The sequence below is a fragment of the Dryas octopetala genome, chromosome 2 (genome assembly GCF_963921425.1).
Source record: "Dryas octopetala chromosome 2, drDryOcto1.1, whole genome shotgun sequence".
Lineage (NCBI taxonomy): Eukaryota > Viridiplantae > Streptophyta > Magnoliopsida > Rosales > Rosaceae > Dryas > Dryas octopetala.
In genome coordinates, this window is record NC_141367.1 from 29488105 (window position 1) to 29549052 (window position 60948).

Sequence of the window (60948 nt, forward strand, 5' to 3'; positions counted from 1 at the left end):
TGAGTGGGGAGACTATGTCACCGAGCATTATTTTTAGACATGCATGTTGGTATACTGTTTTGACGTACATTTTGTGGATATGGTATTAGTACTGCTGCCATTCCAATCTTTTGTAGAGGAAAAGGCAGAATTTAGAACTAGCTAGCTAGCTAACTAGTGTGCATAATTTAGAACTAGCCATGCCTTATATTTTGTGCAGATTTTTGAAGTTTCTTAGGGGGTTAAAAATGGATTAGCTAGCTAGGGTTATCCCTACTTGTTGAGGGATTTGTAATTTATTTTTGTTAACTTGAATATGGTTGAAATTGGATGTTGGAAATATTGTATGAGAATGTTGGATGAAATTGATGGAAGCATTTAAATTGCACAAATTGGATGCTGCATGTTCGAATTTTGATATCAAATATTTGACAGGAAAAACTGATATCTAACAATCCATTTTAATTTTGTTTTTTTTAATTAAAAAACATTTACAATATCCGTTCAACACTGATATCTAATATCTTAAAGCTGATATTTATACAACCATATACATCGAAAAACAAAAAAATAGCGATATCAAATATAATTTTTATATCACATGGTAGCTCAAACATGATATTTATACAGGCATATACATCGAAAAACAAAATAATAGCGATATCTAATATAATTTTTATATCACATGGTAGCTCAAACATGATATTTAAAAGACTTATAATATCTGAAACAACGGACAAACAGATATCTAATCTATATAGATATATCGGTTTTATTTAAAACTCTGATGTGTTAACAATATTAAATATCGCTTTAATAAAAAAAGTGATGTAACAACTTACCAAACATAGCTTTTGCTGAGTTTACAATATCGAAAAATATAACTAAACCGATATATAATACACACTTTAATGTCAGTTTTTAAAAAACTAATGATATTGAAAGTACATTAGATATCGGAATCCATGCATATAGATAGCGGAAACTTGGAAATTCGATATATATTATGTATTAACAATATCGGAAATTAAACAAATAGGATGTCTAAGTTTTTATAAACATCGGGTAAAAACCGATATTGAAAATAGGGTACATTAGATATCACGTCTGCCCTTATCGGTCGCAAACCTAATAGACATCAGTTTTCCACTGATGTCTAATGGGGTACTTCCTAGTAGTGTAATGACAAAGTGTTCATAAGATTAGAGATTTCAGCCTTGTCAGACTCTTTAAACTTAGCTTCAATCGATGCAAGATAAGTCTTTGCATTATCTGACTCTGGTATGCCTCCTTTGACAGAATCAGACATAGATCTCTTCATGATCAGAATTGACATTCTATTAGCCTTAGTCCATTTTTCATATTTTGCCCTTGTTGATGGATCAATCCATTCATCTCCATTCTCAATTGGCTTTGGTGGTGCCTCTTCCCTTAGTGCCAAGTCCAAATCCATCAGTCCAAGAACAATCTCTAAATCAGCTTTCCACTTCTTGAAGTTGGTACCAGTCAAGGTTTGGATGGAATTGAAATTCAAAGAAGAATTTACAACTGAGAATTTAAAAACTAAGTGTTAAACTTAATCCCCAAGAAAAAAAAAAAAACTTTACTAACACAGTCGACTCACACCTATGGGCTGAGAGTAAACCATGCTATAGCACTTAGATTATGAATATACATGTACTGCCTTATAAAGAACTTCCCACATCGATGGACAGAAGGAAATCCTTTAATAGTCCATGTAAATTCATCTTCTATGCTAGCCATCACCACACTGACCACAGTGAAGTAATTATCACTTATGAGCAGATAAGTGCTTCACCTGTCATGTGTTGGTCATGCAATTTGATCAACAACCTGTTGTTTTGGAGACTTCTCAAGTTAACTAGGCTGCGAGTTGCTTGCCTAATTAGTTCAAGAACCCTCCAAAACATTGATCATGCCTGAGTTTACATATATATATACAATATCTCAGATAATACAATAAGATAAATGATCATTCTTCATAGGTTTTGATTTTAGGAGATATTACTTGCAACACTACAAGTTACAGAATCGAAAATCCCAAAACAAACATAATAAAACTGCTGCATAAAACTGTTAGTACAGAAAAATATGATTTTCATGGCAATACAGATTGAACAGAGAAATTCGATTTCAAAAATATGCATACAGTGGTCTTTAACATATGATTCCTCTCATATAATCAGATTGTCAATTTTACTTAAGGTTTCTAAACATACAGCCATGCTCTGATACCACATGTTAATTCTGTAGGCTGATATGAATTGAAACACTAACCTGAATTCACCATAGCAGCATCCATTTTTGTCGAAACAGAAACAAGCCTAGACCTTCTTCACACTGCAGCGCCTTAACACTGTCTACGTAATGGGGAGTAGGACCTTTTGTGTACTTGCTGTGTGTAAAGGGATCTATGCTTAATATATACATATTGATTTATCCTAAGAGTTCGAATCCCATAACCAAACTCATTAGGATATCCTTATTCACTTAGTATACTAATTCATTGTCCTATAATAACTAGGAATCCCTTTTAGCCTCTATCTACCTTTAACACTTAATCCATATAGGGCCACAAGGTGTAATCCTTATGGAATTCTCGGTATATGCTTGAACTGCAAGTTTCCTGCTGCAACTAGGTGACCAAAACCATATTGGAGTTGAAATCGACTCCAACAGCTCCATCATACAACCTTATCTTTCTCTCTGTCTATGGCCTCAACTCTCTCTCTCTCCCTCTTCCTCTCTTCATAGTTGTCAACGGTCATATGATGAGCATGACATCCAGCCTCTTACAGCTCTTATATATATAACATCTTTTACACTGTTCGTACGTCTGGTCTAATCGTCAATATATATAATATGAAAGATAAAAATATTTTACTTAATTAGAATCTCCTTTCACAAACTAATGTCCAATCAAAATTACCATGAAAAATATAATCATAATTTCATAAATATGCTTGGACAGAGTTCAAATATTCCATTTCTTTTTTCCTTTAACCTCTTTCGTACCTTTTTTTTTCAGTTAAAAAAAGGGATGGATCCACTAATTTATTATATGCCTTGCGGCCCTTGCATATCATTTTTGAAATTTTAGGATTCGAGAATTGGAACCTCATTTATTGGTGCATTCGCAATTCTCAGACGTACGTCTTGAATGGGTCCTAATCCAATGGAGGCAGTGGGCCAATTGTTCCCCATTCTAGATCCGCCCATGTTTAGCCCAAGGCCCAAGGGTATCCATTTTTTACTTTGGAGCCCACAAACCTCATTATTATTGTTTCACCATAATACTTGGTTCATTCTGGTGCAGGATCTTCCGATCCCACCTTATAATAATTGTTTTGGAGGAATTCCACCCAATACAATACTTATTACTGAACACTCCCATAGTTTTATTTTTATTTTTTAATGACAAAGCAAATTTGGTTAACTTGACACTGGAATTAACATTCCATCCAAAATTCCAAATATAATGAAATGTTCAGTCACCTTTTTACTTAGAAGTTTAAAGTTGGAAGTTGGTCAACCAATAATACCCTCTGACCTTGGAAAATTTCTCCTTACTTGTTACTTGTTAGAGCCTTTGGAATTAGGAAGAGCCCAAAGGAAGCCCAATAGAGTCAAATATCTGGTATGGGCCTCTCGGACATAATGTGACGGACCCCGTGTCTAATATGAAACCTCAATGGGTCCCCCCCTCCCCATTGAGTCATTGACCACAACCCAACAGTCAACACGAGAAGGAGGTTTGAACTTTGAAGCCATCATATATAAAATATGTTTAGGAAAATAAAATGAATTGTATAGATGTATGCAATTGCCGAGAACTGAGAAGAGATTGATTTTTATGAAGTACTTTAAAAGCAGCTTTACGACCTCCCCAGTCCCCTACCACCCAAAAAAAGAGCAGCATTGCTTAAGATTAAAGTGATTAGGCCAAAGGCTCTAATCTGGCAGGTCCATGTTGCACTTTCTAAACATGTACTCTGCAATTTTCAGCTCCTCTGATTCAAATTTTAGGGACACTAATATTCTTATAGGACCTTACTTTCGGCTGGAGATCACCCAAATGAATATCAGAGAATATATTTCTTCTTATATTTGTAATTGACAAAGACGTACACATAGAAAGATATATAGATTGGATATGCTGAAGATCGAGCACTGTCCCACCATGGGGACACACCCTTTTGAAAATATTGGGCCTTCTTGTCCTACAAATCAAGGGATTTGATTTGTATGATCTCCAACTGACAAACAAATTGATGAGATGATCAATATTAATATTCTTGTTCAACCATGACTGGGACACCTACTCGATCAGCTAGAGTTTGCTAGGGGTACTAGAAAACATATATATGCAGTACCCAGTCAAGCACCAAGGAGTAGTAGTGCTTTATTGGGAAATTGAAGTTTGTGGAAATTTGCCTCAAAGCTCAGATTTTGTTTGGGCCCACCCACAGATCTTATTCATCATCAAAAATTCAAAACCCAAAACTATTGGATCAAATTTACATGCCAGTCTATCCCTGTTGGCTTTTGGTTACATATATGGCTCTTACTCTACGACTCTACGCGACTAGGAAGGAGGGGTACACAGAATGGAATCTTTCTGTGCCCAGCTGAGATTGCTATATAGCTAAATATGCATAATCGTTAAGAGTTTGACTTCTACATTGGACCACTCTCGCCGTACAAACCAACAAAGAAATAATAGATGAAAATAACAGGTTTCAAACTTAATCACAACTGCAATATTATGTTCGATCGAAAACCATTCAACTTTGAAAACTTAAGATATAAGATGCATTGCATCTTATAATGAAATATTAGGTATATGTTTGAATATATATTAACTTGCTTCTTCGATCTTCTTCTCAAAATGTAGCATCCAAATTGATATATCTAGGTTACAACGTTTGGTTGGAGTTGAAGCATAAACTTTTGAGAGAGTTTGTATTTGATAATGGCTTAATGGGATATTACGTATGTTAGAAAAGTTGCTGCATTTTATATATAAACACAAAGAACTAGCTACGAAGGATCCTGTTACTTTTAGTATATATGGTGACAAAATGAAAGAGTTATCTACATGATCAAGTGCCTAACTAATCTCGTCTGTTTTATAACTGGGCAAAGGGTGTTTAATATATGGATGTGGACTTGGTACTACTTGCAACTTGCAAGCACACTAGGCTTAGCTAGCAAATCCCTTTTAAATCAATTAGAACCACTTCAATATAAACAATCATATTTTCGTACCATCTTACATATCTAGCCTACTATTTGTGGCCATCCTAATCATGGACCGCTTTTCGGATATCATTATATAATTTATATGAGTATATATAATGTTTTTTTTTTAAGGAAATCAAACCATCGATTTAGTCTAATCCTAACTCATTACCTCATTCGTTTTAGATCACATGTTATATATATCATGAGTATTATATTGTATGCACATGCATGCGTGGCCAGCTATTCGTTAAACATAATAGTGCTGCAATTTGTAAAATTTGCACACTCCAGCATATTGCAATTGGGTTGATATGTTAACTAGTGCTATTAATTATATGGGAAAAATAAATTTGAGTTTGGAATTGATACTCTGTTTCCAAAGCCAAAGCCCAAAGGAGATGGATGTGTGACCACTTGGGAAACTATGTGTCTAGCTATGTCCATTGCCCGGTCACAGTCCCAATATGAAATGTGAAGCTAGGTGGGATTTTTTGCTTGATAAAAATGGGTTTGGCTACGTGACTAATACAAGGACTGATTTGGATTGATCATATTTTATTGCAGTGACAGGTACACAGCACTGGGCTTAAGTAAGTGGGTAGCTGGAAATCTTTACAGAGGGAATGGCTGAATGAGTGAGATGGGAAAATAAAAATTGTAGGGCAAGTACTATGAAAGTGCAACGTCTTGCCTTTGTATTACCTTCAAAATCGACAGTTCTACCTAAAACCTGCATATATAGATATATTATTGAATATTTCCAACGTGATCATAGTACGTACCCCCAATAATCTTATGTTAAAAACCATATAAATCTATAATCACCAATATCAGATTATTTCCTATGTAATTAAGGGTCAGTTGTACAAGCTGCTTTCCTTCTATATATCTTAATTATAATAAGAAGTTGTCAAAATACAAAGCAGTAAAGAGTGCAGCTTCTTCTAGTTTGTGAAGTTAGCCAGCTCTTCTCCATTAGAATGATATTGATTCTAAATTTAAAGCTTAAGTGCTACTTTACAAACCACTGGTAATTAACGGTCACATTCTCTTTGTTGTTTAAATTTAGTACTACAAGCTTGTGTACTTGTGAAAGTACGTTTAAAAACATTAGAACATTTAATCTAAAATTAATTGATAATGGATGAAGAGATTTTAGACTTTATATCTTCTAATATAACAACACAAATTTATGTGAGACTTCTATATTCTTAACAAATTCTCTCATGCGTGATTCAATTAGGCCAAACACATACATTAATTATGTTAAGTTACGTGGAGTACGTGTGGCATGTTAGAAATGGTTAGTTTACCATTATTCTGATCAAAAGTTTAAACTACTAGTATGTGAGCCAATAATTATTTTGTACTCCAAACGTAACTTAGGCTTTTACCCAAGAGATCAATCATGACTCATGCGTGTACTTAATCCTTGTTTTGATGATGAAAGAAGAGTGCAGGTTTGTTTGCTTGAGCAAAGATCTAAACATTGGCAAAGATCTAATATTTCATTCTTTACTTGGAGTCTAGAATTTCAAATATGTAACAATACAACAATAGAATTCCAAATATAAATACAGTATATTAACTGTACTCAGTCTATGAGTCTATAACCAAAATGTTTCTGTAATTTTTTGTTTTTCCTTAATGTTTGGATCATTTAATGAAGTGGTGATCAAGATGCAAGAAATTTTGTAGCAAAGAAAGAACAAAAAATTACCCCCCCAAAAACAAAAGAAGAAGAAAAGGAAGCATGAACATATATTGGTACAAATTCTGACGAAAAAAATTGGTAGAAATTAATTAATGTGAAGGAATGAATTCAAGGACACTACTCATTGTGAGGGCAACAGGTCGATCGTAAGTTGCAAGCTTTATCAGCTGTGGATGGCAGGCTAACAGTGAGTGAGTGCTTGGGGGGAACAATCGTCATGACAGGGTGGGACTGATGTCATCATAAACCCCACATGACCAAAAGCCCTTCTCGTGCGCTATGTAGTTATGTTAGTGGTGCTGTGCTACCTAGCTGCAGCTATCATCAAAATGTTTGAATCAGCATGTTGCAATATATGTACTTTTTTTATATATGTACTTTTAATCTAAGCTACAAAAAGACAGATACATAGAATATTGATATAATAATAAGAATTGGGACCAACCAAGCCATGCGTGTGTCCACAAAGGCTACCTAGCTCCAAACAAAGATCGGTATTACCCTTCACTAATTAGTGTCCCATCCCCTAGCCCTAGATAAATTAATTACAAGATAATAAAAGCACATATAAAAAGTAGCACTGGACATATATGTATGTATAAAGAGCTAGCTTCTTATTCCAGGCTTATGAAGCAAATAGTAACACAGAGCAAAGAGGGATCAGAACAGTGCCTTGTGACTGGCCTAATGTGGTAAGAGACATTGGGAATGAGCTTGTTTGTACTTGTTATTTGATGGTTTTAATCAACATTTAGCTAAAGCCACTTTAATCAAATTTATCAAAAAGGTAATTAAGACAAAAATGGGGATCACTGGTCTCACTCTCCTGATAAACAATTATGGTGTTGAAAATTGAAATTAAAAAATAAAATTAAAAGCTAGGTTAGTGACTGTGTGATTACCCAGAAGGTCTTGACAGTAAAGAGCTTTAAGGGCATGGTATGTTGTTGCAGATTTGTTTTTACCATAAAGACATGATAAGTAAAAAGAAGACGTAAACCTCTTTAGGGCCAACCAGCAACCAATAGGCGGCAGAGAAGTAGAGCTCCTGGTGCAAGATTAGGAGAACACATATTGACAAACAAGGATGAAAAAAAGAGGAGCTTGGAATACCGTGCCACACCATCAAAACAAGTGTTTGGAAACATCAATTATTCCCTTGGTGTGTTGTGTTGTGGAGGCCTAAGGCCCTTCATCTTTTAATGGGAAATCTTACCAACTACCATAAATGATATACGCTTTTTGATGTTTTTCCTAAGCATTCATCATTTGTGTACTCGTTGCAATGTGACAAAGAATTACAACATTATAATGGGTTAGATGGACTGGTGCTCAAAATTATCTAATATCTTTAATTTGGTAATATTTTCTTATTAAATATCTAATTATATATCTGATAACATAAGTTAAAACACAATAATCTACCTGGATATATCTAATTATCTCTAACCTTTGAACCGCTCCCTGTCATTAATGTTGGAAATTAAAATGGTCGCCAAGCTAATTTGATTATAGACACTAGACATACATAATTATTAAGTAGGAAACTGAAACCAAGGAAGTAAAAAATGAATTAATTTAGGAGGAGGCTAGAGAGAGATGATGAAATGGGGAGGGGGGTAGGGTCCGTGGAGTGTGTTCCAAGACACAATGATTACATAGTCGTCTTGGGGAAGCAGAAAGAGTGGCATGGAAATAGCCAAGAGTATGGAAGAACGTGGGGACTTGACCGAGGTATAGGAAAGGAAAGGAAAGGCCTAATCTCTGATCTATAATCTCTAATCTCTAATCTCTAAAAATAAAAATATAGATATAGAAGAAAAACAAAAGGAAAAGGGTTCCGCTAAGCCTTTTATCATGATGATACTCTCAGCCTTTTTGGTCTTTGGTCGGTCGACAATCTGTGTGTTGTGTGTTAACTCTGTTTATTTGTATTGTGCTAGCTGCTTGTGTGTGTGTTTCGCATCCCTACTAGTCATATCCCACTCTCTCTCTCTCTCTCTCCCCAACTGCACTCACAGAGTGTAATTATTTGCTTTGAACCAATCACAAAGCAACATACAAAACAAAAAGCCATTTTATTTTTTACATACATACTTTTGGGCACTAATTAATTAATTAATTAATTATATAATAAAGAAAAAAAATGAATAAATAAAGAAGACTAGAAGAGATGAGGCTGAAAGCTACAGGAAAGGATAGAAAAGAGAAGAGAATGCCGTAAGAAGAAAGGAAAGTGAGAGTAGCAGTGTACTCACCAAAAAGACTATCTATATATTTAGAGTGGTGGAAACTGGAAAGGTTACAGAGTCCGCAGACCATCACGGAGAGAGAGAGAGAGAGAGAGAAAGATCAAAAAGAAAGAGAAGCAAAAAAAACAAAGGAACCAAAAAGATACCAACCAAGCACCAAGGAAAAGGAAAGCTCAGTTGAAACACCGAGGATAAAAAGCCTCTTCCCCCCCCATTTCACTACAACACTAAAATCTACCCAACCCAACCCCAACTCATCAACTCAAGCACCAAATTAAACCACAACACCATCAACTCAGAAACAACCAAAACCTTCCATCATTTATCAACCAAGGTTTTTGTTTTTGTCTTACATATATATATGCCATTTCTTCCTTGCTTCACTTTTCTCTTCAATTTTCCTTTTTCATATATTCATTCATGACTCGATCATCAGACAAGTACTGATCGATCAGGATATGATCAACTGAGCAAGCTATCTTCTAGCTAGCTAGCTTCAATTAAACCCTTTTGTTTTGAGAAATTAGTTGGTGTTCTCCATATATATATAGCTAGCCCTAGCTAGATACACACACACCCAAACAACATATATATATAAAGATGATGTGTGGGAAGAAAGAAGATCAAGGGGAGTGTTCTCAGTCAGTCCAAAACCTACAAGCCTTCCAAGAACAGTTGTTTCTCCAACAACAACACCACCAGCAGATGCAACAACAACAAGAGATATATGGAGGAGGAAGAGGCTTGATTTTCCCAGATGCCAATAATCCAATCTTGCAGCCATGGACTCTCCCTCCGATCCACAACTTCAACCCGGCCCACTTCGCCAACCCGGTAGTCCGAGACCACGACCCATTTCAAGTCCCCACTCCTACTCCTCCTCCTCCTCCGTCATCCTATGCCACTCTCTTCAACCGAAGAGCAGCGCCTTCTCTGCAGTTCACGTACGACGGTTCAGCATCGGATCATCACCACCACCTCCGTATCCTATCCGAGACGCTCGGGCCGATGGTCCATCAACCCGGTTCGGCGCCTTTCGGGATCCAAGCCGAGTTGGGTAAGATGACCGCCCAAGAAATCATGGACGCCAAGGCTCTCGCAGCTTCCAAAAGCCACAGCGAGGCCGAGCGGAGACGAAGGGAGCGAATCAATAACCACCTCGCCAAGTTGCGCAGCTTATTACCCAACACCACCAAAGTAAGTAAATTAAAAAATAAATAACTAATATTTACAAATGAAAAAAATACCTATATATATATATTTATATGTATGTATATGATCACGCGTGTACAACATGGCCGGTTCTATTTTATATGGGGTGTCAAAGACTCAAGACATTCTCTTTTTGTACCCTTTTTCGATTTGTTTTATAATGGGCTTTTTCCAATCAGAGATCTTGTGGATCTTCTCTAAGATTCTCTATGAGCTAGTTTAGGATGAACATGAATCTGCATGCCCTCCAAGACCTACCCATTACCATTAGATCCTTTCAGGTACATTTTACCCATTCGCTTTTTGTTCTTCTTTCTCGTGTGGTAGTTCCGAGGTGGTGAGAAGAAGAAAAAAAACGAAAAAGAAGAAAAGGGAATAATTATAAGACTAATGTCGCTGGGCTGATATGATAAAGAGGAACCATGGAGCAGTTAAAAAGCTTCCCATAGAAATTTCTTGCCGGATTGATATATTTATATCATACCATCAGTCAAACCATGTTCCACATCAAATTAAACACAATATTAATAAAGCCAGACAAGCTTTGCACCCTTGTCAGTCACTCACTCACATTTCAAATGCCATGCCTGCCCTTTAAAAACCACGCCATTCATTATTATTATTATGGAGAAATGGAGAATCCAAAAGTTTACTTAATTAATTTGTTTTTGTGATGTTAATTATATATGTAGACGGACAAGGCTTCGTTGCTAGCAGAAGTGATACAACACTTGAAGGAGCTGAAACGCCAGACGTCTTTGATCGCGGAGACGAGTCCGGTACCCACCGAATCGGACGAGCTGACCGTGGACGACGCGGCGGACGAGGAGGGCAAGTTTGTAATTAAGGCCTCGCTTTGCTGCGAGGACCGGTCGGACCTCTTGCCGGACCTGATCAAGACCCTCAAGGCCTTGCGCTTGAGAACGCTGAAAGCGGAGATCACCACGCTCGGGGGGCGCGTGAAGAACGTACTCTTCATCACCGGAGAGGAAGATCATTCGAGCAGTAGCGGCGAACATCAACGAGTGTCGCCGCAGCAGCAGCAATATTGTAAGACTTCGATTGAGGAGGCGCTCAAGGCCGTCATGGAGAAGACGGCCGGCGCCGATCACGAGACTTCTTCTGCTGCCAGTGTTAAGAGGCAAAGGACGACGAATAACAACGTCAATATCCTTCAACACAACAGGTCTCTTTAATTACGTAACTAAATAATTAATTATCAAGGCATCTTCTTCATGTTTGTTTTTTTTTTTTTTCCTTTTTTTGTGTGGCGTGTTTGTTGTTGTGTATTTCCGCCAAGGAACAAATGGGTAATGATGGCGTGGTTTGTGTACTCCCTGCATTACTCGTAAAAAAATAGGTGAGAAGGAAAAAAAGAGTGAAGGATCTTTTTCGTGGGGGGAGAAACCTTATATAAAATCCAAAGATAGAAAAATGTATGTGGTGGTGTGTAACGTTGATTGCTTGGTGTTTGTTGATCCGGTTTGAACTCAAAGTTGGCAGAGTGGTCTGTTGTGTTGGGTTTGTTTTATTCTAGCTAGTAGTTCTGCTTCTTCTCCACTCTTTCTTTCAGAGAGCTCAGAGTTTGATATATACTTAATTATAGAAGTTATAGGGAGGGAGGGAGAGAGAGAGAGAGAGTCGTCACTAATAATAATGGTGATGACTGATGACGATGTAGTTAACGTCATGTGCTCAAGGGCCACCACTCACCATCTACCACCCTCTGCTGGTTTCCCAATTCGTACGTACAGTAGACAGTAGTAGTGTTTTGTTTTCGGAGTTCCCTCAGTTGATGATCTAGTTTTCAGTACTAAACAACAAATATATATCATCATCAAAACCCTAACCACGGAGGCATATATGATATATGCATGATGTTACCGTTTCATCAGAGATGGTTACTGATTGACTACTGATATATCATACTGAATATTGTACTTTATACATAATATATTCCTTGTTTTTTTGTATTAGATATTCGTTTTTCCTTTTACAGTTTACTGAACTCTCCTAGCTCTTGTGTTCTCTTTTATTTTGTTTCTAATTTCTTGCAGTATTATGTACTTTGAATACATACATGTTGTGGCATTAGTACACATAATTCATCACTTCGGTAATTAAGGGTTTTAATTATACGAGCAAGCATGATTATCACTTCCATGTGACAGATAATCCAGTTCAACCAAAATATGAATATGCCTTTTAATAATTTGTTGCTCATTAAACAGAAAATATCACGCGAGGAGGATCCTTAGTATATGAATAGAAAACAGTTATTATTAGCATGAATGAGATTGAAATGCATACATTAATTTGTAGCAAGGGGATTTGTGTTAATTCGATTCCAACGAATCCATCTTCGTAATTTGTTTATAAATCCTACATATTAGTTGCTTAGCTTCATTCTTGATCTTTTTTGATAACACGTTCTAATTTATAAGCGTGTAAATTAAAAAATTAATATCAAAATAGGTCATTTTCATCATGCACATATATGTTTTGTAATTTTCAATGAATTATTAATATTTACAGAATCAACATAAATGTTTTACTCGATTATTTGAAACGTTGCCATTAATTTCATGTTACCATGCATTACAAACTGTGTAATATGTAATTATACAGTAAATATTCATTTCATATATGAGTAATTAAGAATTTTGTAAAATTCAACAATATATAGAGGGTTTAGCTCTTTTTCATGTTTAATTAAGTTCCACTGGATATATATGCTTGACTATTATTCCCACCAAAGTTGGGATATATTGATGCTATAGGCATATATACTTGAAATGTTCAGCACTCGAAGCATTGAGACATTGTGATTGTGCCAATACGAACTACGTATGACAATATTGCAATGCCTAAATTTGCTCGATGGCATGTGTTGTTCGATAGCCCTTGCGTACGTCCAGTGCCAATTTTAAAGTTGCAACTGTACGTGCATGGAGAGTTGTTCTTTTTTCTATTTTATTTTGGCATTTTGGAGTAAGATTACGTTCAAAATTGTTAGGGCCAGTTTGGTATTGCTATGAAGTAAAACAGCTGTGAAATAAAACAGCTGTGAAATAAAATCAGCTATAAAGTAAAACAGTTGAGTGTTTGGTAAACTATGTTTTCAAAAGTGTTATGAGTGCAAAAAACAGTATCAAAGTGTTTGATAAATGTTAATATAAAAATGTTGTGACTGTGTATAATTAGTAAAATGGACATGATGCTGAAAATGCATTTCACTTATTTGTTTGGTAAAAATAATATGTTTTTTTACTTGTTTTTGAAATTTTTTACTACAAATTTTTATTAGCATTAATTTTTCTAAGAACAACATTATTAAATAAGTATGCCTATTATTTTTTTAGGTATATTATAATTTTAATCCTATAAATAAAATATCATAATTAATTATCATAATATAAAATATAACTAACAATGGACATATTTTTTAATTTAAAATAAACAAATAAAAATCATAGAAATCAATGAGGGTATTATGGGTAAAATAAAATATTCATTGTTGCTGTGAGTCACTGCAACTTTCAAAAGCACCTAGAAATCTGCTTTCTGTTTTTGTTGTGGGGAGTTGAGAATTGTGAGGAAAATCAGTTTTTTATTTTTTTACCAAACACCAAAACTGCTGTAGGTGATTGAGAATTGTCATCTACAACAACTTTTGGATCTTCTACCGCAATCTCAAACGGGACCTTCATCCAATCAGTTTGATCAAAATTAAAGTACCTTTAAAGTATTAAATTTTCATGTGACAGGAATCTTATATATTTTTTTTGTCTGTCTTTTTCATTACATAGCTTATCACATGAGGGGAGATAGACAGACATTGAACAAATAGTGTGTCCCATCAAAAAATTTCTCCTGTTTTGTCACCTCCATAATATGCTTTGGGGTCAAACTATTAGAAGCTAGAAAGTTTGGTGTCCCTATTGGGCCGGGCTGCTCAAGGCCCTAAAAGTTCTGTCCACCTGATCCATCGTTTTAGTGGACTGGGAAAACACGCTGACGTGTTCAGTGATAGGTATGTGACGGTAGCTAGTTTTTATTTTTTTGAGGATTTTTTATTTTTATTTTTTAATAATCTATGACTGTTAGCTAGTTCAGTGAAACAATTGAAAACTTCGCAATCGTCCATTCGTCCGTGCAAGTCTCCAAAGCTAAATCCCAAGCAAAGTGACTAAAATATATATATAATTATATACTCAGAAAATTAAATACATATTTATTTTCCATTATCTATTTTCTTTTCTTTTTAACCATCGTCTAACTTTTTCTATATATCATTATTCCACTGTGTCTACAGTAATCATAGTTAATAGGTTTTTTTATCACAAATAATTTCTCTATTTTTATTCAAACATCAATTTGGTCTTTAGGCATATTTTGAAAATTCGCCAAAAATAATTTGGGATATGAAAAAAATTTCAAAAATTCTTACGGACTTGTCTTGACTACTAGTATTTTTATATGGGATCAAATTATCAAATTGATTTTTCAAAAAATTCAAAATTCTCAAACTAGTTCCTCAAATTTTCTAGAAAATACTAAACGTCAATTTGATAATTTAACCTCATATAAAAATAATAATGGTTAAGACGAGTTCATATGAATTTTTGAAGAATTTTTCATATCATGATCTATATTTGACGAATTTTCAAAATGTATCTAAGAACTAAATTGATATTCAATGTTAAAGATGATAGATGATATTGAGTGAAAATGAATTTAGAACAAAATTAATATTTTTGTAAAAATTGAGAGTGTTTGTGATAAAAAAACCTAGTTAATATATAAAGCTATGTGGAGGACAATAATGTAATTTGCAGGGAAAAAACAGCCAAAGGTTTCAATCTCAGGTACCTACGTAGGCTACGTTGAATTTGTAATTACGTCACGTGGTGTCTTCCGACAGTGAGGTGTGAGGAAGCTTCCTTCTGGCCCGTATTGATGAGAATAGTAGAACCAAAATATATAAGGCCCAAATTACATGAGAGGGATCACAGGAAACTCCCTAGCCAAAAAAAAATCGCTTGATTAAGTATGGTAGAGTCAATTCTTTTTATTTTTTATTTTGCTGACACTTCTTGTATATATCCTTTGAAAATTAGGGTAGAGGGATGAAACCATGGGTTCAAATTTGAACAGATGTGCATTTTGTGTTCTTATCTTTCTATTACATAAGAGAAAAACCAGTTTGTTTTGGAACAGAGCATGTAAAACCTCATCTCTCTTGTCCTGTCAGTCTTAAATATATTCAATACAATCTGCCCATTTCAGGGGATGATGTCAAGCATTAGACACAAACATACAACTGGATTATAAAATATCTTTTTATTATATTGAATTGCATTTATATATTTACATATTGTGGAATGTTGACAATGGTGTTGCTTTAGTTTAGTTTAGTTGGAACTTGGAAGGAAATAACTTGTGTCTTTTAAGTGCTCAATAGTGATAAGTCAATAGACATAGTCTGATGGTGTGGTACAGACTTACAGTACATATATGAATTAATACACAAGACCAAAAATGACAACCCTTTTGTTTTTTGTTTTCCTCAAAACTATTTATTAGCCCATTGAAATTATCCCACTATCCTATTAAAATGATTTCACAACCACCTCATATACATTTTAAATTATAATTATTTATTGTTCTTATTTGTATCACTTATTGGAGATGCCTTACCTGTGGAAGTGGTCAAGCACCACCCTCAGTAAATTGTTTATTCTTTGTTTGCTAAGCCGCCCTCAATAAATGATAATAGATACTATATGAAATGTGTACATTTTATCTACCATATAGGTCCTGACTTTACAATATTAATTCTCAAAAGACTAGATCTGATAGTCTTTAATTCTCAGAGTAAATCTGATACCGTCTTCAATTTTCATAGAGTATAAAACTGATAGTCTTTAAATCTTCTTTTCCCAGGACAAAATAAAAAGGTTGTATTCTAATAACAGAGACGATAAAAAAAAAAACCAGCAAAGAAAAAAAAAAAAAAAGGAAAATTGGATATGACTACAACAACTTATGAAGTGATTCATGTAGCTAAAAGAAGAAAAAAAATTCATGGTAACAATTAGGTGGGGGTAGATGCTGCAATCAAAATGTCAAATTGTCAATGCATATGACCCTTCACAATCAAAAGAATCGCAACTATGCCAGACATCTGTACTTCCAATACCAAGTCACTCTTATCCACTTTTTTATTTTATTTTTTTTGGTCTGAAGTCTGAACTCTTATCCACTTTTTTTTTTTTTTTGGTCTGAATTCTAATCCACTTTTAAGTTTAAAATGTCTTTGAACAAATGAGAGAGAAGTACTATTAGATTAATAATTAATTCGTGCATCTAATATTATATTATATTATTTTTAAATTCAAGGATTAATTACCAACTAACTTGTTGTATAACGTATTTCAAATTCGAGAAAAAAAATTTACCGATTAATCAAGTATGAAATTGATGAAAAATAATAGGCATAAATTCAATTTAGACGCATAATTATATATGCTATTTCAATGGGGCCCACGAACTTTCAAATATTTCAAATATACACATGATTTATTATGTAAATTGAAAAATAAAATTCCGTCCATCAATTTATTGAAAGATCAGTTAAATGTCAGCTTGGCTTTTGCTAACGGGAATTAATTGGCGACGTGGCACCAACTCAGCATACATTTCCCGCCAAATGAGCAACACATGTCCACTTGACACGAACCCACACACTCATCACCTCTTTCCCGCTCGTTGAACGCTCTCCTGACCATTTAGTCTCCCAAAAACATCACATTTTCCCCCAGCTCATTTGGAGGGAAATGAGCGACAATGGTCTACCTAACCCCTGACACGGGCCCACAAACTCTCTCTCTCTCTCTATTATTATTAAATTGTGGGCCTGTATCGCTCATTTGACGGGAAATGTTTGCTGAGATAGCGCCACATCGTCAAGTAATCCCGATCAGCAAAAACCAAGCTGTCATTTAACTGATCTCTCAACGAATCAATGAACAGAAATTCATTTTTCAATTTAGATAATAGATCAGGTATATATTTGAAATATTTTAAAGTTCATGGACCTCGTTGAAATAGCTTATATAATTATGTGTCTAAATTGAATTTATGCCAAAATAATAATATCCAATTAAATAATATGTTTATTATGTGTATTTTGATAAAATAATTAAGGGATAGTATTATATGATTGTCACTTTATTCTACGTGGACAAAGTGCAAGGGCATTTTCGTCCAAAAACCATGTTTGCGTAAGCAAAGAAGCAAAGGAGTTGGCTTTTAGCGTGAAAGTGAAGGAATATGATGGAAATGAGAAAAAGAAAAAAACGCTTCTACACCTCGAAGAGGTCTCTCGTGGCTCTCTTAAAACCTTCGACAGCTTCTTCTACTCTTCTTTGCTTTGCTCTTCGTTTCCGTACAGTTCCTGCATATTTAATTCTCTGCACAGAGAGAGACAGGGCTCAATTTCTGGGTAGCAATACTTTCTAAGAATGCTGGTCCAGAGGAGAGTGATGACGTGGAGGTCAGTGGCCAAGTCTCTGCAAGCTCTTCTGGCCCATGGTTTCCTTTTCACCTTCACGGTCTTCCTCGTCCTTAAGCTCCACCATGCCGTGCGCTACAACTGGTGGTTCGTAATTTCATTTTCCTCTGCGTTTCTTATTGTTTTTTCTGTTTGGTTACCGAGAAACTGAAAGAAAATACAAGGAAAACGAATTAGAGAATGGAATCTTCTTAAGCATTCAATTCCCCGAGAGAGTGTTACATACTATAGTTTCGCGTCCTTTACTACATTATTCTGGGAAACTATAGGTACCCATTTTGTGAGCTTATGATGTTTTTGCCTTTATGGGTTCAAATTTGTGTATTTTAGGTGTCTTTTAGAGCAAATTGCTGAGAATCACCCTCAATTTTTGAGTAAACAACTTATGGGTTTGGCTTAGTAATCTAAGATTTATCATTGTCTGTCTCGTAGTTGATTGCATTAGATACATGCATTCTGTGGTCCTGGAGGGTTGCTATTTCATTGAGCATAAAGTGGTTCAAGATCTTTGTATCTTATGTTTGATGTTTTTCATTAGATGTTCTTGTGCTCTCTGTTTCAAATTCTTACATGCACTATATGTTTTCAGTTTGGAATTTCAATAACTCTATGAAGCCATTTTGCAAGATAGTTCAAACGGACTAATGCACTACCTAACTTCTAAAATCAGAGTTGAAAACATATCAATTCATCGTCAGCTTATCAAGGTGTAGGCAATTCATTTTTGCTGTAGTTGTACTGGCGGCTGTGTTTGCCCTGTAGGTGATTGGTGAAGATTGTAGAAAGAACCATTTAAGGTCATCTCATGCACATGCTAATTTAGCTTTTGTCGCTTGTAATTGTATTGGGGGCTGCGGACATCTATGACGAAGCATACAGTTTGTTTAGAGAGAAAAAATAAAATCTCCCCCAATCTCCTATATGGATTCATTTGCTTTGTCTTCTACATCAGCTGATGTTTTCCAAAATGATTTAATATTTAATGTTTTGTTGTCTTAATACTGCAGGATCATATTTTCCCCTCTGTGGCTTTTCCATGCAGTTGTAGCACGAGGCAGATTTTCGTTACCTGCTCCAATGCTGCCTAATGATCGCCACGTATGAGATGCTATTTCCAACTTTTTTAGGATTAGTCATGTTTCTCATGTGAATATGTATTATAATGTTTCCCTGGATGATTCCATTTATTTTATTTTTTAATCAAGTGACAGAAAAGTAAATATTTCTTTCTTATGGACAGTGGGCACCGTTTCACGCTGTCATGGCGACACCGTTGCTTGTCGCATTTGAACTAATGCTTTGTATATATCTTGAGAACAGATATGGTATGAAGGCCACGGACTTATGGCAATCATCATTGGATACTATTGAAGTCATGCTCTTTTTCTTTAAACATTTATACTTTTTAAAAGTAGATAAATGAACTATAAGACACGGTCACTTATTAATCTTTTTTTGGTGAACATTAATGTTTGCAGTTTTAACCTTGAGGACTGCCTTTATGCCCTTGTTCGCATTGGAATTTGCAATTTTATTTGATAATGTCAGGTATCTTTATATTTCCATCATCAAGTCTTATTTTTTAGGTTTTCCCCCTCTTGTTAGTATCTTTTGGGTAATCATTTTCTTCAGCCATTCTGCAATTGTAATTGGACCTACATCTTCTTAGACTTCACAAAAAGTTTATTCCATACTTCCATTTCTATTGTCAGTTAAATTGTTCTAAAGGACCATGTAGTTTGCATTGCACTATGTAATGCTTAAGTAAATTGTACTGCAGCTTAAGTATTTAATGTTCATGTTAAATAGGATGTGTAAGGCTCTAATGCCCGGAGATGATGATACCCTGAACGATGATGTGATATGGGAAACGCTGCCTGTAAGTTTGTCACTATTTTATTATACAATGACTGAATTGGAAATATATCTTTCTTTTGTCATTAACAGTTGGCTTAAATAAATGCAAGTGATGAGCATGCTTTTAAAGTATTATTATCTATTTGTTCTGTTTACATAGCTGTTTATGACTAAGAAGATTGCAGTTATTTTACAATTAATTTCTGTTTATATTGATTAAGGTGGATAAAATCTGAAACACATTACAATACTGTTATTATTAACATAAAATTATGTGGCATGCTTAAAAGCGACAATTGAATCTGTTATTGGGAAAGAAAGAAAAATTAATGGCAGTTAAGACCTTTTCTTCTTCAAATAATATGTATGATTGGATTACCATGTGCAGTTAGTGAAGATAAAAATGGAAATTGTTCTGGATATTTTCCTTGTCTATGTATGATTATGTTATATTTATGGACAGATTATGGATTAACTCCTTAATACTTCCTATACTAAATTACAAATCTTTGGTTTCCAGCACTTCTGGATTACTATATCTATGGTCTTCTTTATTGCCGCCACAATATTCACTTTTCTAAAGATAAATGGTAAGTTTTAGTTCTCTATTCTAGTACTTGTATTTGATGACATGTATTGTAATCACATCCTTTCATCTTTCAGAGTTTACATAGTGACCTAGTTTCCTATTTTACAAATTATACACAATCTTTATACTTATTTTATTCATTTTGTCATTGTTTTCAGAAATCTCTACTTGTACATTTTTTGTGATACAAATTATTAATTTCCAACAGTTTGGGGCTCCAATTTCTTTCAGCTGGTCTAATGCAGTTATTGTTTAAGTGAGTCATTTTAAGGTCATTTTTGGATAGGAAATATTATAATTATGGCAATGTTGATATTGTTGGTGGAGTGAACCTCTGAGGGTGTAATAGGACCTGCCAATAGGCAGATTAGTTATTAGTTTCTAAGTTTTCTGCTGGATTCATTTAATACAATCTTTTCTTTCTGAAACTGTTTTAGAAATCAACAAGACTCTTCTACAAGATTTCTAAGTTTTCTCATGGATTCATTCTACAATGTTTGCTTGCATGTATATTTGTATACAAATCAACAAGAGTCTTAAAAAATGCACCATAGTAACCTACTTAAAGTGAAAGGTGATCACTTTGCAAGTATGTTCTTGCCTGATGCATGTTAGCCTGCAGTTAACAAATAATATTGTTGTGATCATGATGCATTGCTTTGGCCTGATTAAGTTTATTCAACCTGCAGGTGATATTGCTTCTCTAGGCTGGTGGGACTTATTTATAAACTTTGGGTAGAATCACATTTGTGTTTACAATAATGTTTTGACTATTAATGTTTAGTATTCTCTGTCTTTGCCTGCTGAAGTAACTTTTGTATATCCTTTTACAGCATAGCACAGTGTTTTGCCTTTCTCGTTTGCACGAAGTGGTATAATCCAGCAATTCACAGACATGCCAACATTCAAGAACCTTGCTCATCTTCAATGACTATAACGTATCTTGACTGGAATAGAGGCTTAGTAGTTACTTCAGATGAAGACCAAGACCAAAGTGGAATATGCAGCCTGCAGGATATTGGTGGACATATTATGAAAATCCCTCTAATCATTTTCCAGATCCTACTCTTTATGCACTTGGAGGTATCCTCGGTATTTAAAAGCCTATTTTTGGATAACTTTGGAATAGTCTCAACATGTCATCATCTTAAGCACATTTATCATTTCAGGGAAAACCATCCGGTGCTAGACATATCCCAATTCCAGTTATTTTTTCTCCTCTTCTTTTACTGCAAGGAGCTGGTGTTTTGTTTGCTGCATATCGTTTAGTAGAGAAAATTGTTCTTTTAGTACATAGTGGAATTTTTTCTGAAAGATACTTGGCTATAGCATCAAAAGTTCGTGATTATTTTGCTTTCTTGCGCCATGGTTCGAGGTAAGGTTTACTTTTTGGAGAATTTAAAATTCAAATGATCTTTAGAAATCTCAACTCAACACAAACTTCAAACAAATGCAAGTTACTGTCTAGCCATTTTTGTTGGTTATGATTCATACTGTTGGCAGGCTTCTGGGTTGGTGGTCGATTGACGAAGGAAGTCGAGAGGAACAGGCTAGACTGTATTGTGCTGGGGCTTCAGGGTCTGTGTTTCCCATACTCTTCAAAAGTGCATTTGTTTTCTGCAATATTTAGGCAATCTTCTTCCATGCCTCCTGCTTTCGTATTGAAACAATATTAAAGAGTCCTTATAATCTCTCATTTGAAGTTCTGATGACCTTAAAAAGTTGTGTAGACACTGCACCATGGCGCATTCTTACATGTGGTAGATATAGATGCTTGAGTTGCAATTCATGCAATACATAATGCTTTAGAACGAGAAATACAAAAATTTACACTTAGCTTAATTTCTTGAATTCTTGCATGTGTAACTCTTTCAATGGCCACATACTGTTTTATGGCCTCATGTATTGTTCTTGAATCAATTGCTTAAATGATACACTGCTATTACCTTAATGATATTGGCAATAAATCAAACTCTATTTTGCATTGTCGGAATGTGTTGCAAATTTGGTTTCTAATACGAGTGTGTTTATTAGTACATGCATTGCTTTCTAGTAGTTCTTGTTGCATAGGTAATTGTGCCTTACATTGCATGGAAATAGAGGTATCTTGCAAAGTAATACAAAGCTTTCATTTATGGATCCTTGCTTTGATATCTCATACAGGTATAACACTTTTTCACCTGATATAGTGAAGAAGATGCCTAGATCGGACCTAGTTGAGGAGGTGAATACCATTTAATTTTTATTCTCCTGGGCCATGGCTGCCTCTTAATTGAACCATTTGTCTTCAGTTCAGCATTGTCTAATTTTCTAATTGATATTTGATAGATGTAATTTCCGTTTATAATATTTCTTAAAATATTTCTGTTTTTCCCATCTCAGATTTGGAAACTGCAAACTGCACTTAGTGAACAAACAGAAATCACGAAATCTAGCCAGCAGGAGTATGAAAGGCTTCAGAATGTAATATTTCAACTGTGATTTATTGTCTTACACAGCATGAATATGTGAATCTTTTCAATGTTGATTTCATAAATGTCACTCATACCCGCTCAATTCAACTAAGCTGTTATGCATAAAAAAAACAATTAAAAATTGGGTCGCTAACATGAGTCCTTGTGACTTAGAGTCCTGAACATGAATTAATTTCCCCACTTTTCCTGTCCCAAAGTCATACACTCCATTACATCTTATTTTAAAAATTGTCATAAGGTTAATTTTGGAAGTATTATAGTACAATTTGAGGTTTACTATATCAAATATTGATAATGCTGTCTCAAAATTGAGCTATTTTCAACCTGAACTCTCCATATGAAATGGTGTATTAAAGAAATGAGTTGTATCAGTACGTTGTGCTACTATTCTGTTCCAGTGTGAGGATCTGTTTTGGTGCTCATGTGTTGATTCAATGAATTCAACAGGAAAAGATCCTATGCAGAGTATGCTTTGAAGAACAGATTAATGTGGTCCTCCTCCCATGCAGGCATCATATTCTTTGCAGGTACCTTCATCTACCCTTGCACAGTTTACAATGATTTTGTTCACCATTAATCTTAATTCTAAATGCATTTCAGCACTTGCTGTGAGAAGTGTAAAAAGTGCCCGATATGCCGTGTCTCTATTGAAGAGCGACTGCCAATATATCATGTGTAGTCTCAAACAAGTAAGAAGGAAGACCAGCAGTTCTAGAACTCTCAAGTTGTTGCTTGTGATTTTAGGTTGAATCAAGCAATTGGAAGCTGGAAAAGTTTGCTTTCTTGTAGTATCATGGCAAAGAATTGTAAATTTACTGCCTATAGTCACCAATTACAGTCCTGTTATTTGACGTTTTCTTGTTCATATCATATACAGTGACCGTTAAGTCAGGAATGTGAAGATAACTGTTTGGAAATTCAAAAATTTTGGTCATCTCGATTTTCTTTTTCATCTATTTGGCTGCAAATTTGAGCAATACCCTGTTTTTACTTGAAATTGAAAACTTAGTCTTTGTACCAGGAAGATTTTATTAAGTTTTTAGGATGAACATTCCATAGGCCATAGGCCTTTTTCTTGGTAACTTTGGAGTGAAAAGCATGATTGAAGATCATACATGGGAGAAGAAATCACTACTATTACATTGAATTATTTCACATATTTTAGCATAATATTACATTGAATTATCAAACAAGCATAACAAACTGGATTTTTATGATAAATGGAAACCCAGTTTCCTTGTCTGAAAAGCAAATTCGCATGTTCTTTGAAAACGTAGGAATCCTCCATCGTCCATGCCAAACAAATCGACCCCCAAAATTGTTTTGGGACAATTTTATTTTGGGAGCTAGCAACATGAATGCCTCTGGCGAGAGAGAGCCTGATAGATCAAGCACAAGTGGCAGTGACTGCCCTGGGTTCAACCACTGTGGTTTTGGTGGAGATTTTGTTATCCTCAAGCTTGTCCCCCACTTTGAGAAGAAAGTCATTGAAGCACTCATCCAAGGTCCTGAAAGATTCTTCAGGGTAGAGAGTGCTCACTTCAACATCCTTAGGACCATCGATTGGGAAATTGGTCTGACACCCTTTGATAAAGATGTCATGTGTGAATGAGGCCACAATGCTTTCTGGTATACGATTCTCTGCACCAAGTATACATACGATACAATAAATGTTAAAGGAAGTTGGTATTACTTGCATGGTTATACGACTTGTACGTACATGCAGATGTTAAAGAGTCTAGACACCAAAGAGTTAGAACAAAATGTGACCTGCAGCTGCTGTCAGTAGGTCGTTTTCAGTGATGGTAACTCTGGGGAGGGTTCGACCAATTTTCTTCTCCCACAGGGATGCAAGCCCATTGATGTCGTATAAATTGCAGGAGGGTCGAAAATGAACATTTTTGTTGAGGGTTCGGATGTCGTCCACCGTCTTCATGGTGAATTTTCCAATATCAGTGCCGTCTACGAAGTAGGCTGTGTACCAAAAAACCCATCCATCCAAATTCCAAAGGATTGGATTATCAAATATGAGTTTGGAATAATGAAACTAAAATTTGAACTCAGAATCTACTCCGACAGAGTGCCAATATTAAAAGTAAATAAGTAAAAAGACCAAAGACCAACCATAATTGACCTTATGGAGTTCAAACATGACTACTTAATAGAGTTGTTTTGTTACACAGTATTATTAAGTGATTTTCACACAAATGTTGTTTATGAAGGCCAACCATTGCTGATTGTTGAACTGAAGTTACAAAAGCCAATCATGATTTAGGAAAGGTCAGCAGTTGTTGGCCTTCATAGAGTGTGAAGGTATTGCTCTACCTATAACACAAGGATTAATTTCATTGTACTTCTCCTTGCCAAATAGATAGGTGGAAGACTGGTAAGTAATGCGAGTGACTCAAAAGGCTCGAGGCCATCAACACCTTACTCGTCAAAGAAATTTGGACGTCTCTAACAGTAGGACCCAACTAGTATGGTGGGTCTTAGTGTAACAAAGAGCAAAATCAGTCAAGGTCTTAGTGTAATAAAGCCGAAGTAGGAAAAGTCCAACCCAAATACATGGCCCACCCAGCTCATGTGGGCCCCATGTGCCGGATTTTTGTTTATGGGAATATCTTATTTTGGAAAAGAAAACATTTCTTACTACCAAAAACAGAAAAAAACTTCGACCTTACTAGTTACTACCATTCGGTGTAACTTAAGCTTTTATTCGACCGCAGTTGATGTCGTGGCCTTTTAGTCTTTTACCTTGACTCATTTTTTTTTTGGTTACATGGCAGGCAAAAACGCCCAGAAGCAAAACTTTAGGTTGACTCATTGACGCAAGCCCAGAAAGCAAAATTTTTTTTCAGTCTTTTACCTTGACTCATTGACGCAGCCCATACCCAACAAACTCTTTCTATTACTTTATTTTTTCTGAATACAATAAAAATAAGAATAATGCTATACTTACCACATTTCTTATACCACATTCTTATACCATCTCACGTGTCATTACTTTATTGGACATAATTTTTCTTTTTCTTTTTGGGTTTTTCTTTTTATTTTTTAGTATCCAATGTATGAATGCCATGTAAGTTGCCACATAAGGTGGTATGAAATTATGGTATAAAAATGTGGTATATCTAGCACTACTGTAAAAATAATGATAATAATTCATAGGTTGCTTTCTAGGTTATCTTTTTATTTTTTATTTTTATGTTTTTCTAGGTTGCGTCATTGCCATATACAATATACTATAAAAAAAAAAACAAATTAGTTCTTGATATATTTGTATTTGATGAAAATTAAATTTTATTAAAAAGAAAAGGGAAAGTCTAAATTTTTATCTACTTTATGAAGGGTGGTGGACAAGTGATTTCCCTTTCTGAGTTGCGATGGATTGTTGTGTTCGGAATATTAGGACTTGAGAATTTTCAAACCATATGTACAGTTTTCCCATAATAGTTGGAATAAATATTAATATGCACGCTCCAATTCACAAGTGATACCTTTGACGCTGCCATCACCGTAGATTTGGAACTGATCCAACGGTGGAAGAACCTCCGAGGGATGGGTGTTGTCAAAGTAGGGCCATGAAGCAATGGAATTGCAACAAATGTAAGTGTGGGGCACCCCAGATTTCTCAATCAACCGTCTAACTTTGCGCTTCTCATTGTACATGGTGAGCCCTGGTTCCACTGGATCAGCCCTGTCCACATCGTGTCCAAACTCTGATGGCAAGAACCTCTGCAACACAATTTTTGCCCAAAAATAAAAAATTAGCAACACATTAATATATACAACATGGCCTCTATATATATATATATATTTTTTTTTTTTATTGAACCCGAGTGTGTAGGAAAGAACTTTGTTCTCGGCCAATTAGACCAACCCCAATTCACATTGCCTCCATATTTTGTGTTCTACATTTTTTGTTGTATATTTGTTTGTTAATATGAGAGAATTGAAGAAGTTTTAAAATTAAAATCTGAGCTCTCCTTTTTTTTTTTTTTAAATCGTAGAAAGAAATAATACTAGACTAATAATTACATGGCATACCTTAATTGTGCCAGCAGCTTGAATGGCCTCGACTAGGGTGATCTGGTCCAAGATTGTTGCACCACCCACAGCTGATATTACTATCTCAATCTCATGCTCTTTTAGCATTTTCTCCATGAGTTTCTTATCAGTCAACACCCCCTGAAAATAGTTAATTAAAACAGATGTTTATAAATTGGAGTTCGCCTTTGGTACAGTGTTGTATGGCATACAATTATATTTGATGGCAAAAAACATTAGTCAAACCTCAGGTCGATGCAAATCAAACACATAAAGCATGCGGTGGCAAGCAAATAGCAAAAGTTATTCTTAAACTGAATTTTGAAGCATGTTAACTTTGCATGAGGTGTCAAGGAGTTGAAGCTCACACCTTAAATTTGCTAATTGGTCCTTAATAATTTCACAAATTATAAACACGCCCCAAAAAAGATTTCCAAATATGGGTCCTTAAGCTTGAGCAAAATGTGACTCTTACTAAATTGATGAAAGTAGGAGAGAAGTGGGTACATACATGTAAGATTATAGCGCCTTTGTCTTTGAGGGCTTTGATAGTGTCGGCCTTGTTGGAAGAGCGAGTTGGGCCGGGTCGGTCCAGAACATAAGTGGGTTGGCCAGCATCAAGGCTGGCTTCAGCTACAAACCTGCCGATGAAACCTGTGGCTCCAACAATGAGGACTCGGCAGCTGCCATGGCCGGCATGGCCATTATTCATGGTTGCAGAAACAGCAGGCGACACAGTCATGGCTACTATGGGATTTTACCCTTTTTTTCTTTACTATCGAACAAGTCTTTTTCTTCCAAGAAAATTTAAAAATGGGTTCTTCAATATTTGGCTTATTAGAGACTAGCACGGTTGAGGATGCAAGTGTGTGAAGTTTTGGGTTACTATATATAGGTATAATATATGCTGCCCATGTTATATTATAGAAAGAGAGAGAGAGAGAGAGATTGGCGTACCTCTTTGGATTTGTTGCTAATTAACCAACGGGTGTGCTTTCAACATATTCCAAGCCCAGCTACCCTTCAAACGGTTCTTGGTGTAGTGCATTTTTGCCATGCATCATGAAGTAAGTGATACCCACATCCACTCTCTCTCGTTTGACTCGTAGCTCACTCCTTCTATTTCATGCATTGACTGATAGCTAGCTAAGAAGTTCTTGTTGCCATATACGAAAATGTTATAGTGTCACCCGAATTTACGGTTTGCTAATATAGCATTGTTATAGTATCACCCAGTTTTACAGTTTGCTAATATAATATTGTTGTTATGTTATCATGCAAACAATGAATGTATTATTTAAATTTACACTTTAATAATATGAATTTCTTATATTGTTAAACTATTTGGTAACAAAACAATAATTCTCTTATAAATATAAGAATCATTTACACTTTATATCCTCAAGTATAGGTTATTTTTTACTTTGGTACCCGATATTCAAAACGTTTCAATGTGAAATCTAAAGTTTATAAAAATTGCAATATGCCTCTTCCGTTAACTTTTCTGTTAATTTTAACTGTATATAGCATGTGTGAGATTCATTTACACTAATGAGGACAATAAATTTACGCTATGTGGAAAAAAAAATTAAAAAAGCCAGCTAAAATTGTATAAGTTAAAAAAATAAAAATCAATTAAAAAATTAAAAAAACAAAAAATTGGGAACAAAAGAGATGAGGGAGGAGGGAGAGGTAGGGATGAACGAGATAATTTTTATATTTAGTTTTAATGTTATTTTAAATATATAATAATTTAACTGTCTTTTTTATTTTTATTTTTTTTGTTTATTTGGTTTTTTTTTTTGTCCACTTGTCCACATAAGTGTAAATGAATCACACATATGCTATATGTAGTCAAAATATATTAACAGCAAAGTTAATGAAATGGACACATTGCAATTTTCATAAACTTTAAATTTCACATTGAAACGTTTTGAACATCGAATACCAAAATGAAAAACAATTTATACCTAAGGGGTGCAAAGTGTAATTCACCCTAAATATAAATATAAATATATATATATGTATACACTTTTTTCTCCTTTCTGTTTTACGAGGTCAATTGACTTAATTTGAAGGATTTCCAGCTGGCCTATGAAAACATATGCTGTAAGCCTGTAACGTCAATTGTGGAGTCTTAGAAACCTGAACCCAAATTTAATAGAGGTGCTCGGGGTCCTACATCGAGAATTAATTAATATGGAGCATTAGAGTCAAAATCTATGCACAAATTACAAATCACGTGTTGTCGAGGCATGAAAAACGATGGTATGGCAATGTCATCTACTAGTAAAAGATCGAAAAATGCTTAACATAACCCTGTAATATATAAACCCTTGCTAAAGATACTTTCGAGGCTGATCAAAAATTTAATATTGCGTGCAAGTTATATTAGATAGAGAGCCTTAACAGTCAAGCTAAGAGATGAACAAACATTATATTAGAAGCGCGTGTCCCACCTATAAATTATGTATATATAATTATATACCCTAACCCTACTATAAACATACACTATACAAATATAGAGTAAGTAGAGCCTAAACTTGCAATCTTTTTATACAAGCACAAGGGCCACGAGTTACGTACTATCATGAATATTCAACAGAAAAATAAAAAACATGATGAAAGCAACGAGCAAAAAACAGTTGGAGTACTCCTTGTCTTTCATGTCCTAACGGATGAGAAATGGTCTTAATAGACCACACATTTTCCTCAAGTGTTGTGCCATGACCCACAAAAAAAAAAGTTGGCAAATGGCAGCTGATCCATTACTAATTCAATGGGATAAGCTCATCTACAAGTCTGCATGGCAGGGTTTTGAAATTGGGATTGTGCTACCTTCCTGTGTCTTTAAATGAATCAGCACGTACAAATTTGCTTTTGCAGTTTCAGTTTTGGAGGTACAGACGCGTCTGCCAAGTTATTTCTTAGTTAAGCTGAAGTCAGGAGTATTGCTGACTGTATGTTGTGGTCATGAATACAGAGTTACAGAGTAAGTCGTGGGGCTTATCCCCTACCCACACACCACTTTGATCAATTTGTTCCAGCTTTTTTTTTTTTTTTTTTTGGCCAAAAATTTGATCCCGCTTAATTAATAGGTATAGGAAATATATGTACATGAATATGTATATATATATCTTGCTTAACTAATTACACACAGAACACATTGTACATCTTTTCCCTTGTCACATGCCTATCTGTTTTTCTTTCGTACAGCAGTGATTGATCGAATTAATTAAGCCTATACGATATCATTATTTCTTAAACCATTAATTGTTTCAAGTTTCAACAACCAAAGGTACCTACACCGCTACACGCACCTGTACCCTTACAGGTGCGTGATGATCATACATATAGGATGCGAACATATATGGCTTCCATGGGCTGTAAGTTCAACCTTGTTAGGTATGAAATTATTGGCATCATATATGCTTTGCCGATCAAGATCGATAAACGATTTTATTTCTTGTAGTGTGACAACGTTGTTAACTTAAACAAATAAAAATGGTTAAATAACATGAAAGAGAGGAGAGAAATATGTGAGGTGTGATGCTTACAGCCACTGAGCTAGTAATGAGTATATAGATAGGGAGATTGGACAAGTACTAATGGCTAGAAAATTAACAAAGTAGGTGGGGGATGTTGAAAATTGTCATAAAATTAAGGCTAAAGTTCAATTTAGACATTAAACTATAGCGGGTATTTCAACTGTATTCAATATCTATAAAATCATTCAAAAACATATCTCATCTAAAATCTAAATTGAAAAAAAAAAAAATTTTTTTTTTTACTCCTCACCACCTCCCACCCCCACCCGCCAGACCCTCCCTTTCCACTTACCTAACTCTCTCTCTCTCTCTCTCTCTCTCTCTCTCTCTCTCTCTCTCTCTCTCTCTCTCTCTCTCATTTTTCTTCTTCTCCATGTCTATTTTCTTTCTCGCGTGACTTCACACAGTCCGGCTGTGACCAGGCCAACTAGCACAGCACCATCAGTCTGCAACTCCTCTATCTCCCCTCGACCATCACTCTCTTCCTTCTCCTCTCATGCGCGACTCTCTCCCTATGCGCACCTCAGCACATCTAAGGCTGACCATTTCCCGGCGGCCCAAGGCCACTGGCAGATTGTGGTGGGGGTGGGGTCGGGAGGGGTTGGGTTGGGAAGGTTGACCGGAGAGAGGGAAGAGAGATAGAGTAAGAGATGGAGAGAGGTAAAAAAGGAAAAGAGGAAGAAAAATTCATTTTTTCAATTTAGATTTTAGATAGGGTATGTTTTTGAATGATTTTGTAGATGATGGATGCAGTTAAAATACTTTCTATAGTTGAGTGTCTAAATTGAACTTTAGCCTAAAATTAATTAAGTAACAAATTAAATAATATAGAAAATTAGGATTAAATACCAAATCCCAATAATTTTTTAGTATAGCATGAAGACCATATAATATTTCAATTGAACTACTAAATTTAAATGTAGTTTTTTAGATTAGGTCACAAATATGTTGGCCCCTTTGATTTTAGCCTTTTCCATTTGACATTTTTGTCATTTGACCCACATATGATAGGTGTTAATTAAAATTTATAAGGTTTTGACAAAATTACTTTTGAAAAATTTGCTAATATAGTCTCAACTTCACATTTATTTGTGACTGTACGACACTCACAACTTCAAATTTAGTTGTGACTGAACGACAGTCACATCTAAGTTGTGAGACAATCACGGTTAAGTTGTGACTTAATTAAATTATTTTTAGAGAAATTATACTACAATATAGTATAAATAGAAGTCAAAACAATATTTTTACTTAAAATAATACATAGTATAGTGGTGTGAGTTGTCTATTTCAATTTACCAAGACAGTCACAGTTAAGTTATGACTGGATTGATTTTTTTTTTTTAATACAATATAGTATAAATTAATGTAATATTTGTGATGCAATATTTTTTTTTTGTAGTGACATGTGATGTAATATTTATAAATTTTAATACTTTTTACTTTATTATTTTGTTTGACTTTTTAACTAGTACCTAATCTAAAATGCTATTTAATTTTGATATCTATACTAAAAAATTATTAAAATTTAGTAATTAAAATCAACGAACCTTAAATAATATGGGAAACAAAAGACTCCCTCAATCTTATAGTATGGAAAAATAGAATGCTCCTCATTCAGCATGAGAAACATAATGCTCATTAACTAATCGAAATTTTGATTATTCAACTAATCAGCACTCAAATCGGACGTGTCAATATCTAAATTATAAGTACCTACTAAAAGCAAATGATTGGTAATATAAAAATCCTCATTTATTTGGGTGCTAAATAAATAATCCTGGAGCTCTATTTACACTCGTGAAATGCTTACGTTTTTGGCAGAGCAGGTGTGAAAAATAATCCTTATCCCCTATTCCCTAATACCACCTACTTCCCACGTCCCCATTGAACTGCCTTCAAAGATGAAGACGAAAACTTTCTTAAGAGGTTGAGAAAATAATAGGACAAGGACACAAAGAAGCCTGTCGGAAAAGCAAAATCAATCCACATATACACGACTGCGCCATTTTCTGCATAAATTGGCACATCAGATGAGCACAATTAGAATCAAGTTGAGACACAATACAATATCTCATATCATAAATTTTTGGAAATTTTGGTAGCATTTTGTAACCACATCAGGGAGAAGCCCCAGCAAGCATTCCATGTGTCACACAAAGATAACAGGCGCTGAAGGTGTAATAACTATTTGAAATTTATCAAAAAGAATCACATATCATTTCTGAAAAATTTCACATCCTGATTCCCCTCAAGTGGGAGGAGAAAATGATAAAAATTCAGGCTGCAAAGCACGTCTCCCCATTGGAACAACAATCATGGCAATGGGATAAGGAGAGAACAATTTTGTGAGAGTGAAGTTCATGTAATGGCCCATGCATTTGTTTAACAGTATGTCCAACGATAACACAAGGGAGAGAGAGTGCATGCTTGAAAGTTTTGGGCCAAATTTCGCACCTTGTTTTTGCTTGAAGTGCCTCTCTACAAGGATAGTCCAAAAAGTGGCCGTCACCTTCGACAATTTTCCTTTTGTTCTTCTCCAGAAATCTCTTCGAGCTGCTCAAAATTCACAATGCCTCCCTAAGATGGAATGTCCTAGCTATGTCTCTAGCCTTGTCATACTCATTGAGGTCAACCAGCATTTTCTTCAATCTACGGGCAAGTCCACTAGTTTCACTTTGTGTCACACCCAGCGTATGCTTCTTTTCCAGAGTCCTTACCAGCGAGAGCACATAATCCACGAGTGCTTGCAACCTACGACTGCACAATTGTGATTGTTATTTTTTTTCAGAAAAATGAATAGAAAGCATTCAACATGCAGTGAAGGACATTCAAAGTTATTTATCAATTTATATAACTCTTCTAGCAGTTAGTATATAAAACTTACGGTAGAAAAATAAGAACAATTAAAAAATGGAACCAAAAGGAAGGGGGAGGGGGAAGGAAAAATTATGCTAAAAGGACACTCAGCCAACAACATTTTTAAGCCTGACATACAAACAAATTACAATTACAATTTGCAGTTCTAAGTCAACTAAAATCGTTCGACCAAAAAAAAAAAGTCAACTAAAATAGAGATGTTTGCTATTTCTTAAAAGGAATTTAGAGTTGGTAAATGATAAACAACAATTAGGTACCAAGAAGTGTTTCACCATGGTCAGAGTGTCAGGTTAGCTCAACACAGTACAGATAGAAAGCATATTATTGTGAGGCTACACTACAGTTCTGGAAAAATAAAATGTTTATGCTCCTTAGTCTTCCCTCAGATATATTTTCTTTGATTTTCTCTCAATTCTTTTCATAGGAAATTTCCTCACTGTTTGAGGCTACACCTAACTGCAATTTAATGTGATGTTCAAACCATGTAAAAGCAACAAATGGTTTTTTTAACCAATCAGAGATGGTAACCTCAACTAGTGCTAAAAGTCCCTTAACATGTAATGATCTTCAGTAACTTGCTTGCAAAGGCAGGCAAGACCTTGGACAAGGTGTTTGGGGCAGGAGATGGTGATATTTGGCGTCAATTTGAAGCACCAGATTAATTGGGTTAAAACATCACATTCTTTACACAATTAGTTAAAGTCAAGTGTGCACCACAGGCATAGGACACAGAGATGAGTAGCCCTGATTAACATACTTAGCATTGTATATCAGATGAGTTCTTAGAAAGAAAAAAAACCTGATGCATGGAAGTAGTCTATGTTAGTTGATAATGCAACATGAGATATTTTGAATGACAGAGAACTTAATGTTATTAAAATACAATGGTCATTAGCAATACCTACGGTCTCCCGTGACATTTGCACCTGCCCAAACCCCAGATAGAGAAGCAACAATCCTTTCGGTTCTTGTAATTGCATCATGAACATTTCCAGCAATGCTTCGAACATGAGGTAGAACTTTGCCACACAAAAGCTCCTCAATAGCAAGCTTCTCTACAACCGGCAAAGCAAGGATTTCTTTCCAGACGCAGATATTTTTCATCAAACGAACCGACATGCCAAATCGATACGCTGCAACTCGTGCTGCATTTGGCACTGCTTTCAATACAAGTGGGCTCCAGGTTGGGACCTATACATTGGAAATTATGAAAAAAATCAATATCAAATCTGTGTACATTCATGGATCATAATTTCTCACACTTACAATCTAGAGTTGACTGCAGATAAGGAATATAAGTTAGAATAAATAAGTAAACAGGAACCCATATCCTGTGAATATGCCTGCTTAAATGTCTTAAAATTTAGTTTGATAATTAAAAATTATACCATTAGATTAGTGACAGCATCGGCCAGACGGGTACGAATAGCAACTAATAAATCTGCAAGAGCCTCACTGGAAGGTGGAACATAATCTGTGATCAAGCTTGTGGCAGCAACTGCATTGTTTGTCTCTCGTGTACTGAGAATATCCCAGCAGTGAGCAATATGGTGATGCAAAATGGGTAATGCAACCTTTTCCACCAGTTCAGGGACAAGGTTAGCATCAGCATCATCAGATGCAAAGTCACTTCTATCCTCCAGTAAACCATAATCCATTAGCAATGAATGCCTGAACATGGGAAAAGAATCAAATTTGGAGAATGGAAATATGCCAGAAGCACTGCATCTGTGTGCGATTCAGTGTTCATTTATAAAAAGATATATTATGGCTAATGCCTTAACCAAGCAGGCTACACCCAACAAAAGAAGCAAGTCTGTCTAGAAATTATGAAATACATGGAAATAAATTATGAACAAGTACCAGCTCATAGTTAGAAAATCTGTTTTTTCGCGTAGGGGGTCCCACTTCAAGAGCTCCAGCCTTACATATGGAGAGAATAAAACAGGAGCACTTAATGACATGTAAGCATCACGGTAGCTTGATGCATACTCTCTCTTCCATTCTTCAAACATTTCTTTGACCACTGAAAGTTGGGAATATTCCTCTGCTGCATCAGCAAAAACTTGAGCAGCAGTCTCGAGCACCAACTGGCGGTGATTTTGGTACACTTCACTCTCACTTTCACTCTCATCAGTGCTTGATTCCCCTTCTATTGTTTGATTTGAACTGTCCACTTCCATGGATGAAAGTCTCTTAGATTCGTACATTTTTTTCCTGCGTTGATGAGCCTCGGCCCTACCTTTCATATTCATACGTTTCTGAAGGTTCATATCTCTACCAAATTCATCTAACTTCACTGGTAGATTTGTTTGTTCTCTCACAGCAGCAGATGCAGCCAGTGCTGCACTTCTAGCAGCTGCAATTACTTCAGCACTACTACCTTCTTTACTGAAAATAGACTGTGCTGCTTTTACGGCTGCTTCTACTTCCATCATTTCATCATCATTATCAGCACTTCTTCTTTTCAAAGTAGCTGATGCACGTTTTTCATGAAGTTTCTTCATTTCCTCTTCAAGCTCCTCTATAAGGTGACCTTTATCCTGAAAATAAAGAATTACAGCACACAGATAAGTTCGAGTCAACAAGCAATTCGACCTTACAGGAATTACAAAATTGAAAACAGAAGAAGAAACATAAAATAGTTTTTAAACTGAATGTCTGATGGCACTTCTCAAAAACGTACTTATTTAGAAAATTAAGTAAATAGTTAAACACAGTAAGAACAAGCACACAGAATATGAAAGGTAACCAATGTTTTCATTCCCACTACTGATTGATTGTTGTCAGATCCCACAGAACGGGGTCCTTTCATTGAAGGGCATGTACATACATACATAAATATATATATATATGTGTGTTTATACATTAAAGGTGGGGGCAAGGAGATGAATCGTAAGAGGTAACTGCAAATTTCTTTTAAAAAAGAAGTCAGTCAACAATATCATTGTTTATAAATAACTACAACTCCAGGAAGTTGGAGTACATATTCAAGAAAGATAAGATTAAATAGTAGCATACCTGCAAAAAGTCACAAATAGTAGAGACAAAGTTGCGAAGCTTTTGCATGAACTTGTACTTCTCATCAGCAGCAGACAGAGACTTCTCAAGAGTAGTAATATTCAATAGCGAGGCAGACAAATTTTCATCAGCCTTAGTTAGTGACAACATTGTTCTGCCATGACTTTCCTGGGAGTGTTTAAGGGAAAAAAAAAAAAAAAAAGCAGAAATATAAATATTGCCACTTGTTACCCAAATTTCACTAACACATCTTAAAATCTAACTCAACATTGCCACAACTTATAGAAAGTAAAAGTGAGATTAGATACTTTGGTCCTCCCTTGTATACATTTTAGTTTCTTTATATACATAAAAGGACTTCATTGAAAACCAGGGTACTGAGATGCATACAAGAGAAGCATTGTAAGAAAATTATCTTTCTACATTTGAGAACCAGGGTTGTCCTTTTCATACAGCTTCCTGATTCACAGGTTCTGACTTTTTTGTTTACCAATAGTATGGATAACATATTCAGCTATGTTTCCTACATTTTAGGTTTGTTCTTAACGTAAAATTCAGTAATGTCCACACCTGTTGGTAAGCAACCAATTCTTATTCTACTCATAGCATCAAAAACAAAAATGGTGAAATGAAATTAATGTCAAGAGTAGACATCCATGACACCATCACTAGAAGCCAATATTTTGTCCTAGTATTAGTTTCTATAAGACCCTGCATCAAGCTTCAGCCCATATACCAAGTTTAAAAAGCCACAAACACTCATAAATTTTGATTTAAAATTAAATTTGAGCAGAAGGGGAGCATCCCATACCTTGAGCTTCCTAACGTTCTCTTGCAAGGCTCTCTTGGCAATCTCAGCTTGCTCATTTATGGACATTGCATTCGAACCTTGTGATGCTCCAATGGCCCCTCCTATACTCGGCCCCACTGGCACACTCTGTGTGGAACTATAACCCGCCATTGTGGCGGAGTATGTAGCCTTGGGCTGGGGCACACTCTGAACCACAGGAACACTAGCACTGACCCCTAAACTAGACCCATCATCCACCCTCTTCCCCAATCCTTTCCTAAACTGCTCTTCTTCCCAAATCTTCTCTTCCTCATCCTCATCATGGTCGCTGGTCTCTTGCCTCAACTCCACATCCACTGTCCTATCATCAACATCCTCAAACACACCCTTTTTAGAACCCTCCATCTTCTCCCCAAACATTGCAATTCGTCCTCGAAACTCAGGCTCCTCGTCGCTCAACCCTTCCGCAGCACCATGGTTACTCCCCGAATCCAACGAAATAAAATCCGGGGCGGCCGCCCTCGATTTCCGGAGCCGCTCCCTCTTGGCCCGAATCGCATTTATAGTGGCCTGATCAGGATAAAACGACCCAGATGAGTCCCTTCCCTTGTCAATCCCCATTGAAGCCAATCGGGCCTCGGCGTCATCCTTGTCCCTCCTAAACAAACTACCAGCCCTCTCCTTTTCTTGCTCTTCGTCCTCGGAGTCCACCTCCCGGGCTTCTCTCAGCGTCTGAGAAATCGAGTCCGTGGGTTTGACAAGGCCCTTCAAAACAATGGTGGGCTCGGAGGAGGAGGGTCGAGAACTGGCTAGGGTTCGCGTGTTCTTCTGGAGCTCACGGAGCGCTTCTTTAGTGTAAGTACCAGCTTGGGGTTGAACGTTGGAGGGCATAGAAGTAGAGACGGAGGAGGAATGCGCGAGACGGTCTTTGAGGGCGGTCAGTTTATGAGCTGAAGCGGGCTTGCCGATACGAGAAGAGGGCTTATCGGGTTTGGAACGAGACGGGGCTGCGTTTTCTTCGTCGTCGACGAAGCTGAGGAGTTTTGGGGCTTGGTTGTGTGGCTTCTTGGGCTTGGTGGGGGCGGCGGAGGAGGAAGAAGAGGGTTTTGATGAGGATTTGACAGTGGTGGTTGTCGTTGAAGGGGTTTCGGCGTCGTTTGGGTCTTCGTTTTTGTCGTCGTCGTCGTCGGCGCGGCGACGGAAGTTTCTGGCTCTGCTGCTCATGGTGGTTGTGGTGATTGTGGTTTTTGGGGATTTTGCAGTATTCGAACAGACCAGAGAGTGGGAAGTTAACCAAGACAAGGATTTGGGGAGTTAGGAATAGGAATTGGAATTGGAATTGCGAAATTGGCTGTTCGGCTATTTACTTTTGCTTACGATGTGATCGAAAGCTGGGCCTTTAAAAATGGATCAGGCCCGATGGGCCAGCCCAGCTCTTTGGTATTGGCGGGTTAGACTGGTCTGTTTGTACATATAAGGACTTGAGCTTGATTTTCTGAACCCGGCCCGAATACGCCGTCAAGCAGACGATTCAATCACCATCATTTATCGTCGATCAGATCAGAGAGAACCACATGTTGAATGAAGTCAACGACAAGTCTATATACAACTGAAGCACTGAATCTCTTGCCGCCACTCTCTCCTTTCGCGCCCTAATATTATACTTCTTCAAAAAAAAAAAATATAAAGTCTTGTCGTCTGACTCGTCTCCCAAGGAACATAACATGATAATACAGGGTTTCAAAATTCAAACTGAAGATAAAAAGTTATATATATTTTTATTATATTTTTTACTTTTTTCCGTAAATTAAGGAGGTAAATTAAAAAGCAAAACAGAAAAATATTAAATAGCCCAGTGGTATTTAGTTGTGTCAGGGTCAATTGAAGCAGGGTCCCGTCTGGAGAGAAGGAAAGTCGGTGGTCTTTTGAAGGTCTGAGGTTGACTTGCTGATCGTCATCGCTCAGCCATGGCCGGGTACGTGCCTCTTTGTGTGACTGTGTGTATGTTAATGGGGTTTGTTTAGTTTTGGCATTATTGGATGACTCCGTGAGTTTTTAGATTTTTATGTTTTGTGTTTGTTTTTATATTATTTTTGTGAATATTGATATTTTTCTTTCGAATTTGGCTTGGGACTATCTGGGTTTTTGTCACTTTTCTTTAATTTCTGTCTATTTAAAGATTTGGATTACCCATGTGCTTTCTCTTATTCGTGTTGAGAAATGATCAATGTACCCATGAAAAACAGTTCTTGTCGAGTCATTCGTTCATCTATCTTTTGTTAATATCATGGTGAACTAGTCTAATGTGGCAGATTGCTCTACAATGACTTACCTGTGTGTGTTTAAAGGTTTATGTGCTTTGCTTCCTTCTAATTCAGGAGTTTATAGCTGATAGCAAGAATGTCTTGATCACTACATGGTTTTGTTTAATTTCAAATAACTAGCATATGATGATAGTAACTTGTTTAAAAAGATAAGAATTAACCAAACACTAACAAGAACCAAAGACTTCAAATTGATAAAGAAACCAAAACCGTATGCAACTGCCTATTTATTAGGCTCCATTTATCAATAACTGCTACCTAGGGAATATATTATACTTTCGAAATCAGAATCAGGGATTTCATTTTTGTCTTCAACTTTTGATATTCTTTTCAATGAATTAAGATATTAGAGCTTGACTAGAAAAAACAAAAACAAAAAAATTGCAGATTACAACGAGATTCAAAGAAGAAGCTTAGAAGAGGAGAAAATCAAAACAGATAACATATTAGAAAAAATAGAAATCAGAATATAACAGAGAAGCTTATAGAGAGAGGGAAGCCATATGATACATTTTGGTGCATGGGAAAGAGAACTGAGAGAGGGAGAGAGAGAGAGAGCTGAAAGGGAGAGGGCAGAGGGTTCGGCTGGGCTGGCCGTGCAGCTCAAGGCTTAGAAATGCAAGTTGGGCTGGGCTGGCCGTGCGGCTCAAGGCTTAGAAATGCAAGTTGGGCTGGGCTATAGGCAAGCCAGTCCTTCATGTAGCTCCGTCCCTGATAATGTATTATTTTGTATTCATCTTTTGTCGCTTGTTTAAGATTTTAATTATGTTGTTTATTCTCAATCTTCTTTGTACTATTGATTATATCTTTATGTATCTTTTCAGCGTATTTGCAAGTCAGAATATCTGATTCTGATTAATCTGGGTCCATAGTTTACAATATTTTGTTAATCATATGTGACCAACTGATTGTTTCAACTTTAATAATTTGTGTGCTATGCAGACCATCATGGTTGGTAGACAAAAATAGAATTGCAACAAAAATCAAGAGTGCATCTAGCACATGTGATCCTGAAAGAATTAAGTGGCAAAGTAACCCAACTAGAGCTTGTCCAAATTGCCAATATATGATTGACAACAATGATGTAAGATTTTTGTTTTGCGACTCTAGATGTTTTACTTTGAATGTCATCAATGAAAAACCATTAGTTAGAGAAGACATTGTTGGAAAGATCTATAAAATTGTTCCAATCGATATGTTGAAATATTGATAAAGGCTGAACGAACATGACTTGGATTTTTATAGGATGTTTTTCATATCAGGTTTCTAAATGGATGTATTTGGTCTTAAATGGAACAAAAATATAGCAGAAATGCTGATTCTGGAACATACCCAATGATGCTTTTTATGTTTTCTTCCTGATAGGAGTATTTGGGCAGACGTGCCTTGCTTTAAGCACGTGCACATACACGTATCTAATGTTATTGATAGGTAATAAATTTGTAATTAATATTACTGGTATATTTAGCAAGTATATGTAAATTTCCCGTAACATCAGCCCACAAGAATCACTCAATACAAAATTTATTTGAATCAACATCTAGTTTTATGCATAACTATTTGATAGAATCTGCAAGACATAATCTGTCTGTATAGGGCCCATGGCCTTCTAAATCACAAACATATGATATTTTCTTATAATGAATAAATAGAACTTTTCAAATTTGTACCACCGAAACGGTGGATTGAAGAAAAATCAGAATTTGGGGTTTGGAAAATTAGGGTATTTGCAATTTCTGTTTCCAGGTTGCTCAAGAGTGGCCAGGATTACCCAAGGGTGTAAAGTTTGACCCGACTGACCAAGAGATTATATGGCACTTACTTGCAAAAGCTGGTGTAGGGGATATAAAGCCCCATCCTTTTATCGATGAGTTTATCACAACTGTTGATGATGATGAAGGAATTTGCTGTTCCCATCCTAAGAAGTTACCAGGTAAGCAGCAAACATTTGCTGCGGTTTGATGCTTTGATATTAAATCTTCTTTTAATTGATTCCAAAAATTAGGTGTTAAGCAAGATGGAAGTGTATCCCACTTCTTTCATAGAGCAATCAAGGCTTACAATACTGGAACTCGAAAGCGTCGAAAAATACATGATGGTGATTATGGGGATGTCCGCTGGCACAAGACTGGAAGGACTAAACCAGTGATCTTGGATGGGGTTCAAAGAGGGTGTAAGAAGATTATGGTTCTCTACATGAGCATGGTCGGAGGAGGCAAACCTGAGAAAACCAATTGGGTTATGCATCAATATCACCTGGGAATAGAGGAGGATGAGAAGGACGGGGAGTATGTTATTTCTAAAATTAACTACCAGCAGCAGCAAGTCAAGCAAGCTGATAAAACTGATAAAGATTTTCCTGAAAGTATTGATGATGTGAGTACTAAAGTAGATCCAGTCACTCCCAAGTCGGTGACTCCTGAACGGAAACATTCTGATTTTGATTTGGGACTAGATACCCCTGCTACTTCTGTAGATACCTTTCCTCAGGTATAACCTTTTCCTTCTCCTTTTTTATTTTAGTTTACTTCCATTTTTCAACTAGCATCACAAAAAGACTTTTCCATTGCCTTGTGTCGTGAAAATATTCAAATCGAAGAGTTAAAATTTTAAAGCATACTGTCTGCAATTACATTCTTGCATAAAAGGGTAGTTTTCTGCATATTTTCTCCATGTATAGTTTCATTAATATGGGTACAAGCATATTTCACTAGTAGAAAAGGGATGATGGATGCTGTAATTGAAAGTGGCATCCTGAGATGGATCATGCCGATGATTTTTAAATCTTATACATCTTAGCATAAGTGATCCAAAGAGATACTGATATGGGCTTATTTGTATGGCTTCTGTATTAAATTGAAGCATCCTGAGATGGACCGTGTTGACGATGAAGTTCATGCCGAATATGAGAACCCTAGCCACTATAATCAACCCAATGTAGAAAATCAAGCTGATGAAGTAATAAATAACAATGAAAACGATGCTCAGGAAGATCCAAAATGGTGGGACAGTGAGTCACAGAATCTGTTGGATTCGCAGCAACTGGTGGAAGGGTTGTCTCTGTGTGATGATCTCCTTCAGAGCCAATCCCCAATTAGGGGTGTACATGGAAATGGTGAACCAGCAGAGGTCAAACCCCGTCTTTCTGATTATGCTAAGCTAGGACCAGAGGATTTAAAGAAGGATCTAGAGGAGTGCCAAAATATTGTTCTTGATCCTGCTATTATGGAACTTGATACACCTCCAGATTTCCGACTTAGCCAGCTCGTAAGTTGACTTCTCTGCCATTTTGCCGTGCTTCATATTCAATTAGTCATTTCTCTAAATGACATTAGTCAAATTTATTTTATTCTTTGCATTTTCTCTTATGTTAATGCATTTCTCAACTGGGTTTTGTAGGAATTCGGATCACAGGAAAGTTTCCTTTCTTGGGGTGGCAAGTTGGCTGACTGATTAGGGGTTGGAATTTTTAGTGTTGATTATGGTTGCATAGTGGTAAATATTTCTCTAACCTTTTGCTAAACAGCTCAAGTTGTGATATCTGGTGGGAAAGTACTGTTTTTGTAACTATAATTCACAAATTTTTGTGTCTGAGCATTGACCAAACTTACACTTTTACTCTCTTTAAGCTTAAAGATAAAATGCAGTTGTTTTATCTTGTTTCCTCTGTATTTGTAGATTCCAAACTTTGACATTCAAATACATATATCCTTCTCTTTACTAGTAATGACCCCTGTGGGAGTCTAATCGAATTGGCAGAGTATGTGTGTGTTCTCCTTTTGGTGGGTGCATACAACCCCTAGAGAGTTAACTGAAAGCACCAACTCCTTTGGGTATTTTGAGCATATAACATGCAAATAATGGATTCAACTACAGCGATCACGCAAAAGGGAAAGTGGAGAGACGTGTGGACCATCAAATAATTGGAAGCTTCATACTATGTAAACGCCAAGGAAAACACTAAGGAATAGCACCACCTGTAATCAATTGAGAAGCACAGGTTGGAGTGTTGGACCATGAAAAACATATTCATGATTCATGAACGCTCATAGAGCTTCATTGGCCACGCAAGTTGGCTTTGATAGTGGCTTGAGAGACCACTGGGCCTAGCCCTGTTATGAATTAGTCAATTTGAGGTTTCACTGGACCAGATTAACAAGACCTGGTAGCATGTTGTAGGGAAGTGCCTTTGTTGGATTGTAGGGCACCATCCATTGTAGGAAACGTACTCCTCCATGTCCGAAACGCAACCCGTGCTGGGTCTTAAAGTCTTCTCTTTGATGCGTTTAAAGAGTAGATACAGAGGGCCACAGCACCCTGGCATTTTTGGCTCCAATAGAAGAAATGCAACTCAACGAGGAGCCCATGAACCTAAACCATGACATAGTAAACGTTGAATTCTGAAGCTAAATTATTTTATGGTCCATGTATCATATTTGAAAAATAATTATAATTAGATTAGATAACATTAAAAACGATGCAAATGATTGTAATTACCTGACCTTAACTGCTAATAATATATGCTGTGCAGTTGGGGGTCTTAGACATAAGATTCTGCAATCTTGTTGGCACCCAGCACAACATAATCTTCTAGCCTAATCGTATATGAATGACATAATAATTAGTAAGCCACCATCTTCGTACTGAGGAGACACCCATGACCCATCTTTCCCATAGTCCCAAAGAACAAAAGAAAACCCTAACACAAACACAGGACTTAATTAAATGATAACCATGACACTAAATTGGGGTTGGAGAATCTTCATGAACCATAAGTGATGAACCTACATTTTATCCATATTCTTGTTGAGACCTTTCTATAATACCGATCAATATCGAGAGTTCGACTTTAATACATTAGTTGTATGACATACAATCATATATTCATATCTTATAAAAAATATATATCTTAATATTAAAAAAAAAACACTCATCAAATTTAAGAATCAAAAGATAAACTCACCAAATATTGTGTTTTTATTTTCACTCAAATTTGATTCTATACACTAAATTGATCAGAAATCTATCTCTCTATTGTTGGAGACTGAAATAATTTTTCAATATAACCATAACATCGTCACTTTATATTATTAATCTACAGTCAATATCTAATGATACTATATTTTTTAAAATATAAACTCATCACACACACACACGTAACAGTCGAGATCAAAAAAAATTCTTTTTCATACACATTTCGTAAGACATTTTTTAGCGGCTACATTAGAATGACATGTTGATGTGATGAGTCTATCCATATCCGTGCTGCACTCGTTTATGCATACATTATTGGAGGAGGACCCAAGGATGTGCAGTGGGGACCACATGTGGGCCCCCCTGCTTGTTGATTAGGGTTTAGAGGAGAATCGGACGTTTGTGGTGGGCCTGAAGATTGGGAGGCGCACGTGGGCATGATAAGGCTGCTATTTTGACCCGATCGCTGCCCGTCGAGGCCCGCCCGAGAGAGACTGAGAGAAAGAGAGAGGAGGTGGCACTCTCCTATGTGGCCGACAACAGAATATTAGATTGCTTATTCAGCTCCTGTACACCTGACACTCTGGCCCACCCTTCTCTCCTCTAAAACAGAAAAAATATATATATATTAATCGCATGCCACGTGTCTGATCATTTAATTTAATTCAGTGATTAGGACAGGTGTCCACTTATGATGTGGGTATGTATCGTATTACGGTACTCCATAGAGTAGATGTACCGACTTAGGACTCCCAAAGTAGAAGCTGCTTGCCTTTGGTTACCCTTCCCTACTCCTTCCTTTAAAGGGAAAGAACAGACAAAACGGAATACTATTGGGGTGTAGGCCCATAACTACCGTACCACGTGGCACACGTGAACATGAGTTGGGATCCAATAATTCAAATGCCCCACAAAGAGTTTTGACCCAAACGTCAAAAGCTGTTTTTCACAAGGCCGTGTTTGGATGCTCGCTCTGTAATGTCTTAATTGAAGACGAGGCTTAGGTGGAATTTCAGTTTAGTACATGCTGGCAAGCCTGGCATGCTGCTGCTGTTTGGTTGAAGACAAGATCAAACTCAAGCTCATTATTACAGTGATGGGCCAACTGCAATTGTTTCTTTAATTGAACATGATCTTCTAATTAGCAAAATAAACAAAGTATAATTTAATTAAAAAATAAACAGTATAAAATAAGAATTATGATAAGGGCTTCTGCAATTGTTTTTTAGATATAATTTTGTCATCAAGTATACTTAACTGACTATGCCAAAGTACTTATTATGATTATGATGTGAGAATGATAGATGCATCTATCTTTATGACTCGGCACTTTTTGGACATGTTCTCCAAAAAGCCACAAATTATTTAGATTGAACTGAACAGTTTGAATCCTACAATTATCAAATCCAAATCCTCACTTGAAATGATTAATGGCATGCATGATTGACCCTATTATGGATAGTTATGAACTTATGGTCCATTTCATAAATCTTTCCTTCCCTTTAATTTCATCCTATACTCCTCAACTCCAATTTGATTAGTTCATAATTGGTTTTCTGAAAAAAAAAAAAAAAAAAAAAAACAATTCAAGAGGAAGAAAAGTTGGGCATGTATCTTAGTCTTCCCTTTTAATGAGCAAAACTTCATTATAGCCTAAGAGGTTTACTCAAGTGAAAATATAGAGATTAAGCTGAAAAACTTCATACTCTACAGTGACTTCTTTGAAAGTGTAATAACAGATAAGTCAGGGAAAAAGAGAAAAATCAAGGTTTTAGTTGCTTTGACCTTTTGAGGCAGAGGCTTTTGGGAATTCTTTAGGCAGGTGATAATTGATTGAAATTAACTTTTACCCTTTTCTTTGAATCTTTGAATCTTTGTAGTTGGAAAGTCTCCCATCCAAATTTAAGGCCATACTAATCATGTTGATCATTGAAACTCAATCATAAGCACAACAAACTCAAGTGAGAAGAAGAATATAGAACAAGTATATGCATAAAAAGAATGAGGAACATTAGGAACATTATATTTCATACTATCCGATGTACATCTAGCCCTTAAGGCCATCCCATACAAAATTTGTTCTAACTTTCTAACAACATCCGCAGCTGCTATTTACACTTCACCAAGAAGAAGATAGAAAAAAGAAAATGGGGAGAAAAGAAAAAGAAACCAAAATCTTCCTTGCCCTTTTGCCAATTGCCATGGACTTGATTAATCATGCCAGCAAAGGAGCATGACCACACACCTCCTTATGATGTAAAGCCTGGCTCTTTGCTCTCTGAGGACTCCTCCAAGTCCTTTGCTTGATAGCCTTCTCTTGGTGCCTGTCATGGTCGCACTACTGCTCATCTTCATATCTGATTAATAATTTTCTTTTTTTTTCTCTCTTTGACTGGTAGTAGGTTTTGTGAGTGATGAGCTTTGAGCTTGTGTGAGTTGGGTTTGAAACTCCAAAGGGGGTTCTTATAGAGGGGGTTTGAGGGTGTGGTCCTTGCTCACATTGGTCTACAAAAGAGCCAAGGATGGGGCATGAAAGGGTGTGCAGTGCCCCCAAACCCACCAGACAACAGTCACAACACCCTTATGGGCCCCACCTTCCCACTTTGGAATCCAGACCTCAGCAACACATAAGGGAAATGATAAAAGAATTCAAACAAGGCCCCCAACCCCCTTCTCTCTCTGTCTCTCACATGTACTGATGTACATACTGCTATGCTACATAGGCCTAATAAGACTATACATCATATCTTTATGTAGGCATTGGCATCACCCACCAGCATATGGGTCGGCCACTACTAACCAGTCTAACCACAAGGTAGCAAGTTTTTGTAGTTTTATGAGCTACCTTCAATTTTGTTGAATGATGAGGTCATAATTCTGCAGCATACACTATTTTTTTCTCTTTTTTTAGTGCTTTTCTTTGTTGGTTCTTTTTTATTTTTGTTGGATCCACCTCAACATTTTTTGTTGGATCCTACATAAGAATGCATATTAACCAACTTTATTATCATGTTTAGAGACTATAATGGGCTCTCCTTATCATTATTTTGACTCTAATATATAATCTATAACAGAACCATATATGTAGGGACAGCACAACGGCCTTGATAGCAAAGTTCTATGTTGCCTAAGTTAATTAAACCATTCATTGTTAGACCTTGTTAGACTTTCCCTGTACCATGGTCCTGTAATTATGGCATGCTTTAGGTAACCAGTTACCACAGAAGAAATGTAGAGATGAGTAATGAGAGTAACGTTTAAAGAAAATTAATAGTGATTTGGCTGTACATATATGCCAGAATCTATGAAGAAGATGTTATTAAATACAATACAATTTGTTGTGCCTGACTTGCTCTTTTTTAATTTTTTTTAATTAAAGGGTAGGAGATGGATTTGCTGAATAATCATGAGAGAGTTAGATATGCAGAGCTTGCACTTTAAACAGACTGAAATCTTGGTGGACAGTGTGACAGACAGAGTTGTCTCTGTGTGCTAAATGAGACAGTAGGAATATATAGAAATAGCCTTGGAAGCCATTAATTTTGCAATATTGGTTCAAAAAGGCTGGAGACCCAAGATCTCCCAAGTGTCCAATCCTTGTGCCAAATTTCAAAGCTGCTCTATGACCAAAGATTCCACTATTTTACTAGATAATTAGCTTTATGAATTTAATATATAAGAGTACACGGTACACCTTAATTACACTTCACCATGAGCAAAGCAAAGCACCCACTTGCTTTGTCTCGTGCTCCTCCCATTTTGCTTATGCTTAGGACACCAACTTCCAATAACCCTCTTGTTCAAATAAACACAATTTCCATTTTTTCTTCTGTTTTTGAGCAATTTTAAGCTGTCAATATCGTGTAAGGCAATCACCAGTGATTTCTTTGTTCCTTCCATCTTATTTCATACATACACACAGGCATATAGTGCATATTACGCATATACATATAATATGTTGGCCAGACTTTCTACCAAATTTTCAATGTCACAACTCACAAGAGATGCCATGCTGCAGAATGCACAGAAACATTTTTGGTTGCATGAGCATATATGTATGTATGGTACTTGGTGCAGCATAAGATACCAAAGCTTTGGGAATTCAAATAGCCAGATTACAGAGGCAATGATGATTGTCAATTCTAATATCTGAGACCCTGAGAACGCTATAATCAATGATTCCAAGTGTCCCAGGTTTAGTTTTTTAGCTTGTGAGTTGTGTCTCATGCTTTGCTTGTTGTCCTATTTTACACTTAAAATAAACAGAAGCTTGGTTGTACTGAACAAGAAGGTCAGAGTTGCACGTGAAGTTCTCGTGATTTACAATGCCATTGCCTGTGAATCTGTGATGGACTTAATATTAAATTTTATCTTATCCCCAAGCCTTGAATGGTATAGTTTATCAGTTCCTCCATCATACACTTGTCCTTGATGCTTCTTTTCTAAGAAACTTCAAAATTCAATTCCTTTCTAATCCAACATGTTGTGCTGTGCTTTCCACCATTTTCCCTCAAATTCAAATGGACTTGAAACATGTGAAAACATCTGTGGATTGTACGTTTTTTGAGTGGCAACTACAGTTGTATTCTTACATGCATATCGGATTTTGGCAGGCTTTGCTTGAAAGGAAGCTTTGAATAATAAACCATGCACGTTCTTGAAGTATGTGTTAATTGCAGCTTTAATTGCCGTACAATTAGAGACATTTCAATGCATTATTGTGTGGATTCTCGTTGACTGCATAGCCAGCAAGGTCATTAGCATTGCTGGTTATGATATGACATGACATATAATCACATATTTAAGCAACTTTTGACAAAATGGGGAATTCTGGATCTGGAAATTTTTTTATTTGTTACGGCAAAAAACTCTAATATGATACACAGTTGCGAAGCCTAAGGGGCAAAAACTCAACTGGGCCAACTGGGTTTGAGTCAAACAGCATTTCCTGTCCCCATGGGCATGACTATGACTGGAAGGGTGAGGTTTTTTTAAATGATAATGGAAACTGTATGTTATTTAACGTATCAGAGGTTTGAATGATTTTATGGTTTTCACAAGCAAAAAGACTGAAAATGCTTGCTTGCAGTTTCAGTGATCATGGAGTACTGTGTCATTTTGATTTATAATCCATGAAACTATGACAGTCCTTGCACGTGTGTTCAAAATATTTGAGGTATGTTTCTATTAGATTCCAGCTAATTTCTTTCATGTTATAATATAATTCTATGTCACCAAGTTGGTCAATTGAGATTGCTACACAAAATTTACAAAAAAGAAAAAAGAAAAAAAGGGTATGTCTTCACAAACTTTCATTCCTCTCTGGGGATCCACCTGCTCCACCATAGACTCTTCCTACTTTGGTTAAGCTCGTCCATGCTCTCATTCACTGTTCTTACAATCTTCCTCTGGAGCCAAAGAGCTGAAGCAAGAGCATTCCTTTGAGCACTTGCCTTCTTTTTAGGCTCCACTTCCTGCAAAACAGAGGAATAAATTTAATTGTGTATACAACTCCTGAAAAGAGTACAAGTGCTTATTTCTAAATGTAGTTCAGGTACAAACTTTAAGCTCCTGGAGCTGAGCTTCTGTGAAGCCACCATCCTGCTTGGTTCCGGATCTTGCCATTAGCCGAATAACCCATTTGGCAGCCTCCCCATAGTCTTGTTGTGTGTATCGAAACAGTTGCAGCCTCATACTCTGCATGAAGGACAGAGCCAACAGGCCTTCTTTGTCAAAGTAGGGGTACGCTAAAGCTGTTTTTGCACTGATTCTTTGTCTTGCTTTGTATCGAACCATTGATGTCAGGAGTTCCCATCCAATTCCATCGTCCAAATCCAACAACTCAAAACCTCTTCGTAGTTCCGCGGAAGCACGAGGCTCAGCACTTTTCCTCCATGCTACCAAGTCATAGTCACACCTTTTTAGCTGCCGGTTGAATTGTATAAGGCCACTGTCAGAGCGTAATCCTGGGAATGCCTACATGAAGAAGACTGTCAGTGTGAACCCTGCAAAATCCCCATTTTCACAAGAAATGATACTACACGTGTGTGATAATCAGAAGTTGTTACATCTGAACACACAGAGACACAGACGCAGCAATTTTCAGTCAATAATTTAGTATACCAATATAGCTCCTCAGCAACTTTTGTCACTCACCATTTGTAGGAATATGAGCCCAGTGCTATAGATATCAAATCTATCAGGCAAATTCATCTGTTCAAGACCATATAATCAAAACCATTAAAGGAATCAACTGCCTGAGAAAGTAAGCTTAGCTAAAATCAAGCTGAGATAATTTCACAGTTAATTTTCCACCTGCCATAGAACTGGGGAAAGTGCGGTCGCCACTGGCGCAGATGGTGCAGATGGCGTTTGTGTGCTCATGATGTATTGCTCTGGTGCAGCATATCTGAAAAGGGAAGGACCCAAAGACATTATGAGTTCCTTCTGCTAAAAAAAACACCACATCAAATTGAGTGAGATGCTATAAGGAGCTGAACCTATGTATTAATTAAAAAATGTAAATTAGAAAGGTGATCTTTAGGACTGATAGTTCTGCTAGATTTCATTAAGAAATCAAATATCACCTTTGATCAGCACTCAGGTTTCATGTATTATGCACTTCATAAAGTGAGGCTTTTTGCTGAAATTCCAAAATATTTTTTACTTGGCCTCCATCTAGATAAATTTTCCCAAACAAAATTAAACTGTGGGATTTTCTGTAATTCAGTCCCTAGGATATCATTTCAAGTTAGATTGGCCCACTGATATTTTTCTAGTTATCCCTCCAGATGACATGGAGGAACCAACAATTTCCCTTTTCATTAATGGCATTAACTATTTTAGTGCTAAAGTTCAGTTCTTAGGTCCATAGATGTAAAGTAGAAAATGGATCTCGTCATTCATCGTCATCTCTTAGCATTATCAGACCATTCTCCAAGTAGTGGTGTACAGAAACAGCAGAAAAATAATTCAACTTTGTTAAGGTATTTGGATGTGCCATCAGTCTTGAATGAAATCATTCATTAGTTGTTCCTATAGTGCAGGACTTTAATTTAATGAGTTCATCATGCCTTTGGTAGCAATTAGATGAATCAGTATGCTACTTAGACTACATAACGAGAAAGAAGATACCTTGGATCCAAAAGAAACTCCTTTGGAATGTAGTTGATGCCGACTCGCAAATCTGCTGCAGCTCCAAGATCAATGATCTTGAATGTACGAGAGCCTGCTCATTGTTAAAATGGGAATAGGAAATCTTTAAATCTGAGAACAGTTGAACTTTACTGGTCCTCTATTGACTAATGTGCATTCTATATTAAGTTTACCTTCAGAGAAAATAATATTCTGTGGCTTTATATCCCTATGCACAATCCCTGTTGAGTGAAGACCATCCAATGCAAATAAGAGCTGTCTCATTATTGTTTGAATGATTCTATCTTCCCTTTCCAAACCCTTCGGCAAGTCCTGATTCTTTCCAAGAATCATGGTTTCTACCTGACATTGTATGTGACCATCAGTGAAGTTGAAAGTTGGAGAAACAAACTATACCAAGACTTTCATACAACCAGCAATTAATATGCAAAGTCCCACTATCACTAAGGTTTTCTTTTTTCAGAATTTTCTATTTTCCATTTCAAATCAAAGAGCAGTTTTAAAATAGATGATGCATGAACCATGAAACATATATAGTTGTAGCGTATTGTTGGAAAAGAAAATCTCAGTATTTATTATAATTAATGACTACAAACTGAAAATTATGGTGTAAACCACCCCCTGCCCCAAATCCAGAAAGCTATAGGCTAGAAAGAATAGAAATTCTATAGGCGAGTGGACAGATGAATATTTGGATATTACAGCTGAAAGCCTGAAACTACTAAATTCTAAAACTTTGCATGTTAAGTTTGACAAAGAAATCATCAGTTTCACAGAAAAAATGGTTAATTCTGAAAATTTATGCAACATTGCATGAGCGAAAGTACCAACATTGTAGGGGAATTCTTTGCTTTGCATCAAATCATAAAGTGTGGATTCCCCTTCAAATCGCCATATAAGCCAATATTCAGTTTCTTTCTTTGAAGAACTCTGCAACAGATTCATGATAATAATTCTTATAATGGGATAGAAACTAGAATGTACAATGGAATGAAATATCAAAAGAAATTTTTTTAAATCTTTCAAGATAAGGATACCCTTAAATCATATGGTACTAGTAGGCATTTTAGAGCAACACCTCAAGAAAGCCGTACATAAAATCAGCACAGCTATTTGCACATGCCCTTCTCACACGCTCATTCATCCAAATCTCCACCGCACCATATTCAGTAGCCTTTTTCAAGACCAAGTCACCTTCTTTCTGGTGGACAACAACAAATAAAATATTAGCACATCGCATTCCCATAAGTCCATAACACAATCTTAGGTATGAAAGCTCAAGGACATTCTCTCTGCTCTCTCTTTTTCATTTCTTTTCCTTTTGATGCTAAGACCCTACTCACTTAATAACATAAGCGAATTCCCTTTTCCATGAGAAAGCCATATGATTGACAAAAATCAATATTGAAATTATGATTGTACAAGCAGATTAAGCAGTACTTGTTCAAATAATATAATAGCACAATTTTGAACTCAATCAATTAGATGTGCAATTAGACTCGGTAAGAAAATATGTAAAGAGATTCAATTGACTACTTCGTACCTTGGAAGAAGGCTTCTTAGCCAATGAAACTCTGTAAACCACTCCAAAAGCTCCTTCACCCAACTTTTTCCCCAAAACAAAATCATCCTGTCCCACAAAACCAAACACAAAAACCACATCAGACTTCAATTGAAATCCAAAAATCTGACCAAGAACCAAAATCAGCTAAAATCTGAACCTTCCTATAAGTGGGTCTGAAAAGCCTCTCAACAAAAGCAAGTACAAACATGTCAAAGAACCCTGGAGCCACACCAGGGGTGGCCCAGAGATAAGACAGAGCACCCAGTGCCAAAATAGCACCAGGGACTGTGATTGTTAACCCACTAGACTTTGGAAGAGTGCTTCTGTAAATGATATCACCACACTCCATGACTGTACATGGAAGCCCCACTCCCACCCCCAAAAAGAGGTCCTGAACCGCATGGACCAACTCCCCCCCTCCCGATGCGAAAACTAGGAACGTTTTAGGGTTTGAGATGGTTATTCTTGAATTGGGTTGTGGTTCAGAGGTGGTGGGTTTGATTCTAAGCTTCTTTCCCAGAAATTGGGATGTGGGTTTTGATTTGTGAGGGTGGAGATTGGCTACTCCTATACTAACTCCTCCCGCTGCAACAGTAGCGGCCATGGCCGTCCAGAGAAAGGCTTTGAGAACTTGTTTGGTGGAAAATCTAGGTACTGATAGTCACTGGCTTACTCGAAGAATGTCATTTGAATGTAGACCACCACTCAAACACACATACTCCCTCTCTAAGGATTTGTTTTGTAGTGGCGGTTATTACAGGTATTTTTGTGGAGGGAAATGGCTCACTAGTTCATGGATAATATTCACCACAAATGACACGTAAACACATGTATTGTAGCATTGGGCTGGAACCTGGACTTGTATGCGAAGACTGATGGGCTGGGAACGTGGAAATAATGGTTGGGTTGGAAAAGGTTAGGTTCCAAACCATTTTAGGCCTCATGCCGCTGTGCAACCAGTGAGGCATAACTTGTCCAATATAGAAAAGCCCATGAAATGAATACACAAATTACAATAATTTAGCAAATTTTCCAAAACAAACGAAGGATAGAGCTTCTACGGTACATCCCGTCCAAACGGCACGGCATGCGGACGGATCGAATGACTATAAAATTTATACTGGATGAATTAAAATGTGGATCCAAAGGTAATAATAACATTTGCACCATACGAAGATATGAATGGTAGCACAATCCCAAACAAGTCACATGACATAGTTTTTCTCTGAGCTGCTATTACTTGGCTATGACGCAAGCAGCTCCATGGACCATATGGTATTCCACTATTCCGTAATTGTCAAATACCATCAAATCAACATTAATGTGGTTACTTCACGTTTGTTCTTGTAGTTATAGTCTTGTACACAATAATGGGCTTGAACACGGGAACACGGGATTACCCTAGCCTTTGCCATGGAAGCAAGGTTAATATCATCCCAATAAATACAATGTTCAATGGAAAATGCTATTCATTTTCTCTAATCTACCTTTTTTATCGATTTTTTTTTTTTTCATTTCACAACGTATTTTCATGATCCGAATCGTTCATTTTTTATATCATTATTTGAAGATCATCTATGTAAAAAATTAACTAAATTGAAAATTGTTTGATCATGTAATCGTTATCAAATAAATAAACAATGAATGAAATTGTTACCAAAATCTTATGTTTAATTTATCATAGTTACATAACCAAACAATATATGATTGATTGATTTTTTCCATTGATGATTTTCAAAAAATTATCTAAAAAATAAACAGTTCGAATCATGAAAATACGCTGTGAAATGAATATAATAAATAAAAAAGTCAGTAGAGAAGGTAGATAACATTCCTCATATTCAGTGATTCATACATTACATGATGGTCATTTGATTTTCCTAGCTATTTGGACATTATATGATGGTCATTAGAACATACACCTATATTTAATAGTGTAAAATTTATATCTTAATAGTAAGAAAATAATTCCTCAAATATTCAATGGTCAATAAGTAATTGTCTGCTATGCAATAACCACATATATGACAGGAGTTTTTTTGAATTTGAACTCAACTACACTAGTATTTAGGTACATGATTTCATTCAATTGGATCCACCCACAAGGTTCCTCAATATACGTATGAGCATACGAGGAGCTTCAAGAGCAAAATTCCCTTCTACAAAGCAAATTTAGAAAAATAATAAGTATTTGACGTAACTGCTTACGCAAAATTCTCATTCATTTCAGGTATCATATTTGCTAGGATTCAGATTAGAATTACAGAGAAGAGAGAGAGAGAGTCAAGAAGTGTTTGATTGAATGATCAAGTTTTTTTTTTTGGCCGGGGATTGAGTCATCAAGTTAACAGTACAACTAAACATTACAGGCCCGTTTGTTTCACCTTCTTAATAGGGATTGGCTTAGTTAAGACCCTAAGCCCATGTTTGGTGAGAGTAGGATTAAAAAAAGAGGGGCTTAGTGAATCCCCTCTAACTTAAATGAACCTTCTTAGATGGGCTTAGTGAAACCCGTGAGAAAGTGGAGGTTTAGCTAAGAACCTTCTTGGCTTGTACTAGCTAAGACGCACCCCACCCGATTGCAACCATCCCCAGCCCGTCCTTCGCTTCTCCCCCCCTCCAACCCAGCACATCCCCACCCCACCCCCATCCCAGTCGCACCCCCCCACCCAGCCCCCCAGTCGCACTCCGCCCACCCAGCTCCGGCCCCATCGCACCCTCCACCCAGATCGTACTCCGCCCACCCAGCTCCGGCGGGGTGAGAAACCCATGTCTTAACCTGGACAAGTCCAGAAGCCCATGTCTGAAGAAACCCATTTGTAGTAATTGAATGGAATGAGAAAAGGAAACCTGGTTGTCTTGCTTCTGTAGTTGAAAATGGCAACTCTGTTAAAATTGGGTTAGCTAAAAGTGATATGGGTTTATGATCCTGTGTCGCACATGTGTAGAGAGCAACTGAAAGCAGAAGGTCTGGTTTTAGGCAAGGGATTGGCTAATCGAATGTGTGTGTGAGAGTTGGCCGGCCCAAACCGAATGCACAAGCCCCTCTCTCTCTCTCTCTCACCCCTAATCGAATCAGTCTCTCACTCTCTCTTCGGACTTGTCTCTCATCTCAGTCTCAGACTCTTTCTCTTCTTCGATCTCATCTGCTCACTGCTCAGACTGCTCTCATCAGTCATCAGCCCCACCTCAACGTCCTCGGCGGCTCCCTCTTCGACAGTCGCTCCTTCCCCATCGACCACCCCACTTTCAAATTCATCATCAGCAACTTTCAAGATCGGAGGTGGCAATCATGGAACTGCTAGTAGCCTTGTCCTTCTCGATCAAGCCGGGACCATCAAATGGACCTCTGCTTCTTCATCATCCAATCAAGCCCAGTTGGGTCCTTCCCCTGTTGACCCAGTTGACCCAGATACTTTTCTAAAAAAAAAAATAGTTTATCAACAAACTTTTCTATATAGTTTCATTAAAGAAAATTATTTAGAAATACTTTTCTAATTTTCTAAACAAACTTATAAATAGTTTTTAAAAACCTAATAATAATTATCAACTTGTTAATCATCCACTGCACTAAACATAGGACAGTACTATTTTAATTATTTAGTTTGTTAGTCATGTACTGTACCAAACATAAAGGCAGTTCTTAACTAGCTTAGTCCATGTCAAGTCAGTCTATGCCAATCCTTATAAATAGTCCATGCCAAGACAGTCCCGTGAAACAAACGAGGCCTACATGTCTTATATGTTGGCTGAGAGGCGATGTAACATCCTAACCGAATGCCAGCTCACATAACAACCTAATGACGTCAATAACTAATTAGCTTTTTTTTTTTTTTGGTGGCAAATACGAACTTTCATAAAGCCCAGCACGGGCAAAAGAGAAACTAATTAGCTAACTAGACCCACTGACTAAGCCATATTACTGTTATGGCTTAACAATATTGAGCTGTTGAATCCGATGCACTAATAGGATCTAAATCTGATAATCCAATTAAAAATAGATACATCCTCAGAACCACATTAAAACTTGACACAAGAATGGTTTGGTTTCATAAGCCTCTTCAAAGTATTACAATTGAGAACCCAAATTGTAATTTTCAAAACAACTTTATTCTATTTTTCTAACAACCAAAACGCTCCATATTTACAAAATAGAATAAACAAGTGGGAAAAAAGCTTTAATCAATGATTCTAGTCCAAAAGGAAAAACCAAAAACCAAAGATAATGCATCTTCCACAGGGGATCTCCTGATCTTCACCAAATAGCCCACCCACATTTACCCACCATATACTTTGGACGTGCCACTGCCACATTTAACTTTTACCATACATATCAAAATCCTCTTTAACACGAGTACCCAATTAACAGTAACCCCCGCCATTTTCAGCAAACTTTAACGGCCGTAACTCCAATGCCTTAACCGGACGGTCCGGACCAGACAAGAAAGACAATGTCGCATTTACCCCCTCAGGGCCCCACCCAAAAGAATAAAAATCACATACACATCACACCCACCCTGTCGTCACCCAAACCTCTCTGTCTGTCTCCCTCTCTGCCAGCGGTGAGCCTCCGTGAATCACGATGCACCCTCATCAGCTATCAGAGAACAAAGACGAGTGACGAAACAGATCGTAAGGGGCCCACAAGCTATCCAACGGACACGGCCTCTTCGAGTCCAATCTCAGCCACGGCTTCCCTTTACCGCTCCAATGCAACAGGCTCACCGGCCCAAGATGAAGGTCCCTACACAGTCCCTCCAGGTTGTCACCGCCAAGCCCATGTTGGTTCCACCTGTGCTCCACTCCCTCCACGTCACCAGCGAAAACCAACAGAAACGGAGGCAGCGATCCCAGCTCGTAGATACGGTACCGTTTCTGGACCCTCATCCAGTGCTCCAGCTTCTGCGTGTACCTGCCTTCCCTCCATTTCCACAGATCGATCACCATCACCCCCGTGTTGAAGTAGCAGGGCCTCCGTCCCTTAAACGACGCCGAAAACGCCGCGTTTGACCAGAACTTCTGGGTGAAGTAGTTGGTGAAGTTGGCGTGGCAATACTCCGGCGCGCCCAACACTCGCTTCCCGAGGTTTATGCTCCAGAGCTTCGCCACGTCATCGATCACGATCAAATCGGAGTCGAAGTAGATGATGCGGCGCACGCCCGACGGCAAGAGATCGGCGAGGTAGATTCGCGCGTAGTTGAGGGGCTGGTCGAGCGCGCGTCGGACGGAGTAGGAGATCTTGCCGCGGACGAGGTTAGAGTCGAAGTGGTAGAGGTGGAAGTTGAGGTAGGGGAACGTGTCGGTGATGACGTGGCGGAGGTCGGCCTGGCGGTGCGTCGCGGCGATGAAGTGGAAGACGATGTTCTCCGGACACGTGGCGTGCTGGAGGACTGAGAAGACGCCGGCGATGGAGCCGCGGAGGTAGGTGGAGTCCAAGGTCATGGCGATGTGGATGATGGAGGGGTTGTGGGAGTGCAGGTCCAGTGAGGACCATGCGGTTCGAGGGCAATCTGGTCCATTCCGAAATGCAGGTGCTTCTCGAAACTTCGGGAGCTCGACGGCGGTGGACGTTGGCGGAAAGTGTACGGTCACGACGAGGATGAGAAAGATATAATGGTTCGGTGGCATGGTCCGATGGTGTGGGTTTTGGGGGGAGTGAGAGAGAGAGAATGGGAATACCGGAATAGACTATAGAGTGAGAGAGTATAGAGTGAGTGGCAATTTTGGTATTTGGGAATGGTGTGGGCCCGGGGAATTGAGTGTGACAAAGGTCATACTTCATGTCATGGGAGGGAGGAGAGGAATAGGAATGGAATGAGGGCAAAACCAGGCTGGAAAGACGTGTACTTTTGTCTGTGCGTGTCTGTGACTGACTTTGAGATTTTTAATTTTAAAGGGGGTGGGTGGGACCCAAAAGGAGGGGCAATCTTGAAATCCTGTGGTGGTGGTTTCACCTTAGACATCCGATGGACCGTACGATGTGAGTCGTACGGTAGATGTCATGTTGTCGTCGTGTTACTGTGCGCTGGGTTAAAATTTAAAAACTAAAAAAAGTCCTGCCAAGAACAATAAAGTGTTGAATTGTTCATCTAAAATTAAATATTAGGTGTATTGAATTTAATACTAAATTGTAATATTTTTTTATTTTAACTATTAAAATATTTATATAATTTCATTTTAGCTACTAAATTTTAGTTTAAATATTAACTTTAAAAAATATGGTTATATAAAACTGTGACTGTTTAACAGTCATAACTTTTTTATTGATTTGTTATTTTTTCAATATTTGCAAGGCTTAAACTTCAATGTTTAGTCTTTGGGTTATAGGACTTTATCTCCCAAACCTAAATCAAAAGTATGAAATCCTTAAAAATTTTGATTTTTTATAAATTTTAAACAATCATAACTGTGACTGTTCGACAATTACAACTGTAACTATTCGACAGTCATAACTATATAACAAACTGATTTGTGACCTAATCTAAAATGTCTTACTCTAAGTTAGTATCTAAACTAAAAAAAATTAGTGTCTTACTGCTTTTACTGAAAAATTATTGATATTTGATATTTAATTCTAATTTTCTATAAAATCTTTGAACCGAAAGTGTGCAAAAAGGGAGCGTTTAAATACTTTAACGTTTGTGAATTACAAAAGGAATCAGTAGATTTCGTGAAAATAGGAATAGATAATTGGAGATTAATTAAATAGTGAATGTGCAATTTAAGGTGTGTGACCTACACCCTGATCTGGATCCGATGCCCGTAATTAAGTAAGTTAATGACTTAAAGTAGACACTTTGCTACAAACGTACTCTACACTAGTCTACTGAATTAGTGAATGAAGTTGAGTACTAATTCAGTTGAGTTTGAGCAATCATACACAATTTAAAGCTTGCTTGAATGCAAACTGAAGAACAGTAAAGATTGAAAGATGGAAGCAAATTTAGTGTATGCAGGATGTAGAAAGTGAAATGAAAATGGCGCAGGTCCAAGTGGTATATGTGTAGTGTACAGCTGTACTGCATGCCAGCCATTACTCCGCAATAGCAGCAGTACTACCATACAATATTAATTGTTACAACTAATTACCATTTTCAGCTACATTTATATATAGTTACATACAATGGAGTCAATGGACAATAGCAGCAGTAGTAATCAACGCACTAGCCATATTTCATATGTCCATCATCAGTTCTTCCATCGGTCCCCATTTTGTGCTTATTCGATCGGAATCTCTCAACTACTTGTCCTATTTCAACTTTTGTGTACCACTTCTTCATGAAGCTTTTTCGACTACCCTGAAGCCCCTTCAAAATAGTAAGCAAATCCAACCCAATACACAAGAATGCATGAGTATAACTTTCAAACAAAATGCACAATTTTGTTTGTCGTTGGATAAATTGCATATACATGAATGAGTTTGTCAGTGAATCTATAATGGTGCGTTTGGATTGAGAAAAAAAACTTGAAATTTAAATAAAACTTAGCATTTGAGAAATTATATGCTCTAATTTCCTTGTTTGGGTACATAAATACAGAATTTTGCAAATTCTATGTGGAAAAAAACTTGGGATTTGAAGGCTGTAAATTCCACCTAAATTGGTGTCATTTTCAAAATTCCAGTTTTTATAAAAAAGAAAAAGTCGTGTTCACCTATCACCTTGCCAATTAATCACAATACCACCACCACTACCACCACCTCCGCCGTCACCACCACTGTCGCACCA

General features: G+C 36.8%; 10 protein-coding genes across 11 annotated transcripts in view; 4 read left to right on the forward strand and 6 right to left on the reverse strand.

Annotated features, from left to right (window-relative positions):
• LOC147295388 (uncharacterized) overlaps positions 1-37 on the forward strand; it is a 9708-nt gene extending 9671 nt beyond the window's left edge. The window contains exon 13 of the mRNA XM_086231255.1: positions 1-37. This exon is cut by the window's left edge and continues 62 nt beyond it. Coding sequence (XP_086087381.1) covers positions 1-37 — 37 coding nt within the window.
• A 1113-nt stretch (positions 38-1150) lies between these two features.
• On the reverse strand, positions 1151-2302 carry LOC147295390 (uncharacterized). Its single transcript, XM_086231256.1, has 2 exons — positions 2278-2302; positions 1151-1527 (listed from the first exon to the last, which is right to left on the reverse strand). Exons 1-2 carry the CDS (start codon positions 2300-2302, stop codon positions 1151-1153), a joined length of 402 nt encoding a protein of 133 aa, XP_086087382.1.
• A 7153-nt stretch (positions 2303-9455) lies between these two features.
• LOC147295391 (basic helix-loop-helix (bHLH) DNA-binding superfamily protein) lies at positions 9456-12550 on the forward strand. The gene is made up of 2 exons (XM_086232493.1): positions 9456-10407; positions 11115-12550. Exons 1-2 carry the CDS (start codon positions 9811-9813, stop codon positions 11616-11618), a joined length of 1101 nt encoding a protein of 366 aa, XP_086088619.1. The 5' UTR covers positions 9456-9810; the 3' UTR covers positions 11619-12550.
• Positions 12551-17827: 5277 nt separating this feature from the next.
• On the forward strand, positions 17828-23852 carry LOC147295392 (Transmembrane Fragile-X-F-associated protein). Its single transcript, XM_086230292.1, has 14 exons — positions 17828-18085; positions 19006-19096; positions 19239-19323; positions 19477-19546; positions 19808-19877; positions 20376-20445; positions 21134-21179; positions 21278-21527; positions 21614-21819; positions 21948-22022; positions 22608-22668; positions 22827-22907; positions 23366-23445; positions 23519-23852. The coding sequence occupies exons 1-14, from the start codon at positions 17949-17951 to the stop codon at positions 23595-23597; spliced, it is 1401 nt and encodes a 466-aa protein (XP_086086418.1). The 5' UTR covers positions 17828-17948; the 3' UTR covers positions 23598-23852.
• A 182-nt stretch (positions 23853-24034) lies between these two features.
• LOC147295393 (leucoanthocyanidin reductase-like) lies at positions 24035-27838 on the reverse strand. The gene is made up of 5 exons (XM_086230293.1): positions 27477-27838; positions 26966-27106; positions 26416-26653; positions 24689-24892; positions 24035-24559 (listed from the first exon to the last, which is right to left on the reverse strand). The coding sequence occupies exons 1-5, from the start codon at positions 27705-27707 to the stop codon at positions 24306-24308; spliced, it is 1068 nt and encodes a 355-aa protein (XP_086086419.1). The 5' UTR covers positions 27708-27838; the 3' UTR covers positions 24035-24305.
• Positions 27839-32114: 4276 nt separating this feature from the next.
• LOC147295394 (GC-rich sequence DNA-binding factor-like protein) lies at positions 32115-38525 on the reverse strand. Of its 2 annotated transcripts, XR_015120720.1 has the most exons (7): positions 37226-38525; positions 36415-36582; positions 35257-35936; positions 34782-35064; positions 34295-34584; positions 32971-33273; positions 32115-32525 (listed from the first exon to the last, which is right to left on the reverse strand). XR_015120720.1 is itself a non-coding variant. In XM_086234157.1 (6 exons), the coding sequence occupies exons 1-6, from the start codon at positions 38426-38428 to the stop codon at positions 33081-33083; spliced, it is 2817 nt and encodes a 938-aa protein (XP_086090283.1). In that variant the 5' UTR covers positions 38429-38525; the 3' UTR covers positions 32693-33080. The 2 variants fall into 2 exon arrangements, 1 of the variants encoding a protein (XP_086090283.1); XM_086234157.1 differs by lacking the exon at positions 32115-32525 and having other exon boundaries at positions 32693-33273.
• A 443-nt stretch (positions 38526-38968) lies between these two features.
• On the forward strand, positions 38969-43248 carry SOG1 (NAC (No Apical Meristem) domain transcriptional regulator superfamily protein). The gene is made up of 6 exons (XM_086231485.1): positions 38969-39179; positions 40471-40612; positions 41275-41461; positions 41534-42018; positions 42391-42795; positions 42928-43248. The coding sequence occupies exons 1-6, from the start codon at positions 39172-39174 to the stop codon at positions 42979-42981; spliced, it is 1281 nt and encodes a 426-aa protein (XP_086087611.1). The 5' UTR covers positions 38969-39171; the 3' UTR covers positions 42982-43248.
• Positions 43249-46504: 3256 nt separating this feature from the next.
• On the reverse strand, positions 46505-47046 carry RTFL17 (ROTUNDIFOLIA like 17). The gene has a single exon (XM_086233633.1). It carries the CDS (start codon positions 46855-46857, stop codon positions 46714-46716), a length of 144 nt encoding a protein of 47 aa, XP_086089759.1. The 5' UTR covers positions 46858-47046; the 3' UTR covers positions 46505-46713.
• A 2615-nt stretch (positions 47047-49661) lies between these two features.
• Positions 49662-53948, reverse strand: STN7 (Serine/Threonine kinase domain protein). The gene is made up of 10 exons (XM_086234245.1): positions 53379-53948; positions 53201-53287; positions 52736-52858; positions 52489-52587; positions 51831-51999; positions 51637-51730; positions 50818-50911; positions 50659-50715; positions 50065-50478; positions 49662-49976 (listed from the first exon to the last, which is right to left on the reverse strand). The coding sequence occupies exons 1-10, from the start codon at positions 53823-53825 to the stop codon at positions 49815-49817; spliced, it is 1746 nt and encodes a 581-aa protein (XP_086090371.1). The 5' UTR covers positions 53826-53948; the 3' UTR covers positions 49662-49814.
• Positions 53949-57248: 3300 nt separating this feature from the next.
• On the reverse strand, positions 57249-58996 carry GATL3 (galacturonosyltransferase-like 3). The gene has a single exon (XM_086232559.1). It carries the CDS (start codon positions 58847-58849, stop codon positions 57815-57817), a length of 1035 nt encoding a protein of 344 aa, XP_086088685.1. The 5' UTR covers positions 58850-58996; the 3' UTR covers positions 57249-57814.
• Between the last annotated feature and the right edge of the window lie 1952 nt (positions 58997-60948).

What these genes read in the sequence shown, in the direction of transcription:
- LOC147295390 (XM_086231256.1), bottom strand. Translation starts at nt 2,302, where the DNA reads ATGGATGCTGCTATGGTGAATTCAG. An exon ending in TGCTGCTATGGTGAATTCAG is followed by an intron (nt 1,528 to 2,277) that starts GTTAGTGTTTCA and finishes TTAAATTCTCAG; the next exon opens with TTGTAAATTCTTCTTTGAAT.
- LOC147295391 (XM_086232493.1), top strand. Translation starts at nt 9,811, where the DNA reads ATGATGTGTGGGAAGAAAGAAGATCAAGGGGAGTGTTCTCAGTCAGTC. An exon ending in TATTACCCAACACCACCAAA is followed by an intron (nt 10,408 to 11,114) that starts GTAAGTAAATTA and finishes TTATATATGTAG; the next exon opens with ACGGACAAGGCTTCGTTGCT.
- LOC147295392 (XM_086230292.1), top strand. Translation starts at nt 17,949, where the DNA reads ATGCTGGTCCAGAGGAGAGTGATGACGTGGAGGTCAGTGGCCAAGTCT. An exon ending in TGCTGCCTAATGATCGCCAC is followed by an intron (nt 19,097 to 19,238) that starts GTATGAGATGCT and finishes TCTTATGGACAG; the next exon opens with TGGGCACCGTTTCACGCTGT. An exon ending in AGTATGAAAGGCTTCAGAAT is followed by an intron (nt 22,908 to 23,365) that starts GTAATATTTCAA and finishes TGAATTCAACAG; the next exon opens with GAAAAGATCCTATGCAGAGT.
- LOC147295393 (XM_086230293.1), bottom strand. Translation starts at nt 27,707, where the DNA reads ATGACTGTGTCGCCTGCTGTTTCTGCAACCATGAATAATGGCCATGCC. An exon ending in AAGCTGCTGGCACAATTAAG is followed by an intron (nt 26,654 to 26,965) that starts GTATGCCATGTA and finishes ATTGTGTTGCAG; the next exon opens with AGGTTCTTGCCATCAGAGTT. An exon ending in CGGTGATGGCAGCGTCAAAG is followed by an intron (nt 24,893 to 26,415) that starts GTATCACTTGTG and finishes TTTGGTACACAG; the next exon opens with CCTACTTCGTAGACGGCACT.
- LOC147295394 (XM_086234157.1), bottom strand. Translation starts at nt 38,428, where the DNA reads ATGAGCAGCAGAGCCAGAAACTTCCGTCGCCGCGCCGACGACGACGAC. An exon ending in AGAACGTTAGGAAGCTCAAG is followed by an intron (nt 36,583 to 37,225) that starts GTATGGGATGCT and finishes AAACACTCCCAG; the next exon opens with GAAAGTCATGGCAGAACAAT. An exon ending in ATGCTGTCACTAATCTAATG is followed by an intron (nt 34,585 to 34,781) that starts GTATAATTTTTA and finishes TCCAATGTATAG; the next exon opens with GTCCCAACCTGGAGCCCACT.
- SOG1 (XM_086231485.1), top strand. An exon ending in CTGTAGATACCTTTCCTCAG is followed by an intron (nt 42,019 to 42,390) that starts GTATAACCTTTT and finishes ATTAAATTGAAG; the next exon opens with CATCCTGAGATGGACCGTGT. An exon ending in ATTTCCGACTTAGCCAGCTC is followed by an intron (nt 42,796 to 42,927) that starts GTAAGTTGACTT and finishes TGGGTTTTGTAG; the next exon opens with GAATTCGGATCACAGGAAAG.
- RTFL17 (XM_086233633.1), bottom strand. Translation starts at nt 46,857, where the DNA reads ATGAAGATGAGCAGTAGTGCGACCATGACAGGCACCAAGAGAAGGCTA.
- STN7 (XM_086234245.1), bottom strand. Translation starts at nt 53,825, where the DNA reads ATGGCCGCTACTGTTGCAGCGGGAGGAGTTAGTATAGGAGTAGCCAAT. An exon ending in GAATATTATTTTCTCTGAAG is followed by an intron (nt 51,731 to 51,830) that starts GTAAACTTAATA and finishes AACAATGAGCAG; the next exon opens with GCTCTCGTACATTCAAGATC. An exon ending in TTTCCCCAGTTCTATGGCAG is followed by an intron (nt 50,716 to 50,817) that starts GTGGAAAATTAA and finishes GGTCTTGAACAG; the next exon opens with ATGAATTTGCCTGATAGATT.
- GATL3 (XM_086232559.1), bottom strand. Translation starts at nt 58,849, where the DNA reads ATGCCACCGAACCATTATATCTTTCTCATCCTCGTCGTGACCGTACAC.